The sequence below is a fragment of the Geotrypetes seraphini genome, chromosome 5 (assembly GCF_902459505.1).
Source record: "Geotrypetes seraphini chromosome 5, aGeoSer1.1, whole genome shotgun sequence".
NCBI lineage: Eukaryota > Metazoa > Chordata > Amphibia > Gymnophiona > Dermophiidae > Geotrypetes > Geotrypetes seraphini.
In genome coordinates, this window is record NC_047088.1 from 182126094 (window position 1) to 182198182 (window position 72089).

The window sequence follows — 72089 nt, forward strand, 5'->3', positions numbered from 1 at the left end:
TGAGCCAGGCTCTCAGACTAACAGCACATGTCGCACAGCAAATGTGAGGCGCCCATTGCTTGTCTTGATCACCTATTTTGCAGCCAAAATACAGATGATAGGCTTTCTTTACAAGGGCAGTCATCGAACGTCTCTGAGGCGTAAGTGTATATTCCCCACAGATATAGCAGAATGTGTCGCGGCTGTTACGACACCGACGAGACATATTGCCCGACACCAAAACGTCTATAGCATCAAGCTTACTTACTGTTATATTGCTACAGCTACTATACTACTATACTTTACTATACTGATACTATATACACACACGGACTATCTATATTAACCAAATGAGCAGGATCGGTGTATGGAAGCCACCATTATAGCATGGTGAGACAGCGCAAGCTCGTTCAGACCTGCCCAGACATGCCCAGGATGTCATCTTCCATAAAACAGCTTCCAACCTGGCTAGATTTTATGCATGGACATACCCAGGCGGCACAAACCGTTGTTGATAAGACACTTATGGGAGAAAAAATTGTTTGCATCCAAATATAAGAAAAAATCACGACAAAATTGAAGATTTCTCTGAAATGGTACGTGATGGGTAATTTTTGATGTAATATTCATGATCAGCACCCAAAATTCTATAAGAAACACCCAGCAGTGTTCAGGAAGCAAAAACTTTGTTGTGCAGTGAAATTAGTCAATAAAGAAACTACTACAAAACCAAAGCCCCAAATACGATCCTTAGTAAGGTTCTAGAATTCCCATATACCGTATTTTTCACTCCATAAGACGCACCCTAGATTTAGAGAAGGAAAATAAGAAAAAAGGCATTCTGAACCAAATTCTCTCTGCCAGGCTCGGCACCCAACCCCACACTCCTTGCCAGCCGTTGCAACCTGACCTCCCCTCCCTGCCAAGCTCCGTACCCTGTCCCCCCTCTGGTGGTCTAGTGGTAGGCCGGAGCAGCGCAGGTAGGTAGGCAGGCCTCCCCCTTCCCAGGCAGTCCCCCCAGGCAGGCAGGCAGTCCTCCCCCCTCCCAGGCAGGCAGGCAGTCCTCCCCCCTCCCAGGCAGCCCCCCCAGGCAGGCAGGCTTTGCACTCCCAGGCAGTCCCCCCAGGCAAGCAAGCAAACAGGCCTCCCCCTCCTATGCAACCCCCCCAGGCAGCTTGCCCAGGAAAGCAAGCAAACAGGCCTCCCCCCTTCCCAGGCAGGCATCCCCCTTCCCAGGTACCCTCCCAGCTCCCTTCCTATTTTTAATTCAGCAGGGCAGGCCCAAGCCCCCCCCCCCACCCGGTTACCTTTTTTTTCATTCCGTCGCTCTCCCTCACTAGACTCGGCTGCCTGCCTGGTCCCCGCAAGCAGTGTCAGCTGACGCAGCTCGAGTCCTCTTCTTTTTCCTTGCAGCAGAGCGGTGCACAGGGCTGCCTACCTGGTCCCACGCCGCTTCCCGTGAGAACTGAGTTCTCGCTGGAAGTGGCGTGAGATCGGGCAGGCATCCCTGTACGCTGCTCTGCTGCAAGGGAAGAGGACTCAAGCCGCGTCAGCCTTCACTGCTTGCAGGGACCAGGCAGGCAGCTGCCTCTAGCGAGGGAGGGTGACAGAATTTTTTGGGGGTGGAAAAAGTGCGTTTTATGGAGCAAAAAATACAGTAGTCTTATTGTTCACAAATATATAAATAGATGGGTGCTTATCAAAGCATGCAATGCTGCATTTTTCATGACTTAATGAACTCTCCACACATGACACTGTAGTTTTCTTTTTTCAAAGCTGAGTCACATATAACTCAACAGCAGCCCTGTTTCACTATCATGCTGCTTCAAGGGAGAAGTGGCCATCAAGCTCCAGTGTAACTCACCAGCAATCAAAAAAGTTTATGGAGACATTTCTTCTAAGGAACAGAGATGGATACACTAGATCAGTGGTTCCTAACCCTGTCCTGGAGGACCACCAGGCCAGTCGGGTTTTCAGGATAGCCCTAATGAATATTCATGGGGCAGATCTGCATTCCTATCATCTTCACTACATGCAAATCTCTTTCATGTATATTCATTAGGGCTATCCCGAAAACCCGACTGGCATGATGATCCTCCAGGACAGGGTTGGGAACCACTGCACTAGATAGCCTTTGGAATGAAATAATGAGACCACAACACTGGGATAACACACAGCTGTAGTTACAGGGCAGGACAAATCAGAATCCAAATACAGTCTGTGACATTACAACAGGAAGGTAAAATTTCAAGGCAACATAGACCTCACATTTATTACAGACCTTCATACTCAATGAAATCTGCTTAGCAATACACACAAAATGACCCGAGTCACTTTTACTAGCTGAACATCAATCACAGCACACAAATTCAAATAAAATATATATATATTATATACTTTAACATATAGCAGGTTTAATACATTTAGTGTTTACAAAATAAAAATTGCAATCTATTGGGTATGTGGTGTTCAGAAGAGAGATTATTTACTTGTCACTAAAAGACCAGTCAACTCAAAGGACATAGACAATATCCCTATTCCCTCCAATCTTTCCCTTTAGTTCTGCCAAAGGGTATCCTCTTTCCCTAACTTAAAATAGTCTGTTCTGACTCAATGGCAAGAACCATCCTCTCCCCTAAGAGCTGCAACATGCTTAGGGACAAGTAGGCTTGAGTCATGGGAATCTATTTTCCTAGTGGACAACCTGCAAATGGTGACCTTTAAACTGTTCCTTAAACTGATGAAAACTGGAGGACTACATGTGGAGACTGAGGAAGAAGAACTTAAGAGGGATACTGCCCACCCCCAAACACCTGGGTAAATTATTAACTTGCTAATTGTAGGACTCGCATCTGCATAAACTCTAGGCTCAAGTAAGTTTGCATAAAACATACAATGCCATCATTAGACTGCAGTTTATAAGTAAGATTCTAACTAGGTGTTTTTACATTTTGAGACTTTTGTTCTTTTCTAGAAGACCCAAAATGGAAAACACTATACAAAACCCGTTGGATTGAGCCTAGGCAGACACTAAAGCGGCACGTTGGGCTGGTCAATATTTAAATCTAAACAGTCAACTGGGGGGGGGGGTCAGACTATTATTTCACGGTATAACAAAAGGAGCATTCACCTCTTATCACAAGCAAAGTTGTAAACTCTACCATCTAAGATGAGCGTCTTTTGAGAGTTAATACAGTACACAATAGAGTGTAACAGAGGAAAAAAAACTCCATTTAATAGTATAAAACCTCACCTATAAAGCTTTCTTTCACAAATCAAGTGATTAAATTGTGCATGTTTACAGTGATCAGAGACTAAGACTACAGTGTTGACATGTCAAATCACATTTCAGCGACATACTTGTACATTGACTGAACAAAATTACATACAACTGACACAACTAACTTGCAGATACAAAACCAGAGTTTCATGACTATCCTTCTGAAGTACTAAGAGGAAATTCAAGCTAATTCTGAAGTTACACACCTATATGCTTGGTAACCCACAATAACTTAAAAGTTAGAAATTCTAATCACTTCTGTAATACAGAATACTGTAATAAAACAGTATACTGTATATTCTGTTTTCTATGTAAGTGGAGGCAGCCTATTATTTAGGCTTTGAATCTTATACCATTACTCTGCTCTTAGTTTTCTGTGATATTTGTAGACTTTTTCAATAAAGTCTACATCTGAACAATTCACAGCCAGATCATGATTATTTGTGTTTAAAATATTATAGTAAAATGTAATATTGTGCTTCTCTCTCAGCATTTGTTTCATTGCTAGTTCTGAGCCCACTATTTTGGAACTTTGATCGCACCTACCGGTAGTGCGGTAATTGACCCCATTGTTTAAAATCCATTAAAAAATATAGGCGCCACTAGGCACCTCCCAGGGTAGGTGTCTGAATCGCAGCTTCAGCATGGCGTCCAATGGTATCTAAGGTCAAAGTAGGCATGGTTAGGAGTAGAGATGACCTTAGGCGCTAATAGGCCCAATTCTAAAAAAAACCCTTAGGCACCAGTAACATAGGTCTTTAAAACCCTGGCTTACATTAGCATTGCCTAGTTTTTTTTCTTAGGCGTCGGTAGCCGTGAGTCTGGTAAGCGTGCCTAAGCATTAGTGACACTCAGCCGGTGCCATTTTTGTAGGCACCGGCTGATTTAGGTGCCTTTAACAGAACCTGGACCTAGATGTCCAAAATCCAACTAGTCCCTCTAAATCATTTCTGCTTGGCAACTTCTTTTTCGTTTGGTCTCTCAGCTCAATTTGAACCAGCTTCTGCTACAGCTGTGGTGCCATAAGATCCCATACATAGCCAACCACAGATTTCCTCACTTTCCACAGATTTACCAACTTATTTTTAACCTTCTGCCATCAAGCCCATGCACTACAACCGTCCTTTGGCAGAAAAGCAAAATCCAATGCTCTCTCTGCAAAGTAGTTGGAGTTACTGTAGCATAATGGAGCTGGAGCTCCCTTCAAGGGTCACCAACACTGACTAGGCCAAACCAGGCTTGCAAAAAGAAGCCAGGTTCAAAGCACTGTTATGGAGTCTTGGCCCAGCAGCAGGCCTGGCTTGTTAATTTCAACTACAAAGAATTCTAGGTCTGACAGTTGAGCTCACAGTGGGACACTAGAATTACTCTTGAATAGTGATAGTGGCAGCTTGGCAACTGTTTACATGCCATGAAAAAACAGTAAAAATGTCATCATGTGTCTCTTGCAACATAGGTGCATTATGTTCCAATGTAGTAAACTTCCAACGTTTTAAATGTTATTTTTTATTTGCATTTTTCTTTATCTAAAAAAACTATTGCAAACCTGCTAACTGTTATGTGTCGGACATCTTTAGCTTGGGCATATTTGCATTAATATCTACGTTAGATACATTTAAAGTAGACACTGAAATTTCAAGTAAAATGAGCTGCATCCACTCTTCTGAAGTGAATACACATCCCAAAGACCAAAGGTTTCTATAAATTATACAAACACGTAATACATTCTTAAATAATGGAGGCCCACAATATTAATTTGTGAACCTTTTCATATTACAAAAAGACAATTCAGGCGGTGTGCACCCAGTTAGCATTACTGTTCATGTAGACTGCAATAGCTTTCTGGCTTGTCTTCAACTACTATTGCACTTTATAGGCTTTGGCTATAAATTTGCATCTGAAATGAGGCAACACTGGTTATTAAGGCTTGCTCGATTCTGTGTTGGCGCTCCGTTACAATAGATGGCAGGCAGAGCATTTATGGCTATCTTGCATCTTCAGGCTCTGTTTTTATGGTTTTCTTCTCTGTGTTGTTTAAGGCAGATTGAGAGTAGTCTTTTATACCAAGGCTTTCTGATAAAAAGAAAAGACAAGGGCAAATAAAAGTTGGTGCTGGCAAAACAAATTATCTTTGTAGAAAAATTACTGAGCGATTTTAATATTTCACAAACATTTACGGTATCTTAACAGGCAGGAAGGGGTTCTAGCTCAAAATTATTACAAATATATAGAAGTAACTCAAAATGTAACAAAAAGTATGTCTTATTAGTAGTAGGGAAGGATTTCAAGGATGATAAAAAGCGTGCACACACGCAAGCACATATAATTATCCTCTCTCTCAAAGGGGGTGGGGTGGGTAGAGACAGAAGACAATCTTCTAACTGCCTGCAATCAAAATCCGTCTTCTCCCTCTAAAACCAGAAAACTTAGTGGGAATCTACAAGCTTCTTGTTTTAGTTATTTCTGCTAAGTACAAAAAATATGAGAGTACTCATAGTTTTACTGGGACCAGCTAAACCACTTCTATTATTTATACACAGTAGGCATGCATATTATCCAAGGATGGGTGGACCAGAAATGATTCGGACTTTAAATAAGATTCAACCCCACAAAGGTTCTGATTAATTCTGATTCATTAAGCATCAAAAGGTTTACATTATACACTAAGATAAAAGAAAAAAATAAAATGAACTTGACTGCATAGGAAACAGTTCTCATGGAAGAAAAGCAGCTTGTTAAAACAACATAAAAGTAGCACAAACTACTTAGATGATCCTAAGCCAGTGGATTGACATCCTGCAAAACCGGAAATCACTGAAAAGTCTAAAAGCAAACACCAGCTAGATAAGGAATGTTACAAGAACCAAAAAAGGCTTTCAATAAATTTAGGGGAAATGCTGCTAGGCTTGGATCTCAGGTGACTAGTACTGGACTGTTCTACTCATTGGACTCTAGCTTTTATGAGAGTCGGAACGGGGGGGGGGGGGGGGGGGGGAGTCACAGGTGCCATGGCATTAGCAAAATATTGGAGCCAATGTTCCCTCCAAGCTAGCAGTTCTCAAGCCAGTTCTCAGGACATAGCCAGTGAGGTTTTCAAGTTCTCACAATATATGCAAATTTATCTCTTGCATTTTCATTATGAGTATCCTGAAAACCTGACAGGCTTAGGTGTGTCCTGAGGAATGGCTTGAGAACTACTGATCGAAGCTGCAGCTTCTTCTGCTCCTTAGTCGTTACCTTTTATCAGGCAAGACTGGGTTGAGAACTATTCTAAGACTCCCGCTCAAAGCTGGTTAGGCCATGCCAAAACTTAACTAACCAAAGGATTCCTACCTGTCAAAACGTGACTAAATTTAGTACATGTTAACAGATGGAGTGGCTCCAATTACACTGAAATGGGAGTCAAACTATTCCCAGATAAAATGGAACAATAAAGGAATAATGTCCCAATATATTTATATAAGCCTGTTAGACTTGTAAAATGTTTTAATCACATCACAGATTTTTTTTCCTTAAATTAAAACAATCTTTCCACAGAAGGTAAAAGCACGTCTCTGCTGGCACCCTTCATCATGTTCTAATTTACCACTGTCAATAAAACACAACCGCTCCAACTTTATAGCCAAAAGCTGACTTCACACCCACAACCCCTATTTTTATGAGGCAATAAAACAAGAAAGATTTTTCCCTTGGATGGTTATTTTTGTTGCCTGCTACCACACATGTATCATGCAATTAACTAGACTGAATCACTGACCTGGTCAGGATGAGTTGGAGTCTCCTCTCTAATCACCAAGTCCCTGCCTGACTTTGAGTAAAGTACTTCAGCCCCCTTGTTCAAACTATGCATCAATTAATCTAACATTGATCCTTCTCCTATTAGCAAATCCTTCTGAATTCCACATCGCTGACAAATGCCAGCAGGTTCCCATACCAGAGAGGGGTTCAAGTATCTCTGTTTGTTTTTTTTTTAACATTAAACACCATCTCTGCCAAGAATTGTTTAGATCAGGGATCTCAAAGTCCCTCCTAGAGGGCCGCAATCCAGTCAGGTTTTCAGGATTTCCCCAATGAATATGCATTGAAAGCAGTGCATGCACATAGATCTCATGCATATTCATTGGGGAACTCCTGAAAACCCGACTGGATTGCGGCCCTCAAGGAGGGACTTTGAGACCCCTGGTTTAGATCGAGTGAAATACAAACACATATACTATATATATATAAATAAATAAATAAATAAAATCAGCCTTTAAAATATTGGTGGTGTTTTGAACAAACTAGTGGCAATGCTCACACTGGGGTTGGGAGAGGACCGACCATTGGTGCAGTGAAAACAAATTGATTGTTTTAAAAATATGCCAGAAACCTGACAACTGAACTTTCCTTTTGAAAGTGCTGTTCTTTCGGCTTATGGTAAATTATACTTCAGGGGTGACACAGACTATCCCACGCACCTGAGGTCTGAGACGTTGCATCGCTGCTGGAGTAGAGCCTACTCGACTCACTGTACAGCTGTGCCCCTAAGTGCTGCTCCCCAACTGATGGAACATGTTGCAGCTGCCTATTGTGGTGGTTTGTCATCCTGAGGTTTAGAGGCCTCTCACCTACATGACAACAATCCACATATCATTCCCCATCAAAATTAAGCTAATCATCCTGCTTTGTCTTCTAATAAAAAACAAAGAGCTACAAACACTGCTAAAAGTAGGAATGACATGTTAACTGCACAATAATCACTGTTGAACCATTTATAAGGGGAAGACAATCTTCTAACTGCCTGCAATCAAAGTGTGCACACTTTTTGCATGGACTTTTTACCACTTCTCAAAAGAGCTCTCTTTAGAAACTGTTCTGGTTTTCTGTACAAGAAGATGTTTCCTTGAAAATGCAGACTTAAAACGTAATCTATGAACATATCTTTCTTCTGATCTAACCATGCCCCCAGAAAATGCTTCCTCTGAATGTAGCTAAAAATAGGTATCAAGGAGCAAAATAAAAGGTCATGGTACAACCAAAGTGGTATACATATATTATACGCAGGTGTTTGGACTTTTACCACCACAAAGGATAAGTAATCTGCAGGCTATTTATACGAGTAAAACACTATTTTATTCAAGGAAATTCACTCTGAAAATCAGCTTCCCTGTTTTAAATGGGTCCATCACAGCTAATTCAAGTTCAAATTTATAATTATGGAATCAAAATACAATGAAAACTATTTATTTATTTATTTACTTAATTGTGGCTCCTTTCACAGTTCTGTGATTTACTCAATATATTCCCTCTTCTCTCAGTTTCCTTTTAGAAAGGAATATCTTATCTTTTTTTCCCCATAAAAAACTCATTATTGCATGGCTCAATTAGCTCTGCAATGCACTGCTACTGTTGTGTCATACAGTCATCTTCAATAAGACAGTCATCTTCATTTGAAAAAGCAAAAACAAGCTAGCAGGAAGAAAAACTATCTGGTTCTCCTATGCTTGCTCAAGTAGCGCACTGCTACATGGTTGTCTGTTTGGATGAGAATTTTCCTAAGACTAGGTCCGAGAAGACCTGCGTTTTGGTAGGAATTTTCTCACCCAAACATTTGCTTCATGCATACAAGATTGTGTGTTCTTCAACCTATTGAGTTTTCTACAAACCATTATGGTAATGAACCTTACTTCTAAGACAAGATATGTGGAGCACAATTTCAGTTTTTCAAATTTCCTGCTAATGCTTGCATAGCATGTACATCATGCCAAAGAGAGTTTCCTTTTCAAGTTCAAAAGATGTAATGTATATAGGCAACCTATCCAGGTGTGCTTGAAACTCTTTTTAAATCAAGCCTATGGCACTCAAACAATGGGAAATATTTCTGCATTTTTTCTGTCATATGAGTTCTCTCGATAGTTGAGGATCTGTTTATTTGAAAGTAAAAGTTAAACTTAAAAAAAACAACAACCCAAAAAACCTTTGTTCAGGTGGGGGATTATGTCAGGGAATTGTTGTCTGGATGGGAAAATCTGGAGAAGTGGGAAAGAGTGGGCAAAACTGAAAGGTGCTATTGTAAGGGCAACAAACCATTTTGAAAAGTAAGAGAAAAAGAAGGCCACTTTGGCAGTGGCATAGTAAGGGGGGTGCGGTCCGTTCAGATTGCAGTCTTCCTAAGGCGAAGCAACACCCCTAGTCCTCTCCGCCGCCCCCCCCCCCTTGTCGTGCGCATCCCTTGCCTTCCCCTGTACTTTATTGGCACTCTCTCTGACATCACTTCTGGGACCCACGCCTAGGAAGTGATGTTAAAGGAAGCCAACACCGACGTGGGCAGCATGCTGTTCACACCTGAGAAGTTTAAAAGGTGTAGGGAAAGAGAAGGGGGTGCATGGCGGGGGATCGGGGCGCCATCGCCCTGGACACCGCTCACCCTTACTATGCCACTACCCTTTGGTTCTCAAAAGTAGTAGCCGAAAAGATAAGGAAAAAGATTAGTTTTCATAAATTACAAAAGACTGCAGAGAGAAGACAAACAAAAATATCTGGAAAAGTTAAGAGAGGCTGGTCGAGTAGTCAAGAAACCAAAGATGCAAACAGAAGAAAAAAATAGCAGACATGGTAAAATGGGGGGATAAGACATTTTTATTTAGATATATGAATAGTGATAGGAGGAAGTGCAAAAATTGAACTGTGAGAATCAAAGGTGAAGGGGAGGAATACAGTATACTGTATAGACGCTGATAAAGATATGGCTGAATTGCTTAACATATATTTGTTTTGTGTTCACAGCTGAAGCGCCGGGAGCGGGACTGCAGAAAACAAAAGCAAATAGGGCTGGAGGTGTGGCCAATCCTGATTGCTTTTTAGAGGATTGTGTTCGTGAGGAGCTCGCTAAATTAAAGGTGGATAAAGCAATGGGGCCAGATAGCGTACATCCAAGGGTACTGTAGGAACTTGGGGAAGTTCTGGCGACTCCGCTGGCTGACCTTTTTAATGCTTCTCTAGAATTGGGATTGGTACTGGAGGACTGTAGAAGAGCAAAGTGGTATCTCTACACAAAAGTGGAAGTAAGGAACTACAGGCTGGTAAGTCTGGCGTCTGTGGTAAGTAAATTAATGGAAACGCTTTTAACCTGTAACCCATTCTGAGCTCTTTGGGGACAACAAGCTAGAAAACTAACTAAATAAATAAAAACAGAGAATAATGACTTTTCTGGAATTCAATGGATTACAGAACCGAGGCAACATGGATGAACTAAACGCAGGTCTTGTCAGAAAAATCTGATCAATTTCTTTGACTGGGTGACCAGAGAATTGGATAGAAGGAGAGAGCTGGATGTGGTGTATTTAGATTTCAGCAAAACATTTGACAGTATTCTACAAAGGCATCTATTAAAAAACACACTGGGTCATAACTGTTTGAGTGGAAGGCAACAGAGGGTAGTGGTAAATGGAGATAGCTCTGAGGAAAGTGATGGTGCCAGTAGTGTGCCTCAAGGTTCAGCTCTTGGGCCTGTTCTTTAACATTTTTGTAAGTGATATTGCTGAAGGGCTGTCAGGTAAGATTTGTCTCTTTGCAGACAATACCAAAATTTGCAATAGAGTAGACACCCAGGATGGTGTTAATAACATGAAGAAAGACCTAATGAAGCTTGAAGAATAGTCTGAAATTTGGCAGCTAAGATTTAAAGCTAAGAAAAGCAAGGTCATACATTTGGGGTGCAGAATCTCAAGGGAACGGTACAGTTTAAGGAGTGAAGAACTTTTGTGCACGAAAGAGGAACGAACTTGGGTGTGATAGTATGTGATGATCTTAAGGAGGCCAAACAGGTTGAAAAGGTGATGGCAAAAGCAAGAAGGATACTTGGGTGCATAGGGAGAGGAATGGCTAGTAGAAAAAGGAGAAACTGATGCCCCTGGAGTACCTCTTGGGACTGACACCTCCATGATCAATGCCATTCTGGTGTTTTTCTTTTACCATAATGTCCAGTTTCCTTGCACTCAGCTTTTTATTGATCAGAACAGGTATGTCCCAAGTAATTACATAATTTTCTTAAGGTTGTAATCCCATTGCTTTTCTAGTACAGCAATATTGTAATTTTAGATGCCTGTATGTGCTTCTATAAGCAAGATGCTTTGAAATGGGACTACACTGGATTTTTTTTTTAAGAAATCCAGGGATTGCTGCAACTTGGCTACCTAAATTTCCCAGAGCTCCCTGCATCCATACTCATTTGTGATTAGCAACCAGTCAACCAAGATGACAAATTCCTCATTTCCTGGGCCAATTAATTTTTTCCTCACCAAGCTGTGTTCTGATCTAATATGGGTCCCAAACGTACCAATTTTTTCAGAATAAAGAAATGCCTGCAAGTAGAAGCCTGATTGGGTTTCATATAGAGAGACAAGTTCTATGGCTGGCTCACAGTAGATTTCCTCCTTGGCTTGGTGGATAGTAGCCTTGTGATCCTTGATTTGAGAGACCAGTAAGGCTCAGTCAGCTGAATTTCAATGAATATTAATCTGTAGCTGAATTCTGTTCCTGACAAATATTATAACCCTGTTGGATGAAGCAAAGCTTAGTTTCCTCAAAAATTCAGCGCAGGTTTAGGTGTGATGGTCCAAAGCTTCTATTAGTTCTGGTTCTGTGACTACTGTGTTTGGATTGGCTGATACTGAAAAGCACTGTATTTTCTTGATATGCCTATAGGAGATCCATTTAACAGGGTTTTCTTAATAAAGCCAGTAGATTCCCTACTGTTGCTGACAGTATCTGGAGAGGCAAACAGCAGTCAATTTATAAAAGTCAACCATCAACTTTATCTTGCTTTTAAATAAAGTTCTTTCTGCTAAAGCACCAGAAAGAACCTATCATGTACATCTTCCCACACGCTGCTGGCTTTACTTATCTCAACAATGAAAAATCTGAAGGCTGTATCAATGCTTTGAAAAATTAACGGATGAAGTATTTATTGCTTTTTATCACATCTATCATCCCCTCTAGAAACTTGGTTTCCTCCTATAGCAGTGTTTCAAAAAACGTCCTCAGCTTCTGTAGGTCTTCATGTGCACCATTTAGTGCTGCTGGGCAGGGCCACCATCAGGGCAGTACTACCAGTCCTGCATTCAGGGGCCCGGAGCTGACAGGGGGCCCGGGCTCCCCCAGGGTCCTAGGCAGTGTTCTAAGGCAGGGGCACCAGTAGCTCGCCAAGGCAAAGTGAGTCGATCACCCAGGACTCACTTTGTATTGGCGATCTAATCTATCGGGCCGATCAGTCTTCCTCTCCCCGACGTCAATTCTGCAGTCGGAGAGGAAGTTCGGGCCAGCCAATCGCTGCCTGGTTAGGCGGAACTTCCTCTCCGACGGCAGAATTGACGTCGGGGAGAGGAAGACTGATCGGCCCGAAGCAGGGAGAGCATGCGTCGACGTCGGCTTTGGGGCCTGTTATCCATTGATGGGTCCTGTTCCCCGATGGCAGCGGCAGTGGCAGTGGCTTGGGGAACGGCAGGGAGAAAGAAAGAAAGGGGGCAGGCAGGGAAACAGAAGGAAAGAAGAGAAACAGAAAAAAAGAAAGAAAGGCCAGGGAGAGAAGAAGAAAAAGTTAGGGGAGGGAATGAGGTGTGGAGGAGAGAAAGCATACAGGCTGATAGAAGGGAAGAAAGATTGGATGCACAGTCAGAAGAAGAAAGTGCAACCAGAAATCACCAGACAAGGTAGGAAAAATGATTTTATTTTAAATTTAGCAAAGTGGAGGCAGTATTACCACAGTTTTCAAAGGAATTTGCCCAAATAACTTAATAGTTAACTGGGTAAATTCCCAGAGATGAAAACTTCCCTTCACTTACTATGCACAGTTCTGAATTTATATCTGCTGTCTATATTTTACAATATGGTCCCCTTTTACTAAACCGCAATAGTGGTTTTTAGCGCAGGGAGCCTATAAGCGTCAAGAGCAGCGCTGGGCATTCAGCGCAGCTCCCTGCGCTAAAAACTGCTATTGTGGTTTAATAAAAAGGATGGAGGGTATATTTGTCTATTTTTGTATGGTTGTTACTGAGGTGACAATGCATAGAGTCATCTGCCTTGACCTCTTTGAAAAAAACCCAGAACAGGAATGATAATTAACATTTTCTCAGCGTATAGTGTGTTTTGTGTTTTTTAATTTTATTGTTGGTAGATCATTTTGGGATCCGGAAGTTTCGCCCCCAACATTTCGCCCCCAGCAATTCGCCCCTCACATTTTGCCCCCCACATTTCGCCCCCAGGTATGTTTTGCCCCCGGAACTTTCGCCCCCACACATTTCGCCCCCCGGATGTTTTGCCCCCACACATTTCGCCCCCGCACATTTCGCCCCTGAGCGTTTTCCCCCTAGTATGTATGTATGTGTGACTGCTACATCAATACCTGACCTAGATTTCATTTTACTTGTTATTTGACGGTGTTGTGTTTGGACTGTTATTTCATTTGACAGGTTAGTTTTTGTTTTGCACAGTAAAAAATAAAAAATAAAATGATAAACATCACAGAAATCAATGACTTCGCTCTGGGGATAAAGGAGACATCTCCCCCAAATTTTCGATTTTTGAAACAAATCACCATTTTAACATGATAAAATAAAGCAAAAAAAGTAAATTATGTATTTTGGTCCTCTCAAATTCTGAAAAATCCGGTTTGGTCCCGGCGGACCAGTGACTTCTCTGACAAAAATCAGGTAAAAAATACCTACTTAATCATTTTACCTTTTTTTATTTTATTTTTTCATCATTTTAATCTTAATCATTCATCATTTTGAGACATATTATTGATGTAGTACACATAATCCAACTAGCTTCTTTCGTAAACTAGCTTCTTCTTGCCACGCTTTGAAAGAACTGAATCCATAAATAAAAAAATCACTACACAGATCAATTAATCAAGCGCCAATTCGGAAATCGTAAGGACTAAATGACCAAGAGGCAAGAACCCGTTATATTTATAGAAGTGTAGAGCTTCTGGGATCAACCTCTGTAGAATTTTGCAAAGTCATTGGCCAATTTTGGCGCCAGATTGGCCAATGCTCAGGGGCGAAATGTGCGGGGGCGAAATGGCCGAATTTAGCACTGGCGACTATAATCAGAATACATCACAAACATTAAAATCTAGGTCAGGTATTGATGTAGCAGTCACACATACATACATACTAGGGGAAAAACGCTCAGGGGCGAAATGTGCGGGGGCGAAATGTGCGGGGGTGAAATGTGTGGGGGCAAAACATCCGGGGGGGCGAAATGTGTGGGGGCGAAAGTTCCGGGGGCAAAACATACCTGGGGGCGAAATGTGGGGGGCGAAATGTGAGGGGCGAATTGCTGGGGGCGAAATGTTGGGGGCGAAACTTCCGTGAACCGATCATTTTGACTTGGTCATTTTAAAGTAGCTCACAAGCTCAAAAAGTTTGGGCACCTCTGAGCTAGAGCGTTGAAACTGTGTATTTCTATTTTATCCCCCCTTTTATAAAACTGTGCAGCGTTTTTTAGCGCCAGCCGTGGTGGTAGCAGCTCTGATGCTCAGAATTCTATGAGCGTTAGGGCTGTTACCACTGTGGCTAAAATCCACACTACAGTTTTGTAAAAGAGTGAGGGGTTAGTTTGTGATGACATATTCCACACTAGGCGAAGGTGTTTTCTGTGTTCTGTGTGTTCGAAAGACATGTTTTTTTGTTAGGATTGACGGTGTAGGATTGATTGGTTTGGCTTGTTTAGTTTTACAATGGGTGTATTGATGTATTGCTCACTGCAATATGTAAGATGCTGCCTTTTCCTAGGTACTCATGTGTGACGTGTGGTTTGTTACTAAAAATCATGTTTTTCTTACAGATGGGGGGGGTGCCAAAAAATGATGGGCCCCGGGTGTTACATATGCTACTTATGCCACTGTATGTAAAGATACCAGAAAGCTGGCGTAACAAAAACTTTAAGTAAATTGTTATTCTTCTAAGTTTTGAATATTTAACCCTCCCACAATCTCACGGGCACTCGTTTCAAGTTTCAAGTTTATTGAGATTTTGATTTAAACGCAATATCAAATATTTTCAATGCGTGTAACAAAAATAAATTTGGGGAAATAAATAAAACCATTTGAACAATAAACATACAAACATATCCATAGATGATTAAAATTACATAAGGAGTACAAGGATAAACTACATTTGTTTAAAAAAATGCTTTCTCCGCGCCTGCTCATAAATTTGGTGACTGGAAGAATCCAGCAATGTGGCCAGATGCCATTCAGGACAAAGACAGAGAAAGAATTGTGCAATTTGGATTAATGATGGAAGATGATTTAAAGCAAATGGCACAGTCTATGAGTAAAGATCTCGACGGACGTTCTTTTTATGAATATCTCCTCTATGCCAAATCACCCAATGGACGTGAGAAGATTTTACGGGACTGGCTTAGGTGGAGCATTAGCAGAAAAGTATGTGTGTATTCAGCCCATGGAAGAAGGGAGGGGTGTCGGGGGGGGGGGAGGGGTGCGTGGGGGGGCCTAATAGGATTGCTCAGTAAGGGGCCCAGAAATTTCTGATGGCGGCCCTGCTGCTGGGCATTATACTCTGGAAAGCTTTCTTCCTAATGATATCCAGGATTTTATGGTCCTTTTCTTGAGGAGTATTTGAGCAGATTTTGAACAGTTTAGATTTCCTTAAATGTCAATTCAACTGCTACTAATAGTCCAGGACCTTGACTCCAAGCCTGAGGAGAATGCTCCATCTTCCCTTGGCCATAATAAATGACCTCCTTCCAGATGTACTCTCTCAGTAAAGAAAAGCTCCTCTGTTAGGGTCCTTTTCAATGGGCGACCAGAAGATGGACTTAAGAGAAGTCAGACTACCTGATGTAGGCTATGCACCCCAAATGATCGAGAAAGGGCGCGTATTCTTCCTTCATCTATTCCAGCATAAGATGAACTAGTTCCTCCTGCTCAAGTGTGGACGTACCCCTGAAACAGTTTTTCCATGAAGTTGAGGAACTGCTCACAGGTTGGCGATGCAGGGATCTGCTGCATGGAGGAAAATGGGTTCGAAGAATGCAATGTTTGCACCTGGAATTAGGACAATTTGTTTAACCAGTCTCTGCATTAACAGATATTGGGCCACTACTGGTCATGGGGGAGACAAAAAGGAGAATTCCTGCACCAAGGAGGATCATTGAGCAGCATGTCAGACTGAATTTTGCCATAGGTGCCTATTTATCTTTATAAAACAGCATTTAATAATAATAATAATAACTTTATTTTTATATACCGCCAGCTATCTTGCGACTTCTAGGCGGTTTACAGTAAAAGAGATTGTGAATACAATAAAAGAAAATGTAAATACAATAAAGAGAGGCTTTATGTACAATGAATTAAGGAGTTTAGCAGTGTACATCTCAATACAATAAAGAGAAACTTTACGTACAATGAATTAAAGAGTATAGCAGTATACTTCTCGTACAATGACTTAAAGAGTAAAGCAGGCTACATCTGATAATATTATTAATGTTAACAACAGTTTGTGTGTTGCAAGGCCCGGAAGTGCCAAGCTGTTTGCTCAGAAGTAGAAATATTCCGTGACTTGAATAGAGTGTTCGTAGTTAGTGATTAGGGGTTGGGGTTAACAGTTTGCAAGTTTAGTTATGTGATGATGTTACGAGGGGGTTGATGTTCCGGTTCGTTGCCTAGGTGTTTCAAGAATAGGTAAGTTTTTAGGTGTTTCCTGAATTCTTCATAATTGTTTGTGTGTGCAATGAGTTTTTCTAAGTCTTTACCCCATATGGCTGCTTGATATGATAGCAGTTGTTGATGGTGTCTCTTATATTTGCACCCTCTAGCTGGTGGGGAGACAAATTTCATGTGTGTTTTTCTTTCGTGTCTGTTGGTTGGGAATGAGAAGAGATCTGTGATGTATTTTGGGGCTAGACCATTTAATACTTTGAAGCAGAGACATCCTAGCTTGAACTTTATTATCCTTCATGTGTTTAAAAAAGTTATCCATGCTACCTTAACTTCCTGTTTTAAGGACATAAAATTAGAATACAAACTTTTTAAACAGGGAGACATATATAAAATGTTAAAAGAAGAAAAATTCTATTCAGATAATCTGCAGTAACAAATTCAGGTTTCCAGCAACCAAAATATTTTTGTGCAGATTTTCACGCAACACTGTGAACTCTGTTACTGAAAGTAGCTGGTCACAAGGTAGCATACCTGGTCCATCTGAGTTGTCTGAAATTTGGCTGCTGGGACTATTTTCTTCCGAGTTTTGTTTGTACAGACCTGTAGAAAGACGTCTTTCCATGTGTTGCAGCCTCTCAAACCCCGATGTATTACGGAAAAACTCCATTTGTTTAGCCATTACTTTCTCAAGTTGTACCTAGAACCAAAACAAAAATGTTAATAAAAAAAACTACTTATTAATCTTGTTACATTCCTCAGTTTTAACTAACAACCTACAAGAAAGTGAAGCCACTTTTAGTCAAAGTAATTTATGCAGTCCACAAAAATTTGTATACTGTAAAACCTGATCATAGATGAAAGTCTATCAACAGGCATAAGAGAAGTTATCTAGTGATGGAGATCGATTAGAATGGACAGTGGACATCTTTGTTCAGAATCACCCACACGTGTAGTAATGAACACAGATGTCAACTAGTAGATTCCTATGTCCCATCAGCCACTCATTTAACATGTTCAAGCTTATTATGAGAGTGGCCTAATGGCTTAAGTATTAGCACTATATGATAGCACCAGGCAGTAGCGTACCTAGGGTATATGACACACGGGGCCGATCATTTTTTAACCCCCTCCTAATATAAAAAAATATTTTTGGTAATTTTATTTATATAGCCCGTCCTCTCCAAAGAGCTCAGAACAGATTACAGTTTATCATTCACAATGTTACAATATAACATTACATAGGGTTACAACCTCTCCAACTCCATGTCAGTGCTGTGATGTAAAAAAATAAAAATAAAGGTCTTAGCTCACACTCGCTGTTAAACACCAGCTCTGTGAGGATACACATTTCAAATCTAAAATATTGTAATCACAAAATAGAAAATAAAATTATTTTTTTCTGCCTTTTTGTTGTCTGGTCACTTTATTATTCAAATCATGTTAATCCCAGGCTCTGGTTTCTGTTTTTCTTCTGTTAACATGCTCACTAGGATCTCCTACCCATTTGATGTCGTCTTCTTTCTCTGTGCTTACCATCCATCTTCCATCTCTGTATCTTCCCATCCATTGCCATAGCCAACATTTCTGTTTCTTTCCCTCTGTCTACCATCTTTCTCTCTCTCTTTTCCTGCCTTATGCACTGGGTCAAACCTCTCTATTCCTCTCCACGCAGCATCTCTCCTTTCCTCCCCTCCATTATCTATGCTATATTTTTTTCTCTTTCAACGTGCACCATCTCTCCCTGTCCTCCACCCTATGTTCACTCCCCTTCCAACCCAAAGCAAGTAATGGTGTGCACAACAGTGTTTCAGAGCTTTTGCTGTTGATTCCAACAAACTAAATCTTTTGCAGGGTTCCTGAGGAAGGGGCTGTTTGTTCTGAAACCAAGCCTGGTAAAACCATTATACATTACTTCAGCAGTGGATGAATGAATAGTTGGTGACCGCTGTGATAAATAAGAACATAAGAATAGCCTTACTAGGTTAGACCAATGGTCCATCAAGCCAAGGAGCCTGCTCTCACTGTGGCCAATCCAGGTCCCCAGTACCTGGCCAAAACCCAAGGAGTAGCAACATTCTATGCTACCGATCCAGGGCAAACAAAATATGTAGGGGTAACTCTTACAGTAAGGTGATTAACCGTAGATCCACAGCCCTTACTGACTGTAACACGAAAAATGTGGTCTACATTATTCAATGTCCCTGTCAGAAGTTATATATAGGGCACACTGTCAGAAAAATTCGCGTACGCATCGGTGAGCATGTAAGCAGGATCGTCAAAGCAGTTGCAGAAGCCCCTCTTACACCACACTGGCTTCAACATGAACATCCCATTTCCTCACTGCGATTTTCTGTTTTAGATGCTCCTATTCTCCCCAGGGGAGGTGACATGAAAACTAAACTGTATGCCTTAGAACAAAAATGGATTTACACCTTAGATACTTTGCTCCCCCGTGGGCTAAATAGTGAGGTGGAGTGGAGAGCTTTTTTGTGATCATTTTGTACATTCCTTTATGCATTTTTCCAGCACGAGTGCATTAGTGAATAACAGGTTTCCTTTGAGAATAAAGCTTTAGTTTCAAATTTGATGATGTAATAGCATTTGCAGGCCAGGGCAGTGACGTCTTAATGCTCTGACGTGACAGCCTCACCGGCACTGCATTATCTATAAATAGCGTCTGTAAGCCTGCTTAGCTCTGTTTGAAACGCCGAAGAAAGAACATTATTTTGAGACATCTATTTTTGTAATCTAATGGTGAGTGTACTTTTCCAGTTAACAGCCATAAGATAGTACTGAAGTTTATAACTTGCATTTACACTCTAGTATACAAGTACTCACAATATTTATTTTCTGTTTCAGTGACTTCACTACCAGCTTTAAACTCAGCTGTTACTGTCGGTTCCCTGACGCAGCAAACGAAACGTGCACGTCGGAACCAGTCACTGTTTCTAAGATAAGTAATTTTGTATAGTTCACTAGAACTTATAAACACATTAACATTTTCAGCATAGCGGATAAGCTAGCGCAAAAAAGAGTATTGAAGATAAAAGTTTTTATGAACACTGCAATGATTGGTAGGTGAGGCCGAGTAATCAGCCTTCATGTCTCTGAGCAGAGTTCTAAGCAAGAAACAAGTTTGCTAAACATATTAATGTATGTAGTTACTTTATTTTTTGTGCTACCGATCCAGGGCAAGCAGTGGCTTCCTCCATGTCTTTCTCAATAACAGACTATGGACTTTTCCTCCAGGAAATGTCCAAACCTTTCTTAAAACCAGCTACGCTATCCACTCTTACCACAACCTCTGGCAACTCGTTCCAGAGCTTAACTATTCTGAGTGAAAAAATATTTCCTCCTATTGGTTTTAAAAGTATTTCCCTGTAATTTCATTGAGTGTCTCTTAGTCTTTGTAATTTCTGACAGTGAAAAATTGATCCACTTGTACCCGTTCTACTCCACTCAGGATTTTGTAGGCTTCAATCATATCTCCCCCCAAGAAGAGCGTGGCGGTAACCTGTGTAGGCGCAGCACTATGAAACATAAAGTGCACCTACACAGGTTACTGCCATGCTCCTCTTGGATTTTGTTTTTTCATCCATCTGGTTTTCTGATATTCTAACCATCTACTATTGGGACCCCTGAGGAAGAAGTGTTTCTTCGAAACATGGACCGTATCGGGTCCAGTCTGCCTGAACATTAGGATCAGTTTTTGGGATGAATTTTTGTTGTTTATGTATTGATCATATTTTTATATTTTATTGCTATTTTAATAAATTCCTGTACCCTGTACATTAGCCTGAAGTTTTGTTTTGTATTTTTGGTAGGCACCTTTTCTGCAAGTTTCTGGGTTTTTCCTTTGTTTTGCTTCTGTAGTTTATTACATACCACTCATCACAAAAATTAATCACATTTTGTTTGTACACTTGTGAAGGCCCATGATGGTGTGCAGTTAAAATCGTGAGTTAAGTCTCACGCTGGTAAAGAGTCCAGAGCCGTGTTCAGCATTGGAGCCTTAGTCCCCTTTTTTTTTTTTTTTTTTGGGGGGGGGGGGGGAATGGCTTTGTATAGCTCTTTATCCCACACTGAGGATTCACAATATCACTTAATATTAACGCATGTGGTTTTAGTTGTTTTTCCACAAGCACAGGTTCCTGTTGATATATATTACATCTTTTGAAGTACCATAGCAGTGGTTTTGGATTCGCTGTACTCCACCCTATGTCCAACATTTCTCCTTCTCTCTTCTCTATGCAAGTCTCCCTCCCCTCCACCATATGTAGGATTTCTCCCTCTCACCCCTTTCTACCTCTTTGTTGCATCTCCCTTCTCCAGCCCATATTTGACTATTCTTCCTCTCTCCCCCCACCCACTGCAGCAACTTTCCATCATCCCTCCAATCCCCCTGTGCAGTACCTCCAGACCCAACTGACCCCACCCATCATGAGATTTGATATTCCTTCGGGCCTCCAATGGCAGCAGCAGCAGTGGCCGACCATTAGAAGCAGCGACAAATGGGTTGCTTGCAGCCTACTCCACCAAGTTTCTCACTGCCATGTCATCAGTGACATGGCAGAGGGAAGACCCCGGTGGGCCAGGCCACAATAAGTCTGTTCACTGCCACCACTGCTGCTGCTTTAGAAGGCACACCCAGAGGTATGTGAGTTCTCTCTTTGTCAGCAACCTTAACTCGCTGCTCTGCCTTCCTCTCTGCCTATCCTGCCTACTTCCACAAAGGCATGACCTGGCAGAGATGAAGGCCCGATGATGGCAGAGCAGCAAAGTTCCTGGACCATGACGCCAACTCCGGGAGCACACCCTGAAGGTCTGAAACCGGGGCAGATCACCCCTCCTTGGACACTACTGGCACCAAGCCTCAGCCTAACCAACCGTAAACAGAGAAATAACTACAATAAAGTTTCTGTTCTCAAGCGTAGAAGTATGGGTCAGAAATGGTGTGAAAACCAAACAAGTAAAAACAGTTAATGCAAATGGAAATTTTAAGATATATTAAGAACATAAGAATAGCCTTACTGAGTCAGACCAATGGTTCCAGCAAGCCCAGTAGCCTGTCCTTATGATGGCCAATCCAGGTCACTCGTACCTGGCAAAAACCTAAAAAGTAGCAACATTCCACGCTACTGATCCAAGGCAATTAGTGGCTTTCCCCCATGTCTTTCTCAATAACGGATTATGGACTTTTCCTCCAGGAATTTTTCTAAACCTTTCTTAAAACCAGCTATGCTATCCACTCTTAGCACAACCTCTGGAAATGCGTTCCAGAGATTATCTATTCTCTGGGTAAAAAAATATTTCCTCCTATTGGTTTTAAAAGTATTTCCCTGTAACTTTGAGTGTCCCCAAGTCTTTGTAATTTTTGATGGAGTGAAAAATCGATCCACTTGTACTCGTCCTACTCCACACAGGATTTTGTAGACTTCAGTCATACCTCCTCTCAGCCATCACTTTTCCAAGCTGAACAGCCCAAATCTTTTTAGTCTTTCCTCATACAAGAGGAGTTCCATCCGCTTTATCATCTTGGTTGCTCTTCTTTGAACCTTTTTTAGTGCCGCTATATATTTCTTGAGATAAGGAGGACCATAACTGAATGCAATACTCTCGATGAGGTTGCACCATGGAGCGATACAGAGGCATTGTAACATCTTAGTCTTGTTAATCATCCCTTTTTAATAATTCCTAGCATCTTGTTTGCTTTTTTGGCTGCGGCCACACATTGGGCAGAAGGTTTTAAGTGGATTGTTTACAGTTTATTTAAAATTTGAAATAAACGCTTAATAAAAAATTTCTAAGCAGTGTACATATTAAAAAATAGGGGAAATAAAATTGTTTAAAATACTAACAAAGTCAAACGCAGACATAGATGAACCTGATACAGAGGGAAGAAGGTAGAACTACAAAATTTTAAAGAGAAAAAACAACAATGTGGGTTACAACAATAGGATGTAGAAAAACAAGTGCAGCAAATCATATTTAAAATAGATAAGATTGCATGAGTGGGCAAAGTAAACGTTGTCAGGACCCTAGCTCCAGGTTTAGTTTTTGAACGCATTCCCATATAAAAAGGCTTTTAAGGAACTCTTGAAGCTATCTAAAGCGGATTCTTCTCCAAGATAAGAAGGGAGGGAGTTCCATAACTGGGGTGCGGTGATTGAAAATATCTCATTGCGTCTTGTGCCAATGACCTTTAATGAGGGTACAGAAAAGAGATTTTGGTTGCTTGAACATAAGGATCTAAGAGGGGTATATGGTATTAGGAGTCTGTCCAAAAATAGAGGAAGGTTTGACTGACTGATTTTAAATGATAAAAGGGCTATTTTGCACGAGATACGGTGAGGAATTGGAAGCCATTGGGCATTTCTCAAAAGTGCCGTCATTGTCTACATTGACACCCAGCATCCTTCCATGGAACAATATCATAAACACTTCATTAGAGCAGCAGTAGTGGAAAAGCTTTAGTGCAAGACAGTGGTTGTCAGAAAACACCCTAAATCGAATTTCTTGACAAGGACTGGGTATTGTGAGACACTAGGAGCTTTGAACTCTGAGTTTGCCTTTGGGAAGAAAGTTTGTTTTCTCAGTTTAGGAGTAAACAGGTTCATTGTTCCTTGCCATCTATTCCTCTAACACAAACAGAAGTGCCAGTGATAATCACCAAGCTAAACAGTGTGCTAAACACCTAAAGCCCAACCATCCTACTCTATGGCAGAACATAAAATATCAGTCAATTATTTATCCAATGTTTAATTAAAAGAAAATACATTGATGAATGCATGCTGAGCAAGATAAGAATTGAAAAAAAAAAAAAAAAAGACATTTAATAGTAGTCTGATTCGCAAAAAAATGTTCACCAGCATTGATACAATGGATGCCAGACACCATTATGTAGACAGAAGACGCACTATGATGCACTTGGAACAACTTCCAGCAGAGGTACAAGAAAGCACAAGTTATTTTGTCACTCACTCAGTAGTTAAGCAGATTTCATGAAGCATGCATATTCTAGTAGCCAAACAAGTTAAGAAAGGTCAACTTATACAGGTTCCGATGCTTTTCACTGCATAAACAGTAAAGTTAGGTTTGGAATTTTATGGATTTTTACCCAGATGCTATGAAGGTTAAATTTTGCAACAGCATAAGTTTGTTAATTATTATGCACAAGTCAAAATGTGTAAACTTGCTTTTGAGTAGTCTGCATAATTTGTTTAGAAAGACCAATATTTTACTGAGATTGCAATAATCTAAAAGATTGTACTGATAGTTTAAATTGTTCTAATTCAAAATATTTTCTAATGGCATTAACTTGACACTAATTTGCACTTACACAGGCAACTGCACTTAGCATTCTATAACCTTAGCTTGCAAACTGCACAGCATGCAACCGCTAGGGGGATGTGGCTAGGGGAATGTGGCTGTGGGAGGGACATGGGCAGATCAGGTCAGGGCATACCTAGCACTTACATGCTAAGGTTACAAAACACTGCTCAGTCAAATGCATAAATGCCAAAACAGAATTCACATACAGGTGCAGGGAAGAAGCACGCTAATTTTAGGCAGCTCTGAAAATTAGCCCCATTATGTATTTTATCCCAAACACATCTGCATATTAGTCATACAGATGCATGGTAGAATTAAGATGAGGTTTATTGGCCACATGCTTCTGCAGTTTCTGACTTTTACACTGGGACCCTCATCACCAAACTAAATTCCCTAGCTGAATTGGAAGAACAACACTCCTTGTTTAAGCCAGGTTACTCATTTCTCACATCCTCTCTTCCTATCGTTCTACTTTGTTACTGCATTCTGTTATTTACCACAACTATTATATTGTCATTTCACACTTCTGACCTTGAAGTCCCCAAGTATTGGTGTCATTGCTTGCTAGTTTCACACATCTTCACTTTTGATGCTTTGCAGCTGAAGTTGTTGTGGGGTTTGGGGTTTTTTTTGTCTTTAGCTTGTGCTTTGCCAGTGATAGTTCAAGGTAAGTAACACTCAGGTACAGTAGATACTTCACTGTCCGTAGAGGGTTTATAGTTTTGTACCTGAAGCAGTGGATGGCTATGTAACTCGGATCAAATAAATTTGTTTTTGGAAGAATCCTTTCATTGCTGCTACTCAATTTTGTGAATATATCCCCGGCTGTTGAGAGCTGTTCTATCCCCACTCTTTTTTTTTTTGGGTGGGGGAGGGATTTAAGTAACTTGACCAAGGCCACAGGAATGTCGATGGGATTTGAACCATGGTCAGTCTGGTTCATAGCCTGCTGCTCTAACCACTAGGTTACAAGATTTATCAAGAAATTGAATTTTTGGAGAATGTACTTTTGGTTAACCTTAATCAGTCTGGTATATTTACAGTGTTACATCCCAGAAGGCCAGGTCACACTCGTATGTCGGTCTATATTTTTCTGTGATTCTGAAGGTTCTCTTTCATTTGGTAATGTCTATGATTTGACCTTGGACACCAGCAGTTAAATACCTTCAGCTCAACAAAAACACTTAACAATTTTCAGTGGAACTATCTGAATGATGCCCCTGAAAGCTTTTAGGCTGCCTTGGCGCTATTTGGACAGTGCTGGAGCAGACCCTGGGTATTCCACGTAACTATGGATTGTTGGTGAGATTCAGCTGCTGTCCAGATAGCTATGCAGATTAATTTAGCACAGCCAAAAGGGTGTCCTAACCTTAACCACATGACAGTATAGATAACAGCTGAATATCACAGCTATCCATAAAGCCTGTGACATACTGCTCTCCACGTATATTCAGCAATGCTCACTATTAGAATAGCAGCATTGATTTTAAGAAATATTTAAATACCAAATAGAGTTTAAAAATCAGTAGCTGACTATGGCATTAGAATAGTGACCCTGTTGCATTTCTGTATCACTTATAGAATATCTGGACTAGTAGAAGAGCACTGTTATCCTATTAAAAACAAGTTTCAAGCTGTCTGTCCCACTTTACTTCAGATTGGTTACAATGCTTTGATTCAAACAGGGCTGGTATTAGAGGGTGGAAAGCAGGGCAATTAACCCGGTCCCTTTTGATGCAGGCAGTCACAGGCCTTCCTCAAGCATTAGAAAGCCCTTCCAAAATTTCTACCCTGGATTCATGAATGTTAACAGCAGTTCTGGATTCAAATTAAGGGATAATGGCATAGATATAGCATGACAAAAATGAAAGTTGAGCCAAGCTGTAATGAATAGTAGAAGAATGCCGGCTATGGAGAGAAAACTAGTAGAAGTGAATGGAGTTTGAATAATATAATGAGAAGTGGTAAATGAGAAAATGGTGAGCGTATCAATATGCAGGAAGTACTAGAGCAGCCAAGGATTTTTTGTTTTTGCCTTCAAAGATTTTCAGCAGATATCGGGAATAAATGATTAATATATATGTTATTGTATCTCCCTGGTACTGTCCAGGCCTTGCATGTAACCTACACTGAACCTAATTAAGGAAGTATCAGGCTATAAGAATTGCATTAATATGAATAATGTAATGTAATATCACATCATTGTAGTTCAACAGTTTTTCATATACTATTTTTTTCTCACAATGGCATCTTCCAGAATCCTTTTGTTTAAACTAAAACATCTGTTCAGAGGGTGACTCTTCCTGGGGCAGGAATTGGCAGTGATATCTTGACAGGAAAAGCTAGGAGCCTGAGAAGCTGAATGTCCTTAACTCTGCTAAGGAATACTGCACAGGAAATGCCTATATAAGCAGGCAGCTATATGAAAGATCAAATGAAAGAAGTCTTTTCAGTTTCAGTAGGTTTTATACTGTTCTGAACTCCCATTGGCAAAGTGGGTGGTCTCTCTTTTGTGTGTGTGTATGTGTCGGGACTAGCAGTTTCTTCCCCTGTCCCTACTACCTCCTCCCCTTCAGAGTCTAATGTACACAGAAGGAAAAAGAAAGTGGCTGCATGTCAGATTCTGTTGTCATCCTCTGCCACAGAGGACACAAGAATCCCACGGTTTTCAAAGTCAGAGGTCTTTGGTAGCAATATAGATTACTGCATGTCTCAACAAATCTGAGGTGCCAGGCACTCTAGCTTCAAATATTTCCTCTTTTGCAGAGCTGTCTCACAAAGAGTGCATCTTCCACATCTGCACTATATTTTGGTTCATTATAAGCTTATGCCACATGGTGTAGGAAATTTTGGGAACCAAGCCAGACTTCCTGTATTGTGCTACTCATGATTGCAGTGACCTGAATCACAGTGCCAACATGGGAGACACATTCTGAGGCAAAGTAAGGGCCATAGGTGGCAGACTTGCAAGCAAATTAGTTATCTGAGAGTAGAGAATGACAGGGGGACAAATTTTCCCGTCCCATCCCTGCAAGTTCTTTTCTTGTCCCTGCCATATCCCTGCAAGCTCTGTCCTCATCTGCACAAGCCTCAAACACTTTGAAATCATAAGTGTTTGAAGCTTGTATAGTTAAACAGAGCTTACAGGAATGGGATGAGGACGGGACAGGGAAATTGAATTCCTGTGGGAACGGGGATAAATTTGCCTGTGTCATTCTCTGTCTGTATGAAAGAGACCGAATGAAGGCTTGTGGAGGGGGTGGCATGAATATGACGGAGACTGGGTGAAGCTGAGTAGAGAGGGTATGAAGGGGTGAGCGCTGTGAGGGTATGCCTCATTGCTTCACCTATCAAGGGGGTTCTGTCACACAGCTGACAGCCTGTTTTGGGGAAGGAGACTGCTGGCTTCTGCCAGAGATTTGCAGAGGCACAGAATCGAAAGGGAGTCTTAGTAAGGTAGTTTCTAAAATAAGATACCACTGATCTAGAAAGGGATTTCTCCTCCTTCCCCTTAAACTTCTCTAGTAATTCTCTTGGGACAAAATTGGAGGAGTGAGAAAGGAGAAGCAAAAAAAAAAAGTCTCAGCTGCCAGTTCCTAGATAAATTAAAATTTGTTGAATCCTGTATTACTAGGCAATTTGATAGACCATCTGCAGCGACTCTGTTGAGCTGTTCTATTATATTGATGACATTTGAAAAGCAGATCTCTGCTACAATTAGATCTTTGCTTTGTATTCTGATGGATTTGCTCAATTAAGAAACATTGACTTATTGTCTTCTGCAGGATCAAATTTAAGGTCTTTTCTGATCCATAAGGCCTTTTTTTTTTACACAGTGAATGCTGTATCTTTGTAGGTTCCATACACAACATACACTGTGCTTACTTTAGATAGACATGCTGGGACCCAGTGCAGAAATTTGGAGAGGAGACCCCAAAGCTGGCCAGAACACTGTGCTTTTTCAGCTTAGAGCAGACCCAGACCCATAAGAACATAAGAACATAAGCAGTGCCTCCGCCGGGTCAGACCATAGGTCCATCCTGCCCGGCAGTCCGCTCCCGCGGCGGCCCAAACAGGTCACGACCTGTCTGAATCACCAGAAGGGGCTCCCTTGCCACCTTGGTTTCTCATTGAAGTCCTATCTTCCCATCGAAGTCCTAACTCTCTGGTCTTGCCCCATTTACACCCCCTTTACCTTTTCTGAATTGCCTTGGTATGACTTGTGAACTAAACTTTCAGAGATCAATGTTTTTAATTTCTAATTTTCATTAGGATGTGTTGGCATAAAATTGTAAGCATGTTCATTATGCTTAAGATCCTGTTACTGTCAAGGCCGTTTGAAGATAAATGCTCCTACACCTCATCCTCCTCGCACATCCATATCCACCTCCCACACTACCATGTCTTCTTTACTTCACTCTTTGATATATATTGTATCATAGCTCAGCCTTCTGTGCATCCGCACAAACATTTCACGCTTTGAACCCCTATATCCAGACAGCTGCACTGCATTTGGAGTAGAGTAGATCGCAGCACTGACGCATGCTTACTGCTGTGCCTTAAAATAGAGAGGGGAATATATAGAGAAAAGAGAGTAAACAATGTCTGAGCCCTCTAAATGCAAAATGCTGGAAGAAAATCCCCAAAGAAGTAGAATATGAATAACACAGGCTATAATAGCTGTGCTAAAGATATCTCATTTTACAAATCAGGGTTAGTTCTATGCTCAGAGTGATTATGAACTGTTTTTCTATTTAGGCTACAAGTGGTTAACTACCATGACAGAATTTTGAGATTTTTTTTGTTTATTGATTTTTGTGTATTAATTTTAAAAAGAGAATGGGCAACGAAGAGCAGTAGTTCTATTTTATCATTAAACTGATTCATATTATTCTGCAACAGTATTAAGCCTGGAGTTCAAAGGTTTCTAACTGGTGGGCCACAGCAGAACCTCAGACGGTCAAGGAAACATTTTGCCCAATTACAGAAGAGAAAGGAAGAGAGCTACCTCTATCCTCAGAAAAAAAATGATCATATTTCATCTCTTCCTCATTCTCCAGTGTGATACCCTTTCACTAGCAGGTGTCACTCTTGAGTACTACTCATCTGCACTGCCACCTCCTCCTGGCAGCTTGCCTCTGAACTGGAGGGAGTCAGCAGAGCAGAAGTGGGATATGTATATTTTGACCTGACGATTGTCCAGCTCAAATCAAAACCAGGTTAGGATCTGTCATCAGGAGCATTCATTCACAGTAAAGGATTCTACTACCCCCCCCCCCCCCGCCCTAAACGTCCTCTCCTCCCTATATTAGGTTGATCCCTGCAATGAGCGTGACATTCTTGAGAAAGGAGCTATAGGGCTAGATTCCCTTACCTTTGATCCGTGTCCGTTTGCACGCAGGCCGACAAATTCACTATAGGCCTGCATGAAAATGGGGGCGATCGTTGGTATGCCCCCCACCGATCGCACGGATCGCTGCTAAGTGATCCTGATGCATGCGCAGACCATCTTCTTTGCCTGTAGATGGTCTGCGCATGCTGTCCGCACTGGAAACTTTCTTTTGTTTTAAAGGAGACCGAAATGAAGAGATGTCTTTGCATTGCAAACAATTATTCTCATTTGAAGCAACCCGGTATTTTCCATTACTAACGACTCGAGCTTTGAAGTTGCACCTAATCATTTTCTAAATTGAATAACTCTGCACTGGGAGTCTTGGCGAGGGCAGGGCACGGAGCGCCACTGTCGGGAAGCCAATTGCCTCGGCTCCAGCTGGGCTGTAGCTGAGAGCGAAGTGGCGCTCAGGAGCAACCCGGCTCTAAGCTTCCCACAAGCTGCTCTAGATCCACTTTTGATTTCTCCCTGTGCTGCAGAAGCTGCCCCTAAACATGTAATTTTAACATTGGTTATAATTCTGGGTAATTTAATTCTGGATAATTTAAGCTAACAACTGTTTGCCACCCCCGGCGCCGGTCTCTTCGTGGGACACTGAGTTTTGCTGCCCTGACTCTCCTGCTTCCTGCCGCCCTTTCCCGCAGTGCAGCCCCACTTTAAACCTGCAGGTTAAAACCACGAGCTCGCACTGCGGGGAAGGGCAGCAGAAAGCAGGAGAGTCGGGGCAGCAAGAGCAGGTCTCTTGAAGAGCTAGAAGTGCGGCGATGTATCCCTGTCCGCCACCATTCGGGGGAGAGAGAAGAGCAGTCGAGATGCAGGGCGGCAAAGAGCAGAGCAGCAGAGAGGAGGGTTTTTTTTCCATGGTTTGATGGGCTGCAGGGCTGGGATTTCAGGACAAGGACAGTCGGAAAGGACGTTAGCGACTGGTCCCCAGCAGTCGCTTCTTCTGTTGATCAGCCAGCCCAGGCAGTGTCCCAAATTTGTTTAGTGAATCACATCCCTGCCTACTTTGCATGCTGTTTCCCCTCATTTGCTTGCACGGATCGGAATCGGTACACAGGTTAGTGAATCGGTTTACTTAGTGAATCTAGCCCACAGTACCTGGCTCTGTTTGAAACCTCAGAACCATGGGCTTTTGCTAACCATCAAAGTGTCACCCCACCCCTTGAAAATCAAACTGGGGTCCTTCTACATTGTAGTGCTAAAGGACTTATACCATATGAGCCACCTGCTTGTTAAATGACTTCTGGCCAGAGGTAATTCCTTGGGTGCGAGAGGGAAAAGAGTGGAGAGAGAAATTATACCAGTGCATAGGGAGGAAAGGTGATTATTTTATTCTGGGGAGGTAGTCACTCCTTACTTAATCTGCCTAAACAAATTTCCCTTAACCCCAACATAATTTTTATGCCAGGTAGAACAGGGAGGGGAAGGGAAATTAAGTGAAGGAGGGAAGGAAGTGATTATGTACTATAACAAAGCGGACCTAGTGCTGGGTGTGCAGTACCCTGAAAAAGGATGAGAACTACTGCTCGAGATTACTTACTGCATACAGATTAGGTATTTTCCTCTCCCTGGAAGTCTTTCAATCTAGGTTTCTACCTTAGGCAATGGAAGTGCCATAGTGGAATTTGAACCCGATTTCCCTGGTTCTCAGCTGGCTTCTCTAGCCAACAGTCTACTCCTTCTAAAGGATTAGCAAAAAGTGGCTAGCTGTTACTTCAGCAACTACTCGTCTTCTAACTGAAGGTACACAGCAATGACGTTTTACAGTAGATCTGGTACCAGACTTGCATGACATGGCAATGCCTGGTAAAGAGAGAGCCTGAGCAGGTTAAAAAAAACCCCAAACACCCACATATGCCTTGATATAAAAACAAAACTGAAGAAAGCACTTGCAACCTTTAATGTTTAGCAGATGACATCTGCAACGACTCATCTGACAGCTCTACATGCAAAATCAACCACAAAAGCAATAGTTTTTCAATAGCCAAAAACCTTCTCAGGCCTTCAAAAACAAAGAATCTCATCTTATATCTTACCTGAAAATTATGCACTGTAAGATCTTCTCCTTTGGCTCTGGCCAGGGCAACTTGCTCTTTTAAAGTTTCTTGTTTTTGCTGCAGTGCCTGTAGCGTCTCTTGGTAATCGGAGTAACCATCCTGTTGAACAGAGAATAGCCCCAAAAAATATGATTTATATCCCTTCACATTCCTAAAGATTAATGATCTTTGATTTTATTTATTTATTTTTTTTACTAACTCCATCGTACAGTTTCTAAAGGAACTCTAATGCTAAGTCTGCCAGTGAAGTGAAGGGCAAGTGTTTAACTTGTAGCCAAAAAGCTTGGTAATCTAACAATCTGCCATAGCATCACTTGCTATTTTCTCCCACATACCATCACCAACTTACTCTTCTGATTTTATGGCCATATTTCTTACAAAATCTAAATTATAAAAACTAATATATTTACATTTCTGCTTTAAATAAATACAAAAGCAGCTTATTTTAACAGCTGAGTCACTGTCAGAGGATATTCTACAAGCAAGTGAACAAGGTCAAGTGAATCCTAGCACACCCACTCATTGACATCACACTCCTAAAAGGTGGCCAATTTCCATCAAAATTACAAAGTTAAATTAAATTAAAAAGGAAAATATAGTTTGACACAATTTTCTCTCATACTACAATAGATAACATCTTTCCAGAGCATCCAGAGATGGGGTAGCCACCAATCAGATATTGAATGCATAGGCACAGTGACAAGACCACTGGTTTTCTACTTCAGTCATCCCCTTCCACTGCCACTGCCAAACTCCTCACATTGTTTGCAGGAGGGATGCCCACTCCCTCCAGCTGCAAACCCCTAAACAATTCCTTCAGAATGGCGGGCCTTCCATAGGAGGGGCTTTAGGCACCTGGGCCAACTGGAGTCTTAGGCCTCCTTCCTAGTGCATTCTGGGATGCATTAGGAGTGGCCTAAGACTCCTGATTGGCCAGATATCTAAAACCACTCCCATGGAAGGCCAGCATCCCTCCGGCCGGCCTTCCTGTTAAAGGTTATAGGGGAGGGGGGTCTAGGTGGGCTTTGGAGGTGTAGGGGTTTGGGGGCATGGGCAATCCTCCATGCCCACGCTCAGCCTTGGGCAAGCTTATGTGTCCCTAAGAGTCTCCCTCAACCACGACACACGCCTATAGTGTAGGTGGCCAGCCTCGGGCTGGGTTTTTTTTTTTAAAAAAGAAAATGTGCATCCCAACTGGCTGGTTAGACAGCAGTAGGACGCCTACTACTGCCTACAATCAGGACACCATTTATAGAATATGACCCTTTAGCTCTTAGAGGCCAACAGAGTAAGCTGTCCTGACCTGAAAAAGAAGGTTTTAGTCTCTGACAGTTGGCCAAAATTGTATTAAAATTAGTCCAATGAAGAGATATCATCTTAATTCTAATTTTTTATTTCTATTTATTAACCTTTATAAACACAGGTACCATACTACTTTATCCTGAATTAAAAATAAAAATTATTTTTCCTACACTTGCTTTCTAACCATTTACTTCTCTGGTTTCTGCTTTCCTCCATCTTGTCTCTTGACAGGATTTTTCTCTCCTCCTTCAATTTATTTTTCTACCTCTTATGTCTAGATTTAACTCATTCTTACTCTCTAGACTTCAAGTTCCCTCTTTTTTTACAATCTACTGGCAGCTTTCCATATCTTTCCCTCACCCTGTCTCTTCTATTTTATTTCTCCTTATTCCCAGTCTTTCACAAATTCTGCCTTGTTTCTCTCCCCTTCTATAGTGTTTGCCCTCTATATCTGTCCTTTCTTTTCCCTTCCACCATTATATCCCTCCTTTATCTCTCCCCCCAAAAAAATATCTGCTCAAATCACCCTCCTTCCTCTCTCCTCCCCAAAATATCTGCTCATTTCTCTCCCCTCTTCCATCTAGCATCTGCTCCCTTCTACACAGCATCTGCCTCCTCTCACTCCCTTTCCATCCAGCGTCTCCACACTATTTCCCCTTCCACCAGTATCTCCCTCCTCTTGTCTTTTCCCCCTTACGCAGTCTACCCCCTCTCTCCCCTTTCCATCATCTTCCTATCTCCCTCCTCTTCCATCCAGGCTTCTGTCTTCCTCCTTCTATACAACTTATTCTCCCTCACTTTCCATCCAGTATCTTCAAGTTTATTAAAATCTTATTATACCGTCAAAGCAGACTTCAAGGTGGTGACATACAATATTAAAAGTACATGTATTTAAAATTACAGAGTACAGGGGAGTTATATCGTACAAGGACTTAACTGACGAACTGGTACGGGGGGGAAGTGGTAGAACTACATTATTTATAAAGAAAGAAAAAGTGGAAAGGATATTAGGAAGGGAACTGATACCATGAGAATCATTCAGATTCAAAGAAATAGCGTCCTTATCAGGACGGTTAAACATTAAAAGCGTTCTTAAATAAATAGGTTTAAAGACTGAAACGGTCAAGTCTTGTCTTAAATACTTTGGAGTGGCGTTCCACAAAGTGGGGGCGGTAATTGAAAAAATGTATGGGTGCACTGTGTTAATATGTCTCAGGGAAGGTATAGTGAGAAGATTTTGGGAAATGGAGTGGAAGGTTCTTTGGGGACATGAGGAATCAATATTCTATTCAAGAAATCAGGGGTATTGGTAAAACAGATTTTAAATGTTAACAGAAGAATTTTGTAGGCTATTCTGTGTTCTATAGGGGGCCTTAATAAATAGCGGCGTGACATGGTTGTATTTTTTGGCCTTAAATATATCCTTGATAGCTGTATTCTGCATGAACTGCAGGCACCAAGTTATTTTTGTGTTATTTCTTTGTAGAGGGAATTACAATAGTCTAGGCGGGAAATTATCAATGAATGGATTAAGATATTAATGGACTGAGAATCAAGTAACAGAGAGCGAGCGGATCATTTTTAATCTTTGAAAACAGTTATGAATTACTGTACTAATTTGGTTATGGTATGTTAATTTTATATCAAACATGACACCTAGAAGTTTGAGAGTGGGGACTGTTTGCAAAGGAGTTATTGAAATTGGGTTTGTAAGGGATTAGCCCTCTTTTACTGGGAAGATCATAACCTTTGTTTTACTGATGTTTAGGGCCAACATATTAGCAACAAGCCAGTCATTAATTTTTGCAAGCTTTTGGTTGATAACCGATACTTCTTTAGGGGGATTAAGGTCTATTGCACCCATGTCAAACACAAGGCCCGGGAGCCAAATCTGGCTCGCCTGGCGGTTTTATGTGGCCCTCGGTGACTATGTCGCATCTAATTGCCTGACTGTGCAGCCCCAGTCCCAGTGGCACTCCAAGCTCCTCACCATGCTGCCTCAGTACCCATTTGCAGGCAGAAGGACTCAGTCCCAGTGTAAAATCTAGGTTGGAGCAGGGCGCTCCACAGTAGTGCCTGACTGGTGTCTCAGGGTGAGGAAGGCTCTATACTTCTAAGAATCTTAATAGAAAATTCAGCCCTCGACATAGCCTGTGTTTTAGATTTCGGCCCCTTATGTGATTGAGTTTGACACTCCTGGTCTATTGGGTGAATTAATTGAACATCATCAACACTTCTATACAGAATCTGCCCTCTCTTTCTCCCTCACCCCAAACCATTTACACTAGCTTCTGTCACCTTTCTCTCCTTACTCCACTTCCACAAGTGTCTACTTCCTCTCCCACCCCACCCATTTTCCACCATCATCTGCTCCACCCCATTCCACCAACATCTGCCTCCCTCCCACCCAACATATACCAGTGTCTGCACTTCTCTCTCCCCACCCTACATCCACCAACAACTGCCCCATAGCAGCCCCACTGCTGCTTTCCTGAAGCAGCAATGGCAAACTCAAACAGACTGGCTGTGGGACCTTCCCATACATGTCCCATACAGGGCTCTGCCCTGGAAGACGTGACGTCGGAGAGGGTTCCAATGATCCACCACTCTTTCGGGTCATTACTATAGTCTTCTTTCTTTGCACTCCCTCCCCTCTTTTTCTATATTTATTAATCTAATTTTGTACTTATCCTCTTTTATCTTCCACCCCGCCCCCTTTTTTAAATTAATGTAATCTAGGCCTCCTTATGTTGTCCTCTTTTTCACCTCCTTTACTTGTTTGTTTATAAACCACTTAGATATTTATATTATTTGTGGTATAACAAAGGTAAACTATGAACTAATTATTTAAGGATTTTTCTATTAAGGATATTTTGCAATTGGGCTTAAGTACAGGCTTCATTTAACAATACATATGCTATAATCCTGTTTTAGAGTTTTGGGTTTTTTTGTGGCTGCAAATGAAGACTCACAGCACCAGAATTCCAGCCCTGGTTCTGATGAAGCTGAAAGAAGGAAAAACTGCTTGGTCAATTTGTTTGTTTTACTTAACATGCAAAGTAAATTTCATTTTAAAAAAGGTGTTGAAATACCTCTATTTTAATTCTCTTGGGTGACAGTTCATCTCGTTCTCCACATTTAGATCTAAACAAAAAAGAAAAGGAAATTTACCAATGTATCCTATGTAAACTGTGATATCTCTTATTAGATCAATGCCAAAAGAATCCAGCAGTGTGTAGCATATGAAGCTTCTACATTATTTTCCTTCCTTTACCTGAAAAATGGAAGCAATGTGGTCCCTGGTTATCTACATCATCTTTGGTTCACCTTTACTGAACTGTACAAATGTTCTTTTTTCTAGGTTCATTATGGTTTCTCAAGTCCAAAATACTAGCTCACTAAAGTGTTAGCATTCAGATGTGTTGTGTTTCATAAAGTACACTACCTCTTTCCTTTGAGAAATGTAAATGGGAACACTGCATTTTGTCCTGTGTTTTGGCAAAATCCTGTAACCACAGCCAACATACAACACCTCACCTGATCACAGTGGTGCTTCCTAAGATTCCTGAAAGTAAGAAAGGTAATGTTTGTTTTTCTGACCTAGGCCCTCCAGTGTGAGCATGTGTTAGCATTATCTTTTCTAATGCAGTGCATACAAGATGTGCAACTCACAAGGGGTGTTGGTGTCAAGTCACTTCACCCTCCACTGCCTCAAGTACCTTTCTTTCCCCAAAAGAATTTACTATTTATTCTATCTGAATGGTAATACAACTTGAGCATGGCATTAGAAAGATTTGTAATTAAATTCTAAATCCCAATCCACTGATACCAGCAAATAAGGCCAGAACTGATTTTCAGTTAAATAAACAAAATGCATCTCTAAATAACATTTCACCTATCTGTACTTAGTTTTAGAGAAAACATTAGCAAAAAAATAACCGAGAAGCCAGTGGGTGGTTAAAAAACTATGGTGGACCAAGAAGACGAGACAGTAGTAGAAAGAAAGATACAAGAAGCAGCACATTTGAGGGAGAAGCAGCCACTGTTTGGTAAGCAGGATTGAATGAGCATGCAACTGAGATGTCTCCACTATACTGTACACTAGGAAACTGCTACTCAAGGGCACCATTTTCATCTTCAGAGATCTCATGACATCCAAGGTTTAGGATGACAGCAGATGAGTCCTTATACAAAAGCAGTTTGATAATTCAGTTACCCACAGTCTTCCATTCTTTACACATATGCTTAGTTGCATAAATGAAAACATAGATAAATTGTGCTCCTTTACACAGCAAGAACTGTGAAGAAAGTAATGAATCACTTTAGAAAATTGCAATTACACTGCTCCCTTATATGGTGGTTAATTTAAAATAATAATAATTATAAATAAAAGACCTTCTTTAAAATTGTTTGGACTTCAGAAACATGAAAAAAACAAGTTTCCAAATCTGCACATGTAGAAGTTGTACAACTTGAAACATAACCAAATCCTAGTTACAAGAACTTCTCTGAGGCGGAATTACTGTATTTACTGTCTACTACTATAAAACTGTTAGTCCTTTCACATGCTGTCCATTTTCCATATACCTGGACTCCAAAAAGAGTTAAGAGAATATGAAGCCAGGATCATTACTTTGTGCTTTCTTCTTTGGCAAGGTAGGTTTGGCTATTTGTGACCCAGAAGCTTACTTGGTAGCTCTGTATGTGTATTTGTATGTGACTTCTCGTGAGATCTGGCGTGCCAGCGCGAAGAGCTCATCTCGCCTTGTCAGCAGTGCATTATCCTTCACACACAGCTGGGCAGCTGCCTCGTTAACTGTCAGCTGCAATTAAATAAAATAGGAGGGTTTCATTTCACCAAGCATTAGGGGGGAAAATAATAAAAGGTCACCTGCCATGTTACTCTGTGGCTTTGCAGAACTACAGCTCTCCGTTACAAACAACTCAGCCATCTGAACTGCATCACTTAACACCCTACATTTGCTGGTCTTCTACGACCCAGTTATCACATGTTCCTCCTCCTCTTAAGCTTTCACCTCCATCTGTTAACGGATCTTTGTTTTATTCATGTCTTCTTTATATAATAATTTTTTGGAGCATTAACAGAAATGAACCTCAACAAGTAACCATGTCATCTTAGTTTGGTTTTTAAATCTGTTAGCAACATACTACCCCCCCTCCCTCCTTTTAACTATGCTTGACAGTGAGGGCCGGCACAGTAAATGCTCCAATGCCCATATAAAGTGAATGGGAAATGAAGCATTTGCCGCATGGCACGCAACTAACTGTACGGCTTAGTAAAAGGGGCCTAAATCAGTTTTCATTATTTGCTTCTCGTACATCAGAATCACTCTAGCGCAGGGGTGGGCAACCTGCAGCCCATGAGAATTGTGTGTGGGAAGGGTGGGAAGAATGCACAGAAAACTTTTTTTTATTTTTTTTATTAAATTTCAAAATTATTTCCAAGCATAACATCTTGTACAGAAAGCGTAATTAAGACATAACAATTAAACACAAAAATCATCAAATATATAAAGAAATAAAACTTACTTAATTACACTCAAGTCCTCATATAAGTTCCAAAAAGTAATGAAAGAGTAATTTACTAAAACATAACATTAATAATTAGGATAAGTATATCTGCTGCTGAAATAAAGACCTTAATCTATTATATAGAAGCTGTTGTTCCTTTATTCTCCAAGCGTTTTAGGGAGAGAAAACTAACTAAATGAGACGGGTCAACAAAATCTTTATTTTGTTATATTTTAAAGAGAAATATCTAATAATACACATGCAGGGGTACCCTAAGAAAGAAAAAAGACCTCCTATCTGGGTCACCCACAGAAAACATTTTTAAATTGCCAAAACTCTGGTTAAATACTGAATTTTGCACATATTTTCAGAACAGCCACTGAAGCAGTTTGTTTCCATAATTTTTAGTTAAATTTTTATGTAATTTATCACAGGTAGTCTATGGAGTTCTGTGCATTTTCATTTGTGAAATTATTTAATGTTGTGGTCTACTAGGGATAGTACAGACATTCATTCAGTTGGGCAGACTTGATGGGCTATAGCCCTTTTCTGCCGTCATCTTCTATGTTTCTATGTTTAAGTATATACAGGTTGCCCACCCCTACTCTACTCAACATCAGGCATCATAAACAGAAGTGCAGAGAGCATACATACATTTTCTTTTTTTTTTTTTTTTTTTTTTGAGTTCAATAGTTTTTTATTGAGTATTTTTAGAAAATACAGGAAGCAGTTCAAATACATGAAGTCAAAATAAAGCTTTCTGTATAAAGAGCATATAAATCTATATTTAACTATAGAGGAACATAACAGTGAGAAAGGTTCCTACTATTAGAACTGCATGTGAAGAGAATATAAGAAGAAAGTGAGGGAGAACAACAGAAAAAAGGGAGAAAGATGAAAGAAAAATAAAGAAAAGGAAATTAAAGAAAAGGAAGACATACATACATACATTTTCTATACAGGAATAAAATAAAAAGCAGAAGCAAAACTGTGGGGGAAAAAAAAGTTATGTTTTGTGTCCCCTTACTGCAAGAATGGTTTGGCTAAATTACCCCCTCTTTTATCAAGCAGTGCTGGAGGTTTTTAGAGAGGGCCGGCAAAGTAAGGGAAGGAGGGAAGGAATGCTTATAGGAATAAGATGAGCATCGGAGCATTTACCACGCCAGCCTGTCCGTTTACAGATTGCCCTTTGACGTACCTACAGGCTACAGTTTATTGGATTTTCGCTTTAGTTGGGACCTCTAATGAAGGCGTGCTTTCGGAAACACGGACCATGTTGGGTCCCTTAGTGTATTTTAAGGTGCTGTTTTTAACCGTTTTTAATAAACTTAGCCTGCATCATTGTACGTATTTCTGCAGTTTTCCTTTGTTTTGCCTTCGTATTCTTCACTGCAGATTTGATTGGATCTTCTTCCTTCTGAAAATCCTCTAGCACATCGTGACTCGAGTAAAAGCCAGCCTTAGGGCTCCTTTTACTAAGCTGCGATAGCGTTTTTAGCACGCGAAAAACCCACGCTACGCGGCTAGAACTAACGCCAGCTCAATACTGGCATTAGCGTCTAGCGCGCGGGGCAATTCTGTGCACGCTAAAACCGCTATCGCAGCCTTAGTAAAAGGAGCCCTTAGTGTAGTTTTACTGGGCTAGTTCACTTTAAAGATAATAATCAAAACTAAAACAAGATGATAGTTGAATTTAAAAAAAAAAAAAGCCAACAATACATTTTTGACTAGCTTTCAAAAGGCCAGAACCACCTTCTTCCAGTCATTATAATATGAAGTAAGTACCCTTTTTATTGATTATCTTATTTCTCTTTTTCTTCTATTTATTACTTTAAAAATGGTTTGGTATGAGTATTTGTATGGACAATTATGTTAAGCTAAAGCTATGATCCATTTATAAAGTTTTGCCCGCTGGTGTTTACTTTCCTTCTCCTCTTCCTGACTATTAAAAACCAAAAATATTGGCATTTGCTCACTTTCTACAATGATTTAAAGCTGATATTTCTTCATTTTTGTTTCTACTTATTCTATAATTTTAGTTCGCCTATACAGGTATTTATAGCAAAAGTATATACTTTCCTAAAGTTAAAGAGCAAGTTTGTTCTGTTCCTTTATCTTTTCTTTCTCCCCTCTCGGTAGGTCAGTGCCCCTCCAAATCAACCCTGTGACTTAGCCCCTACCATTCACACTGGCACCAGTGGTAGGATGGGATGTACAACTCCTTATATTATAAATAACAATTTGTCCTAGCATTCATGATTGGGTGGATGGAGGGTAGAAAAAAAAACCAAAACGCCCTTCTCTATCTACAATGCAGGGGGGTGGAACAGATCTGGGTTGCATTTTTCTGTAAAACCGAAACAAATTGAAGCCCTTTGCAGCAAGATAATGTTCAGCCTTTAGGGATGTCATTCCCAACCATGAGGTGAACAGTTTATACCAGGGATCTCAAAGTCCCTCCTTGAGGGCCACAATCCAGTCGGGTTTTCAGGATTTCCCCAATAAATATGCATTGAAAGCAGTGCATGCACATAGATCTCATGCATATTCATTCAGGAAATCATGAAAACCTGACTGGATTGCGGCCCTCAAGGAGGGACTTTGAGACCCCTGGTTTATACAAAGATCAAAAGCAGTATTTCACATCTGTAGATCTTTATATTGAAGTTAAAAAAAAAACCAAACCAAAACACATTTAGACTACATTACAGAATCAAACATCTGAAGAGGTGGTGGTTTTCTTTTTCTCTGCTGTACAGTACAATATTTACACACATCCAAATACATACCATCGCATACAAAATGTATATACAGTGCAGGAGGATGCTCACATCAAATTGATACATGATGCTTTAGAAATCCAACCTAGCAAAGGTGCTATGCTGAATATTTTAACTCGATATTGCAAATATAGATATCACTTCAAAATGTAATTTTTTCTGGAATAAAGATGAGGCACAGGCTCCCCACCCCCCCTTTGCCCCTTCGATACTTTCTCTTTTTATTTTCCAAGGAACAGAAACTTTTACTACCAATAGGCTAATACAGCAAACAGAGCAGCCTTATAATTTAAAAAGACAAAATTATATGTTAAATAGCTCATTTACCTCATGAAGCGTGAGGTGTTTGCCATCCTTTCGTTTAGAGTCAAATCTACCATATATAGCACTGTACTTGCGAATCTCCTCCTCTTTATGGGGATCTTCTTCGCTCATATCAAAAATGTGCCCAATCATCTTGGCCAATTTCTTATTGGTTTTCATCAGCTCCCTGACTTCGTTCAAGTCACTCTTGGGTAGGGTAGGGACCAGGCGCTCCACGCACTCAGCCACGGAGAGTGCAGCAGCCGCATCAAGAGCATCTGTGCTCTCCCTGGGTGAGGCAGGAGAGCCCAGGTCGGCCGGGGAAAGGCTGTGCTCGCTCTCTGTGGTGTAGTGCCCTTGCCAGAGTCTCGGCTCGCTGCCGCTCTGCAGCGGAGAGTTTGCCACCGCCTCAGATTTTCCCGAACCCATGCTCTGCACGCACGTGGTGGCAGCACACTTTGGAATCTTGAGATGAGGCTCCCTGGTATTGCTGCTCCTTTCATAACTACTGCATGACATGCCCAGGATGGAAGGAGACGCTTCTGGCAACTTATATATTGGGATACTGCTGACTGGTAGAGATGTGAGTGGCTGGTTAAAAAGAGTAGGGTTTGTAACCCAGTCCCTCAAAGCCTTCTGCAACCGCCTGACATGTAGAGGTTTGCTGGCCATTCCTACCAGCGCCATTATCTCTAGAAACTCCTCCTCTCCAGCCTCACAAAGTTGCTGGACATCGTCTCCTCCCTGCTGAATAAAGGCATCGAAGTACGACAAAAGGTTGGCTTTCTGCAATATTCGATACAGCTGAAGTTCACCAAGGGTCCTGGGCAAGGAGGCGGCCATTGCAAAACAGTTAATGCAACCTGCACAGACAGAGCAGAAAAGGAATGATTAGCCCCACATCACATTCTCTACAAGCCCTACAACAGCTGCCAGCCTGCCTCCTTGGCTGCGAAAAAAAAAAACAAAAAACAAAAAAAACACAACACACACACACATACCACACTCCACCTCTGTTGTCTGTAGGTGGCCTAGAATATAAAGCCAGCTAGGCGCTGCTTGCAGAGATAAATTGATCGTTCCCCAATTACAGTGGAGTCATCATGGAAACATTATTACATTAGTAAGAACCAATAAGCAAGCCTTGGAAAATTGAAGTTCATGATTTATCAAAAGTCTGCACCCCTGAAAAAAAGGTAGTGCATTCTGTTTAGGTTCTGCTTGCATTGCTTCAAAAATAATCTTGACAATGCATGACAATCAAAATCTGCTCTTATCACAGACCTGAGCAAACTCTCCGCACAAAATAGTTTCACACTGAAAAATATTAAAGTATCATCACTCTGCATATCAATGCTTTCTTCTAATGTTTTGTTAAAACCTGACCCTTTTCCCTTTTAGATTTCACTTTCTCCACCTTTTACAAAACCGTGGAAGCAGCGCTGTTTCAGACGCTCATAGGAACTCTATGAGAAGGGAGCAGTGCAGAGAGCATTCAGCATGCCGGTCTGCACTAAAAATCGCTTCCACTGTTTTGTAAAAAAAAAAAAAAAAAGGGGGGGGTGTTAATCAGGAAGCATATACAACTTTAGAAAAAGGAAGAGGCTTACTAATGTGCAACATTTCTTGTAACCAATGTACCCTCAAAACTAAACAGCATTTTCTCTACCATTTCAGGAAAGGCCCAGAAAAGAGTCAGTGTGAGCTCTATAAATGTTTATCTCTTCATCTCTGTATGCATAAATGTTTACTTTGTTAAAATACAGTCATTAAAATATATATTAACTTAATTAACCACCCCCTTTTACGAAGCCACATTAGGCTTTTTTTATTGCTTGCTGTGGTGGTATTAGTTTCGATGCTCATAGGAATTTTATGAGTGTCGAAGCTAATACTGTTGCACCGGCAAAAAAAAAAAAAAAGCCTACCAGCTTCATAAAAGGGAGGTAAATTAAATCTTACCTTAGTTTTTTGTATATTCCACCTAAAAATTAGGTAGACCACATCACATACACAATTCACATAAAAATAAATAAGGAAATTAAATTTATTCACACACTTTGATGTGAACACATTTGGAGTTTTTGTTTTGCTCTTATTTTGTAAATTTTTAAAGTTCTGGAAAAAAAAAAAAGAAGTTACATTTCTCAATTACATGGTATAACATCACTTTTAAAGAGTTTCTAATAAAAGAATCTTTCGTGAGAACTATGGATGGAGGGACACAAAAAAGTGTAATTAAGAGAAAGATGCACTTCTAAAGCACATTCGTTCATTCCAAAATATTAAAACAACAGGCTGGTTTTACCATCTACCCAAAGCAACATTTCCCCAGCAAGGACGTGCTAGACCTCATTCACTGTCCTACTTCCAATGGAAAAACTGCCCTGCAAATTGAAGTAATTCAATTTGTGTAGCACATAAGAAGAGGGTCATGAAAGCTGCTGCCTCTGTTGAGTTTCTGACTCATATAAGTCATCAGAAAACAGGAACAGCTATACAAGTCAAACAGACTACCTATGAAACAGCAGTATTATACATTGGCGAGCATTAAATTACAATGAAATTTTGTCAAAGCAAAAAATTTGACATAACTTAAGCAATTAAATAGCAACATTAGCACTTTGAGAACATACATATACCCAGACATATTTCTACTTTACAAAAATGGAGCGTGCTGCACTCTGTCCAGCCACAAAAAGCAATAATAAGCAGGATGGAGTGGCTTCTTACTGCTGAATTTCACCCATAAGGAACTCAGGAGATGTTCATCCATCACAAAAGGAAGGTTACTCTGTTCCATATGCTAAAACTCTCCAACGCTGCTAACAAAGCCTTTTGCTATGAGTGGAAGCAGTAAAACACAGGCATTCTCCACTGCCCTATTTCCCCATCAATTTAAATGAAAGAGGATTTCTGGCAGGGCAAGAAAGCAAAGATAGTTACTTGTAGCAGATGTTCTCCAAGGACAGCAGTTGTATATTCTCATATACAGGTGACATCATCCAGGAGCCTGGTACGGACACTACCAAGTGCACTGTCGCTTTACATCTTTAGGCCCATAGCACGCGTGTGCCGGTGCCTTCCCGTTTGACAATGGCTCACGGGACCATCAGATCAGTAACAAATCTAAGAAGACAACTAGGGGAGGTGGGCAGATTGGATAACACCTACTACCTTTGCTTTCTCCGAGAACAAGCAGGCATAATATTCTCACTTGTGCGACTCTCAAGCTGTCAGAATCATATCTTCAGAAGAGGTTAAACAATGAATATACAGGAGCCTGCAAAACCCTAAAGGGCTGAAGGGAAAGTTAGCTTTAAGTTGAGAATAGATTTTGTAGAACTGCTTGATCAAACTGTTTCTTCTGAAGTATTCTAAATAGTAGTGAGAAGTAATGTATGGGCTGAGGATCAAGTAGCCGCGTTACAGATTTCTTCAATAGATGCAGAACGAAAATGAGCCACTGAGACAGCCATGGCCCATATGTTGTGGGCTGTCACACGGCCTTGTAGCATCAACCCAGGCTGAGTATATGCAAACAAGATACAGTCTGCTAGCCAAGTGGAGATGGTTCTTTTGGATACAGCAACTCCTAGCCTATTAAGACCAAAGGCAACAAAGAGAAGGGAGGACCCTCTATATCTGGGATCTCAAAGTCCCTCCTTGAGGGCCGCAATCCAGTCAGATTTTCAGGATTTCCCCAATGAATATGCATGAAATCTATTAGCATACAATGAAAGCAGTGCATGCAAATAGATCCCATACATATTCATTGGGGAAATCCTGAAAACCCGACTGGATTGCGGCCCTCAAGGAGGGACTTTGAGATCCCTGCTCTATATGGCTTAGTGCAGTCCAGGTAGTATGCCAGAGCATGTTTGCAGTTTAAGGTATGAAGGGCTGCTTCTCCAGGATGAGAATGTGACTTTGGAAAGAAAACAAGCAAAACGATGGATAGGATGAGGTGAAATTCTGAAACGACTACTTTAGGGAGGTATTTCGGATGTGTCCAAAGGACTACCCTGTTGTGATAGAACCTTGTATAGATAGGATGAGATACAATGGCTTGAAGTTCACTCACCCGGTGTGCAAATGTGAGGGCTAGGAGGAAAACGACTGTATATACTTGAATATAAACCGATTCAAATATAAACTGAGGTATCCTTTTTTTCTCTAATGTAATGTATCCTTTTTTTCCCTCCAAAAAGGGGAAAAAAAGGTTGTCTTGAATATAAAATGAGTTTAGAAGTTTGGGTTATCATAGTGAGCCAATCTATAAAGACTGTTCATCCTCCCTCCCCATCAGCTATCTTGTAAGTCACTAAACATAGTACAGTACAAATATCTGTGATGCATATATCCCAAAGCTATCATATTCACAACAAGGCCCCTACATAAGAAAACACAACAACAAGCAACCACAAACTTAAATGAATGTAGGCAAGGAAACTTGTGGCTAGGAGGTGGAGCTTAGCTAAGATGGCGGCTGGTAGCTCATCTTGAGACGCTGCGGTGTTGCTGGGGTAAAACCTTTTTTTTTTTACCTCTTGCTGATGGTGAAAAGGAAATCAAAGGTCCAGGTTTTCCCAGACCATTCCAGTACTCCAGTTGGCCCGATGGATATCTTCGTCAAGCGTGGAACCCGAACACCAGATCCGGAGTGTTCCTTAGCTGTGGGAGGTGCGCAGACTGAAGCGTCGGACCTCTCCATTGAGGCTACTACCCTGTCTCCGGAGGAGCGGAGTCCTCCAAGCAGTCTGGGGGAGCCAGAGGGAATGTTGAAGGTGGAATTGGCCCAGGGCATTCTCTTTCCAGCCCAACGGAGTGCAGGAATCGACTCTGGAGGGAGGTCTGAGAAGCCAGTGTTGCAACCATCAGTGTGCTCGGAGAGAGAGAAGAAGCAGACTCCCAAAGTTTTTCCTAAATTGAAAGGCACTTCTACTGAGGACACAGGTACTGTAATTCTACCAGTGGGTCCCAGAACTGAGCTTATACCCTTGCAAAGACCCGAGGTCTTCAGTTTGGAAACATTATGGGATGCAATATCTAATTTACAGTTCTCTCTGGGGACTCAAGATGCAGCATCTTATAGCACGCTATACAATAGTGGTGTCAGAAAATCTGAACATAAAAGATAAGACTAAAGTGGAAAACAAAGTAGAAGGACACGAGACTAGATTAAAAGTAGTTGAAACACAGGCGTTAACATGGGTTAAGAATAGTGAGAACCTCCACTTTAAAATAGAAATGTTGGAAAACGCAACTAGGAGATCTAACCTTCGGATTATAAATTTCCCAAAATTACCTTCCATGTCTGCACATGATATGTTCAGAAAATGCCTTACTGAAACTTTGAAAGTGCCTGAGTCTTCCTATCCGCCTCTCACAAAAATTTATTATTTGTCTTTTAGAGTTAAAGCTCAAGATCCAAACCAGCAGAATTTGTCTGCTGATAGTATGTACTATTTAAATTCGCTTGTTTCTGCTACAAAACAGTATTCGACCTAACCCCAAACTACATCCTGAATAACAGAGTCAAGAACCCCCGCAGAATCCAGTTATTTGCTTTCCCCTCCCTAAAACTCTGTCACTCCAACAAATTCTTCGACAAAACCCTCGCCTTCCAGGCTGCCAAGCTAAACCGATGGATAGCCCAATTAATCCTCGAGGCTCCAACCTACCCCAGCTTTAGAAAACTACTCAAAACACACCTCTTCCAAAGCCACGACACTTAATGGCCCCCCTCCCCCCCCTCTATCTCGCCCCTCCTCCCCCCCGACCCACCTTTTCCTTCTCCCCAATTTTATCTTCTCCCCTGCCTGCATCCCTACTCCTCTCAACACCTAACTCCACGCAACTCTGTTCAACTATTACTTAACTGCATGTAATCCATGTCTAACCTATGTGAACCGCCTAGATCTCTCTGGGTATGGCGGTATACAAGAATAAAGTTATTATTATTATTATTAGTCTGGATTTAACTCATTTCCTAGAGAGGTCTGTTAGTGAAGTCCAGACCATAACTGCTACGCTGATGGTACAATTTGCTATTGATTCAGATAGGGAATGGATGCTTAAGCTCTTTTTTTAACTCTTTTTTTAATATACAGATGTTCCATTCATGTCAAAAGTTATTAGAATGTATCCTGACGTTTCACATTCAACCCAGAAGAGAAGAAAACAGTTTCTCATTTTGAGACCTCAGGCCCTGCAATTGGGTGCAACATTCGTTTTGAGATACCCCTGCAAATGTGTTATGATTTATCAACTATGAACCTCAGCAGTTGTCAAAATTTATTTCCGCCAAAGGGCAAAGTGTGTCTACTACGTGAGATCGGCTTCTTCAATAATAGCTCAATGAAGTAATGTTCGGGCTCTAGCCAGCCACATCTTTATTTTCCTTTTTTACAATTACCAGTTGTGCATTTCAGTTAAATTTGCAGTTCCGCCTTCCTTATGGGGGACTAACTATACAAGCTGGGGTACTAAGTTCTTTGTTAAAATTGTGAAGATATATTTGAATTTGTGAATATACTGGTATTGTATTATTTCTTGTTCTTTTTGTTTGTCAAAAAGTTAAAATTTATAAATAAAGAATTAAAAATAAATGTAGGCAAAAATCAAACTTAAACTTCAAGAAGCCATATGCAGTTCAGCACCAGAGAAAGAAAAAGCACTCTACACTTTGGAATATAAAAGGAAAGTAGTGCAAATTTATAGTAAAACTGCATTTTCTGTTCATGAAATTAAAAATGAAATTTATTTTGTTCTACTTTTGTTGCCTGGCCATTTTATTTATGGTTATTCTAGTTCCTGCTTTCTTCTGTCTTTTCTTAATTTTCTTTCTAGGGTCTGTAGTCTATCTGCCTCTTCTCTCATTCCTGTCTTCACTTCCTCTCCTACAGCCATCTCTGACTTTAACCTTTTCCTTTCAGTTTTCCACCATTTATTTTTCTGCATCTCCACCTGCTTCTATTTCTTCAGGTTTTTTGTTGTTGTTGGGTTTTTTTTGCTAATTCTTCCTTCTCTCCCCCTTCCAGCATCTTCTCTCTTTTTCCCCCTTTATTTTCACTCTGGCTGACTGCTTGAGAAATATGGGGAAGCTGCAGCCTGGGACCAATAGCATCACAGCTTCTGTTCTACTGATAATTGTATTTCTTTCCTGGCTTTTTCCCCTCTCTCATCTGATAGTTATTACTGCTTTCCATATTTGTATTTTAATTGTAAACTGCCTAGACAGTTTTCTAAAATATAGTATATCAAATCAATATGAAACCTGAATTGACAAGAAAAGAACGTTCTTCCGGAGTCTGTCATAGGGGAAAACACCCTCCAGGGATTCAAGACAAAGTTAGACAAGTTCCTGCTGAACAAGGACGTACACTAATAGGGATAGTCTTAGTCAGGGCGCTGGTCTTTGACCAGAGGGCCGCTGCATGAGCGGACTGCTGGGCATGATGGACCGCTGGTCTGGCCCAGTAGTGGCAGTTCTTATGTTCTTATGAAAGAGGACCCCATTGTGAGTTACTCACTAGATTTTCAACAGACATCTCCCAATTCAAACGTGTCTTATTGATATGGCAGAGGAGACTCAATGTTATTACCCTACACCAGGGGTGTCCAATGTCGGTCCTCGAGGGCCGCAGTCCAGTCGGATTTTCAGGATTTCCCCAATGAATATACATGAGGTCTATTTGCATGCACTGCTTTCATTGTATGCTAATAGATCTCATGCATATTCATTGGGGAAATCCTGAAAACCCGACTGGATTGCGGCCCTCGAGGACCGACATTGGACACCCCTGCCCTACACTGTCAAGTCTGGGGTGCGGCAGTTTGAGAAGCATAATCATGAGAGATTTAGCCCCCTACTAGTTCTGCAGTGAAAATGTTGAAGAAATACTACATTCAAACTAATTGTCCAAAAGATAAAAAGAACAAGAGAAAGTTTAGTGATTTGTTTTTCCTATTAGCAAACAAGCTCATTCCCTATTTATTATACTATATAAGGATTCTCTCTCTTGGAAGAGAGGAAAAACTCTTCATAAGGGGAGACAGATATGAAGCACTGTTTATTAAAAACTGTTCCAGCAGGCAAGGAATTTAGAAGTAATCTGTTGTATATTTGTCAATATGGAGCAGCAAAATTATTCAGCATTGAATGAATGCTAAGGGCAGTGGTTCTTAACCCAGTCCTTGGGGCACACCTGGCCAATTAGGTTTTCAGGATAGCCACCAGGAATATGCATGAGATAGATATGCATACAAATACATATTCACTGTAGATACCTTTAAAACTTGATTGGCTAGGTGTGCCCTGAGGACTGGGTTGAGAATTACTGCCCTAAGGGTTTGATTTATTACAGCTCTTCCTCAAGGACTGCAATCCAGGCAAGTTTTGGGGATTTCCCAACCCAATATAATATAGTGTCTTATATACCACAATGTTCTGCAAGTAATCTATGCGGTTTACAATAAGATCTAGATTAAGTTCTTAAGTTACATTGTTAGCAGAAGCATTAGCTTACGGGGGGGGGGGGCGGTGAAGGGTAAGAAAGTGACTATAGTGAAAAAAGATATGTTTTTAGTTTCTTCTGGAATTCAAGGTAGTTGATGGTTGTCTTAGGTGTATTGGCAGCTTGTTCCAAATGAGAAGTCCCTGGTATTCAAAAGTAGTTTTAAATATCATCTTTCACCGTACTTGAGGAGATGGGAAAGATAGTTTGTAGAGTTGCTTTGTGCGCGAGTTGAAGAAGGAATGTGGGTCTTTAATGTCCGAGGTAAGTCCCTCTGAGTTCTCGACATAGATCGCTTTGTAGACCATGCAGGTTATCCTGAACTGAATTCTTCTTTTCATCGGCAGTCAGTGTAATAGTTCTAATAGTGGACTTGCCCTCTCATATTGGTTCTTTTTGAGAATTAGTCTTGCAGCTGTGTTTGTAGTAGTTGAAGCCTCTTGCATTCTTTATCTGTGATGCCACAATATAGTGAGTTGCAGTAGTCCAGGTAGTAGTATGGTATTAGGACACATTGTGCTACTGTCCTGAAGTTGGTTTCAGTTAGGACTGGTCTTATTGTCCTCAGTTGTTTCAATTCAAAGAAGAATCTTTTTACTAGAGTGGTAATGTGTGTGTTGAAGGTTAGGCTTGAGTCTAGTGTGACCGGAGGTGTTCTGTATCTTTAGACTCTCATTAGTGGACTATCTAACTCTGTGCTTGGCAGCGAGTTGTAGTCTCTGAACCGTAATATTCTTGTCTTAGATGTGTTCGGTTTGAGGATGTTTCTCATTGTCCAAGTACTTAAGTTGTCAATGGTATTTTTCAGGTATGTTATGGTGATATTGAAGGATTCTTTGGCTATGCAGAGAATGAAAATATCATCTGCATAAGAGAAGATTTGATCCCGAGTCGGGGGAAGGTTATTCCCCAGTGCTCTTAAATAGATGTTAAAAAGTGCAGGAGATATTGGTAAGCCTTGTGGGACTCCACAGTTGGATTTCCACTTTTGAGATCTTGTCCTCATCGTAAATTCTATTTTTTAGGAAATGTGAAAACCATTGCAGTACTATATCCTATATACCGAGTTCATTTAATCTGAGAAAGAGAGAGTGGTCTACTGCGTCAAATGCTGCAGAGATGTCAAATTGTAATAGTATGGCTTGTTTGCCTTTACTGAGTTGATATCTTACTTTAGATGTTAGAGATTTATTTGCATACAATGGAGGTAGTGTATGTAAATGATCTCATATATATTCACTGGGGAAATCCTTATTGGGTTGCAGCCCTTGAGGACCAAGGTTGCTCACACCTAGTCTATATGAACTAAAACAGTGGGCCACTGATCTAAAAGAACATAAGACAGCCAGTGATACATTTCATAAATAGAATCAAGCACCTTTCCCAATTCCAGTTCTGACATTTGAGCTTCTACAGTAGGAAGCACCAAGTGCCAATGTTGTTGTATAACAGACTGAACAGCAGAGGATCCTTCCTACCACTAATACCCTGGTTCCCCGAAAATAAGACCTATCCTAGCATGATTTTTATAGATGCTCTTAATATAAGCCTTACTCCAAAAATAAGCCCTAGTTAAGATCGAACCCCAAAGCCCCTCATCCAAATGTCCCCGACACTCCCTGACTCCATCCTTGACACTAGTGCTGCCCGATTCACTGAAAAATATCACTCGTCAATTCGGCAATCCCCACCCTGGTGAGACCCGACATACCTCTCCTCTGAGTCCTCCAAAACCAGCTGCCGTTGCTGCTGTTTTTGGAGGCCTAGGAGCGGAGGCATGTCAGTCTTACGGTGGGAGGGTCAGTGGGGTTCTGCTGCACAAGAGGATGGGTGACAGGGGAGGAAAGATGCTGCACAGGGGGGGGATAGAAAGGAAAGAGAAAGAATTGGAGTGGAGGAGAGGAAGGGAGAGATGACTGTTGTACATGAAAAAAAAAAATAAGCCTAATGCGTTTTTTGGACCCAAAATTAATATAAGATACTGTCTTATTTTTGGGGAAACACGGTAGCTGCTCCAGGAAGGTGCAGTGCAACTTCAGAAAGTCCTCTACAACCTTCTTTGGCCTTCTCTTACTTCCATCACTTTTTTATTTAAAAACTAGCTGATTACCCGGCACTGCCCAGATATTTATTTATCCTAATCTTCTATTAGACAGGAAAAGGAATCATGGTTTTTAGCAGCAAGAATGGCCCTCTCTATGGGGTGAACTTGGACTTAAAACGGCATCGGGAGTGTCGGTTCATAGTCTAATGCATGCGAGGACAAAGGCGCGCCGACAACTGAGCGCAGGACTTCATCGCGCCGAAGAAAAAACGTATTTTAAAGGGCTCCGACGGGGGATGTTGGTGGGGAACCCCCCTCCCCACTTTACTTAATAGAGATCGCGCTGGCGTTGTGGGGCGTTTGGGGGGTTGTAACCCCCTCATTATACTGGAAACTTAACTTTTTCCCTGTTTTTTAGGGAAAAAGTTAAGTTTTCAGTATAATGTGGGGGGTTACACCCCTCACACACCCCCAACATGGGTTTTCTTCGGCGCGATTAAGCCCTGCACTCAGTTGTCCACGCTCGGTTGTCGGCGTGCCTTTGTCCTCGCACGCTTTTGACCTGTCACCGGGAGTGTCAGTATTCATCTCAGCGAGTACAAAAACTATGGATTAGACACTAATATCTGTTGTATTCGTTAGTTTTTACATGTCACCCCCTTCCCATCTCCACAGTATTTTTCCCCAGATAGTAATCTGTCCATGCATTTCAGAGTTATGCTGGAGACAGATCGCTAGATATGCAAGGGAAGTTAAAACTACATTAAGTATTTGAACATTGCATCGTGCAGAGATGAAGCAATGATGCCTTGGATTTGCAATCTACTTGCTTCTATCAAAGAAATACAACCACATAGGAGTCACACAGCCTTGTATGCAAATTCAGTATTTTGGTCCTCTTCAAAGCTCCCATGAACTGCAACAAATTTCCTACTTCTTCCTTATCATATGGAGGAGCTATGTTTAAAAGCAGCCGCCAGGGAATAAAGCACAAATAATGACTCATCAATACATATTATAAGGAAAATGAACAGAAAAAGCTAAGACTGTCAGAGCACTAGTGACATTCCCAAATCTCCAAGTGCAGGATTATTCTAATGGAATTACCAGACCTTCCCAAATAAGTAAACAGATGTGTGGGAGGAGAAGAGGTAAGGGAAGCAGAGAGAGCGTGGGCGTAAGATGGAGTGTCTAAAAGAGAAACTTTGGAGGATTGAAAATGGAGAGGCAGGATGAGAGAAATGGAGAACTTAGCAGCACTGGGCTGGAAGGGGGTGGGCAAACAAAGAAGACTACTGAAAAGGCTGAGCAAGAAAAACATTTAAAAAAAAGTTAGATGGTTGGAAATTATCTTCCCTGGAATGGACATAAGCAATGTTCTGGATTGAGAGATTCAAAAAGAGGCAGAGGAGAAAATAAGGATGGAATCAAATTAAAGCAAAAATCAGAGCAAGAAGCATCAAGGTTTGAAAATTGATTTTATTTGCTGAAACAATATTGCCTGGGCGACTAAGGCTTGTTAATGAGAAGAAAATTGTAGAATGTTTAAAGAAATAGATGGAGGAATGTTTAAAGAAATAGATGGAGGATTTTATTTTAAGATGCAGCAAAAAAAGACTTCGGGCCTCTTCTATCAAATTGCGCTAGCAGTTTTTATCGCAGAGAGCTGCGCTGAATGGCCCATGCTTCTCCAGATGCTCATAGGAACTCTATGTAGGCTCACCGCGCTACAAACTGCAAGCGCAGTTTGATGGGCCCCTAAAGTTTTTTGTTGTTTTTTTTTTTTTAATCAACCAGCCCCTGCGCTTCTGATTTTTGAATCTTGAGTGAGATACTGTAGTTTAAAATATGCTCTGAGGGCAACAGAGCATATTTTGTTAAGCTAAACATTAAACATGCTTGTGAAATGAGAAAGGGATGTAATTTTTTTTGCCGCTCTATCAAGTGCCTTTTCATTTCTCTATTATTGTACATGTAAACTGGTGTGCTCTGCAGTAGAAGGGTGCAGTGAGAGCAAGACTTTACTATTTATATAGGCAAAATAGTTACTGAAAGAGTGACCATAAAAACCTGCTCAACACAAATTACGCATGTTTCATCGGTGCATACCACCTACTGCTGTCACAGTGTTTGCCCGCACGGATTTGGAGCTCCCCTTGCACAGAGGTTTGATAGGAGAATCTTACTGAAGTTCTAATACCTCTGCTAAAATTTCAGCGACATCTGCTTTAGATGTCCTGGGAACTGATGTTTAATTCACAAGGCCAATTTGAAATCTATCTTCTTCTTTTTGTTGCTCCTCCAACTTTTTCATGCAGGCTCTTATAAATCTGACCTGAGGATATAAATGCATAAAGCTTGCTGTACACTGCTTTGGGTGAACTTATATCCAAATAGTATATGGACATGGGGGGAGGGGGGACCAAATAAGGTGAGACTGGCACTTGGACATGAATTTTATAATTACATGTTTCTGTACCTTTTTTTACTCATAACATACAAGCACAGATTTACACCTGCTTCTGAGCAAGAGACGTGCGCTACTGGTGAGGAATCTAAGCATTTTTTTTTTTTAAATAAAGGCTCATATGCCTGCCTTTATAGAGCAGGTGTATCAGTAGGTGCATTTTTTGCTTTTCCCGAGGCATTCTGGGGTTGTTGTTTTTTTTGTTAACCTCCTGCTCCTTTCCAGTGATACACATTTCAAGCTAGAAGTGCTCCAACTGTATCAAAATTTGTTACCATCTCTGAGAAAAAGTGACTGAAAGGTCACCAGAAACACTAACATAGTAAATGATGGCAGATAAAGGCCTGAACAGTCCTTCTGGTCTGCCCAACACACGCACTATTGAAGTTACTATGATTAACTTGTCTTTCTTTGACATTTCTGGGACATAGACCATAGAAGTCCACCCCATACTGTCCTTAGGTTCCAAATACAAGAGTTGTCAAAGCCCACTCCAGGTGTACTTTGAGGATTTAATGAACTATTAAAATAATTTATCCACAAATATATACACAAATGATGAAATATGGCAAGTGGTATGGACAAGACTATTTAAATCAACTCGTTCTACTTCAGTACTCCAATCAATATTTTTTTTTATTTTTTATTACATCAGGCTCACTGGACTCCACAGAAGATTGCTAAATTCTCCGCATAAAGTTTCTAATCTATGTTGGTCATATGAGAAATCTGTGGGTACATTTCCTCATATGATATTTCAGTGTTGTCAGCTCAAGATTTATTGGGAAAGAGTTTGGAATACCATTTCCACTATATTAATGATCCAAGAGCCACTATATCTCAAAATTATTGTTTTAGGACAACAGGGCTTCACGCAACCCCTTTTGGAGCCCAATGCACGCTTGCTTAACATACTAATGTTCTTGGCCATCAAAAACATTTTGCACTGTTGAAAGAATCAATCCAAAGTAGAGTTCATGGCATGGTGGAACACTGTATGCATTACCAACAAATATGAAAGTATAATTGCAGAAAAACATCGTTCCACTAGCACATTCCTCAAAATATGGAGCCCGGTACAAACATTGCGCTTTAGACCATTGACAAAACAGAATTTCATAATATATTACTATTCTAAATTTATTTAACTTATGATGCCTCTTGAAAGTTCCATTATATTTTAATATGATTGCTGTGTATCATATATGTGCTGATATTAATTTGATATATACATTTTATGTTATATATATATATATATATATATATATATATATATATATATATATACACACACACACACACATAATGACTTGTACATATGATCTATTTCTTGTTTTATTTAATACCTGTATTTGTATTTATTGTTTTGTACATATGATTTGCTTGCTTTATTTAATAATTGTAAATTTATCTTATAAAAATAATAAAAATTGCTTAAAAAAAAGAATTTATGAACTTTTATGCTTTATGTAAAAAATAGAGAAAAGTTTCATAAGTTCAAACATAACTTTTTCAGACTGTTTATTGACCCATGACATGAAAAGAAAAAAAAATCAACCACTCAACATTATGGATTCTCCTTTTTAGTCACCTTTTCCAATTGTACCTCAAACCTACAGTTGCTACACACCTCAATATATGGGACACCAGCTCTCCACTCTCCACAAATATTCCTTCCCCCAACCCAAAACTTAATGGGGAATTTGGGTTTAAAATTCCCATCACCTAGGAAAAGGAGGAGAGCTTCTTTACACCAAGTCACTCAAACAATTCCAAAATGCTTAAATCATCTTAAATCCATTTAAGAGTAGTTCCCAAAGGTGCTGGAAGGACAGCAAACAAGCCCAAGGCGGATGCCAATATGGGGGAGGCACAAGCTTGTAGTAAACAGCAGAGGCAATTAAGTGATAATATTGTTGTTGGCCTTCAACCTCATCTACTTCCTGTTACAATTATCGTACTAATTTTTAAATGGAGAGCCCAGCCTCAGATATAAAGTTTAACAAAGCATTGTATGCAGGAGCATCATATATTGCTGAGGATTTGATCCCAGATTCGAATGTTTAATAGTGTAATTGAACCTGAACCACTATCACACAATGAAACAAAACTCTAGCTTCAGGCCAGTGCAGTGCCTGGAAACACGCAAAGAGCACCAACAAAACTATGCACATAAGGTGGTACTTGTTTATTGGATTATGCTAAAATACAACGAACCAAGCCAACGAAAAGTTATCACTTTTTACAAATGCATATGTGCGTGTAAAGTAGTCTAACAAGGCAGCCAAAAATGATTGCTGAATAAGAAAAGGTACTCACTGGCAGTCCTGCTCCACTCGTCTACTTTATAATGTGATCCCCCCAAAGCCTAAAACACTATTGTTACTTGTTATGCAGCGTTCTGAACGGAAAACACAAATAAAGGGGTTCTGCAATTTTCCTGTTTAAGTGCTATGTCTAATTTTCTCAATTTTAGCCCGACAGCAAGGACAATATAAAGCCGTTTCACTGCTTTCAAAGGCCAGCTCCCTTTGCTCTAGATAACTGGTGGAGTCGCACGCACACACAAGCTGGCACCCACCCTCGCTCCTTCCGCTGGGCAGAGGTAAGGCACCGGTCCGGGAGTAACAGACCATGGGCGAGGGAGGGACGAATGCGTGCCACCGGCGGCAAAGAGCACAGCCCAACTTCGGCTCTTTTCCTCCCCCGCCTGCTCCACTTACTTGCGCTGCCCTCCGTGTCCCCCCCTTCTCTTCGTCTCGGGGTTCGGCGGCCGTGCAGGACGCGGGCAGCAGCGGACACTCAACTCCTCGACCGCCCCCAGCCTGCGTCAGATTGTGGGATCTTCCGTTCCTGTCCCTCAGCTCCGTCGCTCTTCTCCCCTCCCCCTCCAGCTGCTGCTGTTGCTGCTCCCTCCCTCCCACGCGGCGTAGTGACGCAGTTCGCAGCGTGGGAGGCTGTGGGGCGGGGGCGGGCGCTGCCTGGAATACCAGTGAGGAAGAGGGAGAGGCAGCGGGCTCCGGGCGAGCGGCTGGGAGGCGGCGCGGCGGGGGCGTGTGAAGGGCAGGGCGAGGGGGGGTGCTCATCCTCAGCGAAGCGTACTGGGAGTTACCCGGCTCGCGCCCACGCTCTCGCGGCTGCTCCTTGTTGGGGATCGGGCGCGATGAGGGAGTTGTCCTGCGGGAGGGTGCGAGCTTCCTCTTCTGCTGTGCTTTGATTTCTTGCATTATGCCAGCCTACGTGACGCTATTTCTGAAATATTTTTTTTTTTTTTTTGCCTCTTTGGTTTGGCTTTTGTAGGCTGAAGTCAAGCTGGAAGAACACCGATATTCACCGACAGTAGATCGGCTTTTTCTAGGCTTGCTGTGCGGAACCCGCCCCCCCCCCAAAAAAAAAAAAAAAAAAAAAAAAAAAAAAAATATATATATATATATATATATATATATATATATATATATATAAAACCAACAAGAAAAACTGTTTCCTGAGAATGTTTGGATGTCCCTCTTAGTTGCTGATAGCCTCCAATAAAAATTGGGAAGTTTTCTGATTGGAAAGAGTGATCAGGAAGCTATAAGAAGAGGGAGCTAATCACCTCTAGAAGTGGATAGAGCTAATCTGCTTCATATCTGAAAACATGCATAATTTTTTTTCTGATAGTAGTACAGTAGTATTCAAAACTTTGGCGTACTCAGTCACCACCTTGCAGCCTTTAAATATTTTCTCATCATATGCGCTGCTCTATAAGATGCAATTGGAAATATACACATACACTGTGGCTCATTGTGCCTCTGAACAAGTCATGATTGAACCCTCTGCTGCCCCAGGTACAAAATAGGCGCCTGTATATTTCGCTTTGATTGTAACCCACAGAAAGGGTGTATCAAATCCCATCTCCATAGAAAACCTGTAATCTATTGACAGGACATAATTTTCTGCCCTTATTAAGTTAAAAATGTAACAGATAAAGACCAAATGGCCCATCTGTAGCATCCACTGCTTCCTTTCCCTAAGAGATCCTATGTACCTGTCCCAAGCTTTCTTGAATTCAGACAGTCTTTAAACATAATATTCTGTACCAAGGGAATTCTAATATGTGGTGTTCCAGCATACAGCTCTTTAGAAGGGATTGTGGACGTTTGTGGGAGGTGTATATGGTGAAAGTTGTAGAAATGTATGGGGTATCTGTAGGTGGGGGAGTAGGAGATGAATGTATGGAATTGTAAGTGTGGGTGGAGGCATGCAGCAGTGTTTGAAATGGGCTCTATGTGAAAGTGTGTGTCCACTATGTGAAAGTGTGTGTCTTGTTAAAATGTTTATTTTATTTTTATTTTTCCTCTAACTCTACTTTTCACTTCTCTATTACCCTCCAGGTACTTTAGTTAGATTGTGAGCCTTCGGGACAGTAAGGGAATTTTTCAAGTACCTTTCTTATTTCTAATCTTAATGTATATTTTCTGTAAACCGCTTAGAACCTAACGGATGTAGCGGTATATAAGAAATAAATTACATTACATTACATTACACTATAGGGGATGGTGTCTTTGACAACAAATTTGTGTACTATCTCTGTATGTATTGCTATATTGTGGACCAAACTGCAAGAAGAGTGTAGGGCAGAGCTCTTGGAATGGAGCAAAGATCAACATTTTACAACTCACAATTTCCTTTAGAAAGCAATAGGAAGGGGGAAGAGGACAGGCTCATGTGAGATTTTCACATTTTGTTCTTGCTTAAATTGGTAACTTTCATACTTCATTATGGAGCGTTATTGTCCATTTTCAACAATTTTTTTTCATCATAAGTTTATTTTTTATGCTTGCATGTAAAATATTTCCATGTACTCTTATTAATTAGTTATTCAAAGTCATACTGACACTTTACCTCTCCAAGGCTGGAATGATATGACAGGGTATAATTAGACAGCACAACCTACATATTTCACTGTCAGCAGGGAAAGAGGTAGATCTGTACTATACATGACAAATGCCACCCAAAAAAGCTGGAAAGCTGGAGTACAGTTAAACTGGGAGGAAGGGAATCTAATAAATGTAGACAAGAGCAGTGTTTTTTCAACCTTTTTACACCTATGGACCGGCAGAAATAAAAGAATTATTCTGTGGACCAGCATCAGTCCGTGGACCGACGGTTGAAGAACACTGGGCTAAGTCGTGGGCCAGACCCTGCCCATCTCTACCCATTCTCCACCCCAGACCCCACCCCCATAATAGTACTAATTGCACCTTGCACGTCCCGTGCCTCATCTGGAAGCCTTCCCTCTGACGTTGCAACGTCAGAGAGAAGGCTTCCGGTTCAGGCGCAGGATGCCCGTAGGAGCCACTGCCTGTGGCTTTGTGCACTGAATCAGTTAGGAAGAGGGAGCTGGCTCAAAGATAACGCTGCATCGATCGCACCGTGGACCGGCGGTTGAAGAACACTGTTTTGGGCCTGATGCACGTGCTGTCCCTGTGGACCGGCAGGAAATTTCTGTGGACCGGCACTGGTCCATGGACCGGTGGTTGAAGAACAGTGGACTAGAGATTTCTAGTGCATGGATCATAAAAAAAAGTAAGGGGAGGGGAGGAAATTACTAAAATGTTTACAAGAAAACTTTTCTAAATCCTTTTGTGGCAAGGTATAACAGAGGTTATGATAGTGGACAACCTGGGGTCCAGTGATCATAACAAATGGTTTAGTTTAAAAGCTGGAACCAGATTACACTAGATACTAGTCTTCAGAAGAAGTAATTTAAAAGAGGAACGGTTGTGATAAGGAGATAAGTCAAGAGAAAGGGGTCTAAAGAATATAGACTAATTAAAGACACCAATAAAAAGGATCCCTGAAATAGCAAGACATCATTTTGTCAGGTACATTAACAGGGGGAATAGAAAGATCACTGTTCACTAAAATAAAGAAAAAGGTGGGAGAAGATGAGAATACCTTTAGAGAACACAGAACAATACCAGAGCAAACAAAGTTAGAAGAAAGAGAGTGGCAGAAGGGCAGTTAGATAGTGAAAGTTTGAAATGGGTCAGCATCTAGACAGCTGACTCGTACAATTCTTTCTCTTCAATAACGGTTCCCTTGAACTGTTGTGTTAACCACTATCTTCCACCTCTGTTAAGTTCTTTCAATTTGTACCATCTCTGTTAAGATCTTTCAATTTGTACCATCTTTTAATCTTTGTAAACCGCATAGAACTTCACGGTCTTGCGGTATATAAACTGTTATTAATATTAAATTGTCTAATAGGGCAGGGAATACAATTTAATCACATGGCAACTTGAGTGTATTTATATTTACTTCCATGTCATTCTGTTGTGCCTTGGAGAGGGCAGCCATTTGTGGAGGGGTGATTATGATAGGTTTATGAGAGTATATAGTGGGTGATAGCTGTGATTATATGTGTGAAGAGAGTAAAAGGGTGTGGGAGTAAGAGAAGGACAGGAATAAGCATCATGGATGAGGGAGGTAGGTTAGGTTCAGTCAGAAGTGTGACAAGGGGAGAGGAGACAGATCGTGTGGCTGGAAGAGGGAATTAAGGCTGTGAGAGAGATTGGGGATGGTGGGGGTGGGGTTATAAGAATGCAATCTTTTCTCAGATCCCTTCCAAAGTATATGTATTGAGATCTTTACACTTGTCCTCATGCTTTATCACAAAGACCACTGACCATTGGCTATCTTCTGAACTGACTCCATCCTTTTTATATGTTTTTTGAGGATCTGGTTTCCAGAATTGTACACATTACTGGGGTTTCATCAGAGACTTAAGAGGCACTATTGCTTCTTTTTTTCTGCTGGGCATTCCTCTTCCTATGCACTCAAGCAACCTCCTGGGGGGGGGGGGTCCATCAGTAGTAACTTTACTACTGCCATCACTTTTTCTACTTTTGTCCACCTTAATATCATCGGATACAATCACCCCGAAGTCCTGCTGTTCTTTCATGTACATAAGTACTTCCCCTATACTGTACTTAGCATGACCATGCTTTTATCATTATTATATTATTAAATCTTAGCTGACAAATTCTGGACCATTATTTAAACTTTACTATATTCTTTCTCATGTTATCTACACCTTCAGGGTGTCTACTCTTGTAGAATTTGATACCATCTGCAAAGAGGAAAACTTTACCAGACAGTCCTATGGTAAATAAGTATGTTAAAAAGAACCAAACCAAGAACTGATTCTTGTAGCACACCACTCATAAAGCCCCTTTTTCTAAGAGTGCCCTCCATTTACCACTGCCCTTTGTTGCTTTCCATGCTACATTAGAAAAATGGGACAGATGCAAAAGACAAGAATCAACTTACACAGGCACCACATTAACACCCCCTTTTACAAAACTGTGGAATGTTTTTAGCACAGACTGAATGCTTTGCGCTGCTCCTGACGCTCATAGGAACTCTATGAGTATTGGAAGCAGTGCACAGCATTCAGCATGCCAGCTGGCATTAAAAACTGCTTTTGCAGTTTTGTAAAAAAAGGGGGGGGGGGGTTAAATAACACAATGTTAACCATTCAACAACTGTACCTCATCTGAATGAATGGACCCTTTAGTCATACTAATAGGGTAGGTGGGAAAGCAAGTTAATTTGTCACTCAAGACTACTGTTTGGGATTGTCCGGCCCGGAGTCTGAGAGCTTCTACCCCGAAATCCCAGCATCTCCAAAGTTTCCTGCCAGTGTCGCTATGGGGAACGCAACAACAGCATACCGAAGGTTCCCTGTCAGCCCCAGCTCCTGCAGCGCCAGCACACACCAAGATCGGCGCCAAGTAACTTTTCAGCTGAAGAGGAACTCTGACAGTCACTACAGGCCTCATCTGATGCAGTCTCCTTGGAGCAGCCGTTCAGGGTGGCGGCTGGAGCGCAGGCAGTGTGTCGTGTGGAGGATTGCATGGGGGAGACCACCGCAGAGGAGGAGATGTGAGCATCCTGGGACTATCAGTCAGGCCTCTTCCCTGGAGAGGTCTTTTCTATGGGATCATCACCATTCCTCCAGAACTGACTTGCTCCACTTCATCACCGAAGCCGAAACCGTGGATTGTAGACATTGTTTTATTTTTCTTTTTTTCCATTTTATGAATTATTCTTAATCTTATTCATTATTTTTGTTTTGTCCTATTTCTATCATTTAAATTTCTCCAGAATTCTTTTGTACAACGATTCCTCCTACTGCATCTATTCCTTTCTCTCCTCTACCTTCCAAATTACTAAGTTTAATACAATCTTGTTAGAATGCTTATTTTCTTATTTTACCTCTATCTCTACTTTTCATCTCTTTATTACTCTCTAGGTACTTTAGTTAGATTGTGAGCCTTCGGGACAGTAAGGGAATTTTTAAGTACCTTTCTTACTTATAATTTCAATGTATATTTTCTGAAAACCGCTTAGAACTTAACGGATGTAGCGGTATATAAGAAATAAATTACATTACATTACATTCAGTGGGAGATCACTTTACAAGACCAAAACAATGCATCAATGCCTTTTTGGTGAGAAAACTAACATTGTCCAAAAGGATTATTTGACTCATTCCCTTTCCTTTGGAAGGAAGAGAGTATAAAATATTTAGGTATATGGATTCAAAAAACGCTGGAAGATACGATGAGAATAAATGAAAAATCTCTGTGCTGAAGGTCACAGAAATGTGTGAGCAATAGAATTCCTTACATCTGTCTTGGTGGGGGAGAGTCCAAATGGTTAAGATGATGATTTTTCCTGTAGTTTGCTACCAAATGGGTATGTTGCCAGTTTATTTTCAGGGGTCCTTTTATAAGAAATTAAATAGTATCCTTACTAAATTTATTTGGCTGGGTAAAACTGCAAGAATTGCTTTAGTATCTTTACAAAAACCAATTGCGGCGGGTGGGATAAATTTCCTAAATTTTTATAGGTACCATCAGGCCTATATACTGCGTCAGGGTATGTATTGGATCCTTCCTGAGCTCATGGAACATCTCCCTGATTGGCTTTACTTAGAATGGCAACTCCTGTCTCCATTGAGATTGTGTCATATTTTAAGTATCAAGTTATCTAGGATTTATAAGGAAAATAGAGTTTTATTCGCTACATGTTAGACATTTAAATTTATTAATAACTTAACACCTATTCTGATTCATCAATCCACGTGTCAGTCCTTATGGTTGAACTCCAAGATTCAAATTGGCGAGTCTAAGATCCTCTGGAAGCACTGGCTGCAGGCGGGTATACACACACTGGATGATGTGTTATCAGATGGAAAGATGCTTGACTTTTCATGACTGCAACAAACGTTTGGCATTGCAAAGTCTCAAGTATATAAGTGGTTGCAGTTGAAGTAGGCCATTCAGAAGGGGTTCCCTGATTGGCGAAACTTAAAAACTCAATATAGTTTGCCTGGTCTGTGCTTCCAGACAGATTTGCTGGGGCATCAGGCAGCCAAGTGGTACAAATTAATATCTGAATTTTTGAATAAAAAACCAAAAACTAGTCTTCGAGACATTTGGAGCATTGAGATTAAGCAGCAGATTTCTGCGTCTCAATGGCCACAAATTTGGACTTGGAGGATGAGATGTACGGTTCATAGACAATTGCGCGCAAGACAATTTCGCGCAAGACAATCGCGCGCGGACAAAATCGCGCAGACAATCGAGCGCGAGACAACTGAGCGCAAGACAAATGAGCGTGAAGACAACTGAGCGCAAGACAACTGAGCGCAAGACAATTGAGCGCAAGACAATTGAGCGCAAATTATTTTCATGAATGTGCACGAGCGAGACAACTGAGCGCAAGACAACTGAGCGCAAGACAACTGAGCGCAAGACAACTGAGCTCAAGACAACTGAGCGCAAGACAACTGAGCGCAAGACAACTGAGCTCAAAAACAACTGAGCGCAAGACAACTGAGCGCAAGACAACTGAGCTCAAGACAACTGAGCGCAAGACAACTGAGCGCGAGCAACTGAGCTCAAAAACAACTGAGCGCAAGACAACTGAGCGCAAGACAACTGAGCTCAAAAACAACTGAGCGCAAGACAACTGAGCTCAAAACAACTGAGCGCGAGCAACTGAGCGCGAGCAACTGAGCTCAAAACGGTTCATAGACAATTGCGCGCAAGACAATCGCGCGCGGACAAAATCGCGCAGACAATCGAGCGCGAGACAACTGACAACTGAGCGCGAGCAACTCAGCGCGAGGCAAGGCAACTTCCCTCATTATTTTGGAGACCTTAAAAATGCATTATTAATTTTGTTAGGCACATGCCTCTGCCCTGCGCTCAGCGGCCTTTGTCTTGGTGTGGTCTTGACCTGACACTGTTAAAGCAGAGATGATAGGAATGGGAGAGGGACAAGGACAGCTACATAACTCATATGGACAGGATGGTGAATTTAGTTCGTGTCATTCTCATATTGGAAAAAAGAGTTTAATAAATCAAAGTAACAGGGTGGCCAGGTTACCCAGTTCCAGGCTGCAGATTTTGGGATAGTTCCAAATTTTTTCCCCAGGTGTTTTTGTCCCGTTACCAGACACATTAATTGTGGACTGTGAGACCTGTAATAGTGGAAGGTAAATGGGCATAGTGGGTGTTTGCATTGGGGTCATAATGAAATGCCCATAGTCTGATGCCTGCAGTGTCTATTCATCTGATCCATCTGTCAAATGCTAAGTTTCATTATTTCTGTTTGTCTTGCATGATATGTTTGTTGTATGAATTGTAAAAATTTGTAAAGCTGAATTAGCTTAATAATCGTTATATGACATAATATATGTTTTAAGTGTTTATGACGATCATTATGTCATTTTCTTTGTTTGTTTAAATCGTTATTCATGTTCAAACTTACAAGTGTCTTCATGCTCTGTCGTCTTCACGCTGAGTTGTCTTCAGGCCCAACAGATTTCAAAGATTAAAGACAAGCTTCACTGCCCCTCCCCACCGAATAAAACCCAAACAAAACTGTCCACAATTTGTTTGCAGCTTTCTAGTTATTGATTTTATGAAGTGTTTTAATATGTTAAAAGACAATAATAAACAATTTGTTAAATGACGTTAGTCATTATAAGTTCATAATGTCATTGGAGTTTGTGAGTGTAAAATAAATTCTGGAATCAATAGTTGTGTTATAATGTTTTTATTTCTGAGTAACTGTATTATTGAAGAAAGCATAATACAGTGAACATATAGAATGGATAACATAGATCTCCCAGGGCAAAGTTAAATGCAAAGTAAGTATTATTGAACACAAGTAAACATGATGTGAACAGCAAATAATAACATTGAATGATAAAGATTATTATAAGAATATTGAAATTGAAAAGATTTTGAAATTGGTCTAAAAATAGGATGATGATGAGGGCGAAAGCATAAATTCACAGAAAGAAAAGTATTCTGTATGCTTGAGATTCAGTGTTTGAACTGGAGGATGTAAAAGGCTATGAACTTTAAAAGATCATATATAGAGAAACATACATAAATTTAGTCCAGATAGAGTATGTTTTGTGCAATGCTAAAGTATTGTTTCCCCATCAAGCACAGGAACATTTGAAAAATGGACATAGTGTGGAGAAAACTGACTCTTTGGCTCTCATTCAGTCAGTGTGTGTGTGTCTGTGTGCAGTGTGAGCCACAATTGTGGTGAGGTACTTAGAATAACTGAGTACTTTGCAAAAATGTCATAGATTCACAGAGAAGATGGCTTCCTATTATGGATTTTGTGTGCCAAAACACAAGTTCTCCAAGCGTGAAGTACTCTGATTAACTGAGTACATGTCGCTCAATGCTAAACTGCTATTCCCCATCAAGAGGAAAGTTAGAAATATAGGTGAAATGGACTGGGCCTGGGCCAAACTGGCGCACCTGTTCAATGCTAGTGTTTTGACACTGCACTCAGGAAGTACTTAGATTAACTGAGTACTTTGCAAAAATGTCATAGATACACAGAGAAGATGACTTCCTATTATGGATTTTGTGTGCAGAAACACAAATTGTCCAAGCGTGAAGTACTCTGATTAACTGAGTACATGTCGCTCAATGCTAAACTGCTATTCCCCATCAAGAGGAAAGTTAGAAATATAGGTGAAATCGATTGGGTCTGGGGGAAACTGGCGCACCTGTTCAATGCTAGTGCTTTGACACAGCACTCAGGAAGTACGTATTAAATACATGCTATTACGTCAGGAGACCAGTGCCCCTGTTTTATTGATGGTAAGTAGTTCAGGATTTAAAGCAAACTAAATGTGCATCTCCTTACAAGAGGCATACAGGGAGATGGGTGACTAAAATTATGTCAGGTGTACACCTTATACATCTATCACATTTTGTGTGCACGAAAGGAAAGATGTTAACATATCACCTCAATGCATTTCATCTAATTTATACTTAAAGGATTAAGCATGATAAGTGTTATACTCTATTAAGAACATCTCTAAACAAGATAAGGTGTCAATCATGTAGCATTACAAATTCTACCTAGTTGACACAGCCATGTAAATTAACACTTATGTTTGATAAGGTTTTGCATTTATCCAGTACGCAGTTGTCCTTTATTTTCAATAAGTTGTATATTAAAATGTATTTTTAAAAGTATCATAGATATGATGTCAGATTTTTCTGATCATCGAAGGAGAGCTGGCAAGCCAAGTCCAGATGTGGGAGCTGAGACGGTAGGAGGCAGGCGAGTCATGATGCTGGAGACATGAATTGTGAAGTTGTAGTCACCACTGCTGCGACACAGGAGGCTGGAGGGCAAAGAAAACACTGTGGTAAGGGAGAGAGAGGGAGGGAGGAAGGGAGGGAGAGAGTGAGAGAGAGATAGAGAGACACTCACAGGAGGACTGAAGATCCCACGAGACGGTAGGAGGCAGGCGAGTCATGATGCTGGAGACATGAATTGTGAAGTTGTAGTCACCACTGCTGCGACACAGGAGGCTGGAGGGCAAAGAAAACACTGTGGTAAGGGAGAGAGAGGGAGGGAGGAAGGGAGGGAGAGAGTGAGAGAGAGATAGAGAGACACTCACAGGAGGACTGAAGATCCCACGAGACGGTAGGAGGCAGGCGAGTCATGATGCTGGAGACATGAATTGTGAAGTTGTAGTCACCACTGCTGCGACACAGGAGGCTGGAGGGCAAAGAAAACACTGTGGTAAGGGAGAGAGAGGGAGGGATGAAGGGAGGGAGAGAGTGAGAGAGAGAGAGACACTCACAGGAGGACTGAAGATCCCACGAGACGGTAGGAGGCAGGCGAGTCATGATGCTGGAGACTGTGGGTGGAGTGGGGTGGGTATGGTGTGAATGGATGTGAAGGGGTGGGAGTGTGGAGGGGGGTGGATGGAAAGGGAGGGAAGAAGGAGAGGGAGTTGTTTTTATACTTTTTTTGTATTTTTTCTGGGAGGGCGAAGGGCAGGAGGGGGAGGGAGTGAGGCAGAGGGGGAAGAAGGGGAGGGAGTTGTTTTTATACTTTTTTTGTATTTTTTCTGGGAGGGCGAAGGGCAGGAGGGGGAGGGAGTGAGGCAGGGGGGGAAGAAGGGGAGGGAGTTGTTTTTATACTTTTTTTGTATTTTTTCTGGGAGGGCGAAGGGCAGGAGGGGGAGGGAGTGAGGCAGGGGGGGAAGAAGGGGAGGGAGTTGTTTTTATACTTTTTTTGTATTTTTTCTGGGAGGGCGAAGGGCAGGAGGGGGAGGGAGTGAGGCAGGGGGGGAAGAAGGGGAGGGAGTTGTTTTTATACTTTTTTTGTATTTTTTCTGGGAGGGCGAAGGGCAGGAGGGGGAGGGAGTGAGGCAGGGGGGGAAGAAGGGGAGGGAGGAGTGGTGACAAGAGGGTGCAGCTCCCTCGTTAACAGTGGAGCCATTCACGGGGTGGGAGGGGTACCGCGAAGTGCTTCTAGCAAGACCTGCAGTGCCCCTGTCACGTGACGAATGTGTCGAACGGATTCTTCAGCACAGTCGTTCATGTGCTCCACCCCTGCTAAGATGGTAACCACCGCCGTGTAAATGTCCTCCACTGTTACAGAACTGGGCGGAGGATCTGTGTTTGTGGCAGCGTGAGCCACAATAATGGTCGCTGCAACAGGGGTGGTGGCCGTTGCAGGGTTGGTCCCACAATCTCTGGTTGAGGGTCGGAGGGGGGCAAAACAGGTGGAACAACGGTTGGGGCTTTGAATGGGGAGTGGGGATGTTGACAAAGGCGGCGAAGAGGAGGGGGATGCCAATATATCTGTAATGAAAAAGAGCATGAAAAGCAGGTGGACATTGAAAAGACAATTATGTACAGTGGAAGCATCTATGAGACAAACTTGGTTGTTTTTGTTACATATGAACAAACCTAAGCATTTTATATTATATTATTAAAATTCAAGTGATGTCTTAAATCATAAATGTGTTTATTAATTGTACACTTGATGTACGTTGTAAAAATGAATAAAAGCTTTTACAGTACAAAAATTACAGAATAAAAATATCATAACACTTACCGGACTGGACAGAGAGGTCGCTAAATCTGTCCAGGATGGGGGTTGAGGCAGTACTCATTGAGGTACGTGGGAGGGCTGGGGGAGAGGTGATGACAGAGGGTCGAATTTCAGGGAAAAGTTTAAGGCAGAACTTGGGTTTAGGGGGTGGGAGGGAGGGGGAACAGGGCATTGGGAATGAAGGGGCAGGGCAGGGTTTGGGGCGTTTTTTTAGGGGGATCCTAGAGGGTGGTCTAGGGCGTCGGTGGGGGGAAGTTGGATGAGACTGGGCGGAGGTGGAAGGGGGTTGGGACGTTGGATGGGACTGGGCGGAGGTGGAAGGGGGTTGGGACGTTGGATGGGACTGGGCGGAGGTGGAAGGGGGTTGGGACGTTGGATGGGACTGGGCGGAGGTGGAAGGGGGTTGGGACGTTGGATGGGACTGGGCGGAGGTGGAAGGGGATTGGGAGGTGGGGCGTCTGCGGGGGATAAGGAACGGCCGGTCAGGGATAGGGGTGTCTTCCTCCTCCTCCTCCTCCTCCTCCTCCTCCTCCTCTTCCTGATCCTCCTCCTCCTCTTCCTCCTCACTCGCATCTGAAGACATAAATGCATGTAGTGTCAGAAGTATATGAAAAACTGTTAATGTTTAAAATGTTTGTCTGCGCGCGATTGTCTTTCGAGTTTTTGACCTGTCAACGTTTAAAATACATGATTGTTCAACACAGATATTATGACTGCACACCTTATACCCACCCGATATTTTACTGTAACATACCTGGGGTGTTGTACAGATTGCGGCGGACAGCCCGGACCCATGCAGGGTGATGTAGCCTGAGCTCGCGGGCTTTTTTCTTCAAATCCTCAACCTATTACATAATGGAGAGACATGAGTGAGCCATGATATATGGTTCATAGAGAATAGCACGTGGACAAATCGCGCAGACATGATATATATATATGCATTGAAAGCAGTGCATGGAAATAGATTGCAAGCATAATAATTATGTAAATTTTGAAAACCCGACTGGAATACAGCTAATTAAATCAAATAAGTACATGAGAGACACCATTATCAACTGCAAAATTTTTCAGCAGATGTATGATGACGCAGTGCGCGATTTCAGGAGATGCGTATCCATTTTTGCCTTCCGCGCAAAAAAATAAATTCTTTATCCGCGCCAATTTGTCAGCGCGCAATTGTCTATGAACAACATGTATTTGATAAATACTTACGGAGCGCGGTGTGATAGCGCGGGCGTTGAACAGCTGCGCAAGTTCTCCCCAGGCCCTGTCCATTTCACCTATATTGCGTCTTTTCCCCTTAACGGGGAAAAGCAGTTTAGCATTGAGCGTGAAGTACTCAGTTAATATGAGTACTTCACGCTCGGAGAAATTGGGCTTACGTCCACGGAAACCCACATAGGATGCCATCTTCTCTGTGAATCTATGACGTTTTTGCAAAGCTTAAATACCAGTCACATGACCGATGTTGTGTGAATATCGTGAGATTTCCCCTTTTCAGCGCTGCTATTGGTTATCTAAAACACGTGTTAAATGGTCAATAGTCAAACAGATTTTACTACATTGTAGTGATGAAATGCACATATTAATTGAGTATGTGTGTATTTTATAATATAAAGTTTTGTAGTAATTGATTGAAACACAATTAGCGTTAGCATGGCGCGCATATGTGTTGAAACGCGTGATGACATCAGCTTGTCTCCATTAGTGCATAATGATGACGTATATCATCATACTAAAGTTATAGTACTTTTTCGCGCAATTGACGGATTAGTTTCCCAGTGCGCAATTGACGGGTTTTAGTATAATGAGCGCAAGTTAAAAATGCGGACGAACAGAGTTAATGGGAAATCTGAATAAATGGTGATATTTGTAAATGCGGGTGGGGGGCCTAATTGCAAAGCTTAAATACCAGTCACATGACCGATGTTGTGTGAATATCGTGAGATTTCCCCTTTTCAGCGCTGCTATTGGTTATCTAAAACACGTGTTAAATGGTCAATAGTCAAACAGATTTTACTACATTGTAGTGATGAAATGCACATATTAATTGAGTATGTGTGTATTTTATAGTATATAGTTTTGTAGTAATTGATTGAAACACAATTAGCGTTAATGGGAAATCTGAATAAATAAATAAATAAATAAGCTATTACAGTGTTTGAATATGGGAAACACATAAGAACAATAAAATTCTATTAATTTTAAAAAGATCAGGGAGTCATGAGTAAATTATTGTAATTATTACACATCATTTTCCACTCCTAATATATTAATACAGTCATACATCACATATGTTTGTGAAGAGGGATGCAGAGAAAGCACAGTTACTTACCGTAACAGGTGTTATCCAGGGACAGCAGGCAGATATTCTTAACACATGGGTGACGTCACCGACGGAGCCCTCGGTACGGACCTTTTTAACTAGAAGTTTCTAGTTGGCCGCACCGTGCGTGCGCGAGTGCCTTCCCGCCCGACGGAGGAGTGCGTGGTCCCCAGTTAGGATAAGCCAGCTAAGAAGCCAACCCGGGGAGGTGGGTGGTACGTAAGAATATCTGCCTGCTGTCCCTGGATAACACCTGTTACGGTAAGTAACTGTGCTTTATCCCAGGACAAGCAGGCAGCATATTCTTAACACATGGGTGACCTCCAAGCTAACAAAGAGGGAGGTGGGATGGTTGGCCATTAGGAAAATAAATTTTGTAACACAGATTGGCCGAAGTGTCCATCCCGTCTGGAGAACGCATCCAGACAGTAGTGAGTAGTGAATGAGGACCAAGTGGCCGCCTTGCAGATTTCCTCGATGGGCGTGGAACGGAGGAAAGCTACAGAAGCAGCCATAGCTCGGACTCTGTGGGCCGTGACAGTTCCTTCCAGTGAGAGACCGGCCCGAGCATAGCAGAATGCAATACAGGCAGCAAGCCAATTGGAAAGTGTCCGTTTGGAGACAGGATGACCCAAACGGTTGGGATCGAAAGACAA

At 41.3% G+C, this 72089-nt stretch overlaps 1 protein-coding gene across 4 annotated transcripts; it reads right to left on the reverse strand.

The window, feature by feature from the left end:
- Positions 1 to 2224: 2224 nt before the first annotated feature.
- On the reverse strand, positions 2225 to 57519 carry NAB1 (NGFI-A binding protein 1). Of its 4 annotated transcripts, none has more exons than XM_033946263.1 (8): positions 57383 to 57519; positions 41654 to 42492; positions 37704 to 37837; positions 36107 to 36158; positions 31692 to 31811; positions 17460 to 17625; positions 7717 to 7866; positions 3185 to 5332 (listed from the first exon to the last, which is right to left on the reverse strand). In XM_033946263.1, the coding sequence occupies exons 2-8, from the start codon at positions 42470 to 42472 to the stop codon at positions 5244 to 5246; spliced, it is 1530 nt and encodes a 509-aa protein (XP_033802154.1). In that variant the 5' UTR covers positions 42473 to 42492; positions 57383 to 57519; the 3' UTR covers positions 3185 to 5243. The 4 variants fall into 4 exon arrangements, with proteins under 4 accessions (XP_033802156.1, XP_033802154.1, XP_033802153.1 ...); XM_033946262.1 differs by lacking the exon at positions 57383 to 57519 and adding an exon at positions 57241 to 57368; XM_033946264.1 differs by lacking the exon at positions 57383 to 57519 and adding an exon at positions 56979 to 57205.
- Between the last annotated feature and the right edge of the window lie 14570 nt (positions 57520 to 72089).

Bases quoted from the DNA above. Each gene is read 5' to 3' on its own strand.
- NAB1 (XM_033946262.1), bottom strand. From the start codon at position 57,295: ATGGTCTGTTACTCCCGGACCGGTGCCTTACCTCTGCCCAGCGGAAGG. The intron at 17,626-31,691 runs GTAAGATATAAG...TTTTGGTTCTAG, and splicing joins TTACAGTGCATAATTTTCAG to GTACAACTTGAGAAAGTAAT. The intron at 5,333-7,716 runs GTGCGTGGGATA...TCTTTTTATCAG, and splicing joins TGCAACGTCTCAGACCTCAG to AAAGCCTTGGTATAAAAGAC.